This window comes from Aythya fuligula, chromosome 2 (genome assembly GCF_009819795.1).
Source record: "Aythya fuligula isolate bAytFul2 chromosome 2, bAytFul2.pri, whole genome shotgun sequence".
Lineage (NCBI taxonomy): Eukaryota > Metazoa > Chordata > Aves > Anseriformes > Anatidae > Aythya > Aythya fuligula.
Window position 1 is genome coordinate 97,194,255 of NC_045560.1, and position 59,029 is coordinate 97,253,283.

The window sequence follows — 59,029 nt, forward strand, 5'->3', positions numbered from 1 at the left end:
TGCTTGCTGTGACTTTGTAGAATGAGATTGAGAGCTCCCTGTGAGTTTCATATCCCCACTTACTAGATTTCCTCACTTGAGAAAAAATAAAAAAACGTGAGAGGATGCAGCTAATGTTACGGAGCTAACAGAGGTAGCACAGAGCAAATGAGATTTTTTTTCTGCCTCAAACATCACAGCTTCTTAGCGGTGACGATGTACAGAGTAGAGAGAGCGCAGCCCGCCTCCTCTAGGGAATCATTGACTTCTGTGGTGGCATCTGGAGAAGCTGCCTTGTTTACAAATTGGATGGTTTGGGGAGTTTTGGTTACGTCAGGACTGGTGGATCGGGCCATAACACACACTGCTCACACTGAGCTGGCACATTTCCTTCCCATCAGCATCTCGCAGGAAGATTTTAGAGATGTAGATAGATTTGAAGCTAGATAGCATCTCTGAGATCCCACAGCAAACATATGTGAGGAGTGCCACACTGGCAATGCGATCACACATTTAACGAGTGAGGCTCTTTTTTATTAACAGAGGGGTGGAAACATTGAAAAGAATCCATATAAAAATATTGCCAAAGAGAAATGAAGCCACAGGAGAAGCAGAGCCCTTCAGCACTGTTGAACACAGCTCTGGAGCTGGATGGCTATAGTGTTTTTTTTAATTATTATTATTTATTTTCCCACGGCGGGGGGGGAGGGGGGAGGGACAAAACAAAACAAAACAAAAAAACAGGCAAGGCAGTATAGAAGGTCCTGAGCTGCTCTGCCTCTCCTGCCACTCTGGGGAGTTTCCTGCCCTTTCTATTCCTGATGCCGGCCACGAGCCAAGGAAGAGTTAGCTTAATCAGCAACACCAGCTGTTGATTAGTGCCAAGCTGCTGTCGTTAATCGCTTCCAAAAATCACTGCGCTGAAAATAGTACCAGGGTCAGATGCTCAAAAACTGGCCTCGTTTCGCTGGTATCACGTAACCTCTGCTGCAGCACCAGGCCATGCCCCCAAGGCAGCACTATTTCTCTGCTTTACAGCTCATTTCATTTGTGATTGTTTTTTTAAATTCATTTCCCCTCACAGCCCCAGTGGCACGAGAAGCTGCCCTTCACCTTCCCTGGAGGAAACATGTCTTGCACGTGGTTAAACACTCTCATGTAAAGGGCAGGCTGGACCAACAGGCAACCTGCATCCCCCAAAAAAAGACTCACACCGTGCTGTCCCAAGGGCTCAGTCAGCACTGAGGACCCCCCTCTGCTCTGGAATCCCAGCCCAAATATTTGGCAGATGCTCTTCGGGCTCCTTGCATGACACAGGCAGTGTGTTCAGCGCGCTCCCCCGAATGGCATTTCACATGCTCTGCACTTGTTTTGTATCTGCTATATTTATGCCGCAGAAATATGTGCTGATGAGGAAAAGGGGGCCATGGGGGTGTCTCGGAGGCAGTCATGTTATGGAGATTTGCGCTGCAGTCACCATACTGCCGTCGGTCTGGAAGAGATTTCAGGGCAGCCGTGGTTTTACAGAGGATAGAAATTGCTCGGAGCCTTATCCCAGAGGACTCTTCTTGGGTTTCTGCTACAAAAACTGTCATGTGAGGAGCTGGCAGGAATCCAGATGGCCACCAATGCAGACTTCCCACAGGGCGCTTGATTCTGTAATTGTCTGGCTCCTTCTCCTCCACCCCAGCCTTTGCATCTTTCTCCTACCTGACCATCCAGGGTGGCTGCCCCATCCCTGGAGGTGTTCAAGGCCAGGCTGAATGGGGCCTTGGGCAACTTGGTGTGGTGGGAGGTGTCCCTGCACATGACTTCAAACCAGCTCAATGCCAGAAGCACAGCTGGCAGCTACACTCCCCAAAAGCCCCACGTAGTACCATACCTGCCACTTTAGGTCTCTGATCACCACCACAGCTTTGATCATGGCATCGTGTTGCTGACTTCCAGCTGTCCAGGAAAGCCAAACAATGTCCCGACAGTTCCTCTCACACCTTAGTTAGGAAACAAGGGACGTGTTTCGAACCCAAGGAGGGGACAGACAGGAGGGTAGGGCTGCAGTAACAGAGGTGCCACGTGCACACAGGGAGAGCGGCTCCACCAGGCCTGGTCACCGAGCAGGCTGAGAAGCAGGAGTGTGCTGATACCTCCAGCTTGTCCACGAGATCCTCACCACCAAAACTTGCCCTGAAGAGGGGCTGGAGCCCACCGGGGTTGGTTTTGAAGGGGGAGAGTTCTGGGGGAAAAATGGTGTGATTGGTGGCACCTGGTCCCCTAAGTTACGTATGTGAGGGCAGGTAGGCTGTGTGCTTGTGAAGGTGCCTCCTGAAGGGAACTTGCTGTCTTCAGGTGCAGGGACCTCAGACCACCACAGATGCAGCAGGGTGTGATGAAGGCTCCCCTTTCTGTCCCTAACCCTCTCCCTCTGCTCCCATATCTTGCTTTTCCTTGGTATGCCACATGTGCCCTGACCACCCTGTGGTAATACACCCTGTGTAATATCCCCACTGCGTTACACGTGCTGCAGTCATTCCCAAAGACCCAGCAGTGCCAACTACCTGGCCAGAGGCCCCCGGAGGTTGAATCTGTCCCAGAGCCACCCCAGAACATCAGCTCGAGTGACCTGACTTTCCCATAAATCGCCCTGAGACCTGCAGGTGGAAAGTTTTGCAAAAGCGACACAAAGAAGAAAGCAAAATGAGGAACTTGAGGGTGGAGCAGCAACACAGTGATGGGAAGTAGAAGGGGGGAAATGGTTGCACAGTGGTTACAGGGTGCAAGTGGTGAAAAACAAGTGGGTATCAAAAGCTTCTAGAAGGAGAGCAAGGAGAGTTAGCTACAGGGTGACTGATGGTGAGCTCAAGTCAGATGCACTGAGCAGGCTCGTCTGGCAGAGAAGGTAGAAATACAGGCACGGAGCCAACCCAAGGAGCAGGACGGGCAGGGTGAGGTGCAGAGAGCAGGAGAGCTGAGGCAACACAGGATATTGAGCTGGGTTAAGTGATTGTGGGTTGGTGTAGGGTCAGCCTTGCCTAGGTTGCTTATGACAGATTGCCCAGTTTTTTGCTCGTGAAAAAAAATGTACACAAATAATCTGCCTTAAGGGCTAGGGGGGCCTAATCTGCCTCAGAAAACCAAAGCTCCAAGCCACTGTCTGGTGGCTGCTTCCTCCAACACATTGGCTGATCTGAAGACACTTATGAGAGGCGCCCATGCAAATTGCCCCTGCATGGTCTGCTGCCACCAGCCCCCGCTTTCAGGTGTCTGAAATCAGACAGGACTGGGCTGAGCCTTTGTATCTGCACAACAGGCATATGTCCCTGTGGCACTCCAGGGAATGAGAAGCCCCCACACTTGCCAAAGTCCTCAAAAGGTCTTCTCTCTGAGTGTTTTAGGGGGGTAAGGGTCTGTAGGAGGTCTGTACCCCCCAGACCTCCTTCTTTCCAGGTTTCTCTAGAGGGCAGCTGCATTAGTCCTGAAGGCCATTGCTTTGGTCTTCCTGTTCTGTTGAATTGGGATGATGGCAAAACTGAAGTATTTGTCATTACATTCCCCACCCAGAGAGATGTGTAACATAATGGGGACAGTACCTAAAGGAGCCTACAGGACAGCTGGGGAGGGACTTTGTGTCAGGGGGTGTAGGGATAGGACAAGGGGTAAGGGCTTTAAACTGAAAGAGGGTAGGTTTAGGTTTGCTATAGGGAAGAAATTCTTCACTCAGAGGGTGGTTAGGCACTGGCACAGGCTGTCCAGAGGAGCTGTGGATGCCCCATCCCTGGAGGTGCTCACAGCCAGCCTGGATGGGGCTTTGGGCAGCCTGGTCTGGTGGAAGGTGTCCCTGCCCATGGCAGGGGGTTGGAACTGGGTGGGCTTTAAGGTTCCTGCTAACCAAAACCATTCTGTGATTCAGTGATGTGTATCAGCCAGAAAATCCTGCTCAGATCTTGCAAGAAGCCTTCCAGGTGTCTGGGAGGAGCACAGCATTTAGGTATGCCCTAATCTCTTCCTTGGAAATCCTGATTTGCTCTTTGGCCTGGGAGCAAAGGCTAATAGAAAGCAAAGTGCTCCTGTAAAGCCCGGCAGGTAATTTAAGAACTCAGGCTTAGATCTCTCAAGTATAACGTGGGCTGACATTGCTGGGAACTGGTGCTTGTAAAGGTGCACAGGAGCTGGCAGAGGATAAAGTGCATGACAACTGACAGTTGCTGTTTTGGAGAGGTCACCGTGTTTTCAGGAGACAAAGTCAGAATCAGCTTTGCTGTTGTCACTTAGAAATTGCGCTGGGGACATTCATGCTGACCTGTTTTTAACACAACAGCAGATTAAGCTGCAATACAGTGAATAATTTATAGGAGCAGTAGCATGATCAGAGCCACGACACAATGGCAGCTTCGATTCCTGCCTAGTGATGGAGGGAGGCAGAGCTCTCTGGCATTTTCCACTGAATTAGCAAAACAAGACACACGTGGGATGACTGACCCGATCCTTTCAAAAGCCTGTGTGTCAGGCTGAATGAGTGTTCAGAAGGGCTATGTGGGGCAAAGATTTTATCTAGAGCATCCTTAAACCTCCTCAGCCTCCTAGCAGCTTTGACAAGCAACAGCCCTGGGGAGCAGGGAAGTGGGAATGCATATGTAGGGGTGAGGGTGAAGAGAGGAGTGAATAAGATTTCCGTGTTTGCTATGCAAAACTCTATTGAGAAACCAAGAGAAACAGCTCATACATCCCCAGCACATGTATTTGCATAGGATTGAGAACATTTCCTTGAAAGAGGAGGCTGCAAATGAAGGAGGCGTTCGCGTCTGCAACCTTGGGTTCCAAAAATCTTCTTATCTTCCGATACAACTGACAGGGCCAGGGGGAATTTGCAACATGGGGCACACAGGGTAATTGCCAGGAACCACTGTAGGAGGCTCAATGTTGCAGTAAGATGCTGCAATTAGCAGACGACACTGGAAACCTTTAACAAATTAACCAGACTTCCACAGTGAGAGCTGCCACCCCCTAAAAGGCTGAAATGGACTCAAAAGCATATTAAGTATGCATGATGAGACATTTATAGCTTTCAGCATTGCCACAAATATTCCCTCTTCTCTTCCCCTGACATTCCACAGCCCGAAGCGTGCAGCTGCCTTTTTCCAGAAAGCAACTTCTCCGCCTTGCCCCCCCCAGCTCATGTCCCATGAGAAACACATGAAGCAGGGGCAGAGCTGGTTCAGGCAGAGGAACATCACAGATGACCCTAAAAATGTACCCTGGGACCTACAACAGCACCTCTGTGTCTCTGGAAGTGTCACCCCCAGGACCAGTGCCAAGCTCAGAAGCTTTGGGAACCTTCAGGTCCCAGAGGTCTGCACACTCCTGCGAAGATCACCCATTTATGATTTTTATGCTTTTGCTGAATCTGGAGTGGTTTTCTCTCATTTCTGCTTCTGAGGGCAACAGGGTGCTGTTTATATTCGGCATACAATATAAATACCACATGTTCATTATTACTGCTGAAAATTACTTAAGATTATAGGTCAGCTGGAACTGGCAGCTCAGATTTTTATTCAGCGAGCTGCCTTTTTTTTTTTCTTTTTTTTTTTTTTTTTTTTTACCACCAATTACAATGCTTTGTGAAACCCAAACTCTTTGTTGTCATTTCACAAACTCCTCTGTACAGTATCATCCTGTGTGTGGCAGGTCTCTGTGCTCCATCGACAATATTTGCATTTGAAAGGGCGAATCTGACCCAAATGGGGAAAGACAGGGGCGTACAGGGAGAGTACCAGTACTGCCACCTCCCAAACTGTGTCGATTTACCAATCCCACAGCCTTGCCAGGAGTTCCCAAAAGAAGCACTTCTAGTTGTTTCAGAGACACAAGGGAGAGCTTGTTAAAGGAATCTGCAGCAGCTTGAAGTGTTGGAAGAGGGACAGCAGATTGCATATAAATATATATATATATATAAACATATATAAAACCCCATATAAACATATATAAAAATAGTAAAAGAATAAGCCATGGGTGTTTGGTACTTCTGTTGGGTGATGTCTGGAGTAAAGATACAAAAAAAAAAAAAAAAAAAAAGGCTATGGAAGAGAAAGGGCAAAGTCCTAAGGCCAGCAATAAATACACTCAGGATCCTCACCTATACTGAGATGCATTTATAGTAACTAGGACTGTGTATTTTGGATGGAAGACTGAAACTGAAGAAAATTTCCTTTTCCCTACAATCTCTGGGAAAATGCAGCATTTCTGCCTTTTTTTTTTTTTTTTTTTTTTTTTTTTCTCAGCGTGATGCAGGAGGCTCAAAGGAAGAAATGTTAGTCCCATCTGCTGGCGTGCTCCTTCCTCTTGGACCTGGCGCTTAGGGACATAATTTAGTGGGTGACATTGGTAGTAGGGTGAAGGTTGGACCGGATGATCTTGGAGGTCGTTTCCAACCTTAGTGATTCTGTGATTATCTATATTCACCTTTAACTGCTGTTTGCAGCCCTCAATGTACCCTAGTATAGGATCTGTTTGAGTACAGGTTACTGAAGGCAGCGGAGGAGCCGGTGAGCATCCTGTGGATAGGGAGCAGAGACCTGGAGCAGCTACTCCCTGTCCCTCTCCTTTTGCTCAAACCGACTGAAAATAATAATAGTAATAGTAATAATAATAATAGTAGTAATGAGAATAATAATAGTAATGAGAATAATAATAATAAATCGATAATAGAAAAATAATAAATTGATAATAGTAAATTAATAATCATAATACATGAATAATAATGAACTAATGATAACAATAATAAAGCCAGGAAAAATCAAACACACTTGGCCCGGGGCCACAGGGAGCTGATTGTTCCCCCCAAAAAACTGCAAAGCCAAGGGCAGCGGCACCGGGACGAGCCGGGGGGCGCCCGTGGGACCCCGCACCGCCCGCGGGGGCGGGCCAGGGCCGCGCAGCGCCTCCGCCTCCCCTTCTTCCTCCTCCTCCTCCTCCTCCTCCTCCTCCTCCTGCAGCTCCGCAAGGAAAAGCCGGCAGCGGCTGCGCTGGCTTGCCAGAGCGGCGGGGCAGTGCGAGCGGGGAGAGGCTGCTCCCCATCCTCTTAAAAAAAAAAAATATATATATATATATATATATATATAAAAATATATAAAATAATTAAAAATACTGAATTTTATTGTATTATCGCCGGGGATGGGGCGGCGCTGTGGCCGCGGAGCCCGGGGCTGCGGCGGTGGGCGAGCGATGTCCCGGGGCGGGCTGTGAGCCGCGGCAGCCCCGCCGACAGCAGCAGGTACCGGGGGCACTGGGGGGCACCGGGGAGGGAGGGAGGGAGGGAGGGAGGGGTGCGGAGCTGCCGGCCCCAAGGTGCTTCAGCTGAGCCCTGTCGCCGGGAGAGAGGCGTCGGGATTTGGGGGAAGAAGGTCGGGCTTCTGCTGGCTCCGTCGTGTGCGCTTTGGGGCTGGGGATGGGAAAATCTCGGCTGGGGGGTGTCGGTGAAGGGGTTGGTGAAAAGGTGCCTGGGGGAGCTGGTTTAATGTTTTCGTGGAAGTGCTCAGCCGTCTTCCCACCCCTGTCTCCCCGAGTCTCAGCGTTTCCTCGGGTCCCGTCTTTCTGTTTCCAGTGAGCTTTTATGGTATTGCTGGTTTGAGGCAAGCTCAGACCCTCCTAAGTTCTCCGTTCGGTCCCTGGCTCGTTCCCAAGGACTGATGCAAACGTTTTGCACGCTGGCATTGCTCTTCGGTTTACCTCTGAGTGCCCTGGCTGCCAAAGGTCATCCAAATCCCACGCCAGGTCTTCCTATCGCTGGTTTGCTGTCCCTCATTCAAAGTTTCAAAAAAAACCCTTCTGGAAGCTGTGCGTGTGGCCACGCTGCCTCCGCGCCCTTTCGCACACCCCTCTGTTACCAGCTCAGTGTGTTTCCAGCCTGATTTCTGCGTTCATTAATTAATCTGGCCGCGCTCTGCCCCGCTCCTCCTAATTACCGTGTTTCAGCTGCTGTCACGCAGCTGGAGCCCCAGGCAGGGAAGGCTCCCGAGCAGGAACATTATCTTCATATCCCCCTGTGGCTAATTAGGTTTCGCAAGCGTTGCTCTCCTTTCCGAATAAACAAAATAAGTGGGAGCAGACCCAAACGGGGGGCTCAAGGAAGAAGGGGCAAGAGGAAGGTGTCTTTCCTGGAGAGGTTTCCGTGCTCGCTGCCCAGCCTCCTGTGGGATATTCCCTGCGCTGGTCCCCGCAACGTGAGCTGGGTTTTTGGAGAACGGCGTCCACTGGGACGAGCGAGCAGCCCGGCTTTGTGACCCTAGCGGGCATGCAGGACAAATTGCTCCACGCCAGCCCCAAGGCTTCAGTAAGTATGGGAGGGCAGGTATCGGACAGCAGGAGCCATCTGAAGGCACCAAGTGCATTTTTCTTCTATAAATTCAGCATTTTCTCGGCCGGTAACTAAATCCTAGGACAGTCTTTTAAGATGGTGTCTGTGCTGCCTCTTGGTGCAGGCAAGCACAGTGTTGAGGACTTTAAAAACCCCACATCCATAACCCGATGCTGGCTTAAATGTTGACATCCAGCTGCGCTTCCTCGGTAGAGTGCGGGTGTTTTGTTTGCTTGTGTGCTTTGGTTTTCTTCCTAAGGAGCAACAGGTTGTGTTTATTTCCAGGTTCCTGCTCAAGGAATGGAGCAATTAGCTTTTCTGTGTTTCTGTGCTCCTCTCTAAAATAACAGCACGGTTATATTTTGGGGTTTTCTGTAAGAGAATTAATATTTCTCAAATGTCTGGGAATGCATAACGGGAGAAATCTGATCTGTGCAGGGGACATCCCCAGCATCACTCAGTGACCAGGCTGCTCTACCTCCTTGCGGTCTCAAGGCCCATGACCACTTCATTCAACCCTATTTTATTATATCACAGAGCAAACGCTGGGGGTACCAGCTGTACAAAGCACAGCCCCAGAGCCACACGGGGCTGCCTTCTGCTCCTTGATGCCTTTAAACCCCAGCGAGGAGGAAGGTAACCCCCCGACAGCACCCACCGCGGGGAGAGGTGCCAGGGGGAGGCTGCCCTGCTTCCCCACTGGGAAGGAGTGGGAGCAAGGCGGAAAGCAGCGGTCCCTTTTGCCAAAAAAGGGATGGCTGCTCTGGCTTTTCTATTTTTTTCCCCCTTGCTGTATGTGTGGCAGGGACAAGCAGCTCGTGGACAACCCACTCGCTGGGGTGCTTTCCCGCAGCCGAGCTAAGGGGAGGTGGGCGGCTCGTGCCTGCAGCACTGAGCTTCTGCTGCGGGGAGACGAGGAAGGTGGTGAGGAGAGCAGTGCCTGCACACACACAGAGGTTGTCAGAGAGGACCAGGACCTGAATTAGTCCCCTCAGATGGGGGCCTGTCATGTCACTTTCAGGCTGTGTGGTTCCTGGATGGCTCCATTAACACAATGCTAAGAAATCTGTCTTCCCACCTCCCAGGACCTCAGAGGTCACTGCTTTTGCCCTTTCAACTTACAGTGCTTGCTGCTTTTCCAAGTGGGGGGGTGTTGGCTTGTTAAAGTGTTTTCTTGGTAAGAGATTTTGGAAATGATGATGAGCAAGAGGACTTACCAGCTCCTTTCTGCACAGGTCTCTGAGGGAAGGCTGACTGCACCCAGGGGAGCAGTGGAGTCCAAGCAGGGGCTCTGTGTGTTTGCTCCCTGCAGTGCCTGTTGCTGCTCCCATCTCACTGCCATGCTTTTATCACAGCCCAGAGCTGTGTCCAGGGGGTTGCATTCAGTTCCCTGAGTTTGGGCTCTCCAGCTGTTGCTTTTAAGTGTCTTTGCTCTGGGGCTGGTGCTGCTGGGCAGAACAACGCCCCCACTTCCCAACATAGCCCAGGTGCCCAGGACCAGGCTGTAGCCCAGCCACGATCAAAAAGCTGATCCCAGGATGTGCTGCCCCACTCACCCCAAGGTACAGAAAAGAGCAGGTCCCCTGGCACTCTGAAATTGCTTTTTGGCAGCCACAAGCACAGACCTTGCCTTGGGCTTTGTATGCAAGCTCTGCACCTGGTGGCCTTTGTAAGAAGCGAGTCCTCTAAGCATGACACATGAACTATTTTTTTTGTTTGTTTTGTTTGTTTATTTGTTTGTTTCTCTTTAAAGTTGCCTTTTTCTGCTGTATTTTTATGTTACAAGGGTACCCTCTAATTTTTACCCCCCAACCAGCACAAAAGGAATGATGGATTAGCGCAGAAGTATCTTAGCATCTTTCCTCTCTTCAATGGGAGCCACATATCGAAGTTGACAGTTCCCTGGAACCAGTGCAGCCCATGAAGTAGCCACAATAGTACATTTAATCTGCCAGCCCTTTTAAAGTATTGAGAGCACTACGGTCCCTGATGCCTCCCGTGAACTGACCTTGCCTGGCAGAGCCAGACACCTCCTTACTGCTTCGCCAGCCCTCAAGCAGCCCCGTTAACCACTGCTGCTGGAGCTCCCCAGGCCAGGCAGCCTGCTGGTAGACTTTCAGCCGCACCAGATTGATTTCAAATAATCAAATAATCACTTCTCCAAGGCACTCCTGTTTTGTAATTCAAAAAAAAATATGCATGTATACTTAGCTGCAGCACCCAGAGATCTGTCAGACTTGATCTTGTCCTAAAAATATCACTGATGGGAAAACCTCAAGCCATCCATCAACTCCAAAAAAAGCTTGAGGAGCTGCAGCAGAGAAGATCAATCCAGTCATCGCTGAGGTTCTGGTTTTAGCTTTTCTATGTGTTTTCATGTCTATGAGCATTCATGTCCACAAAAACTCAGGGTAGACCAACCCTACGTATTCTTAAACCTTTCTGCTCAAGCTGACCCAAGGAAGGAACCCATTTTCAGTGAAATCTGTTGGAGACAGACAGGCAAATAAGCACCTGCAAATGCTCATGGGAGGTTTATACCTCAACAGGTGAGCAGCCAAAACCACTTGGTTTGTCCCTCCATGAGGCATCTCTCCCCTTTGTCAAATTTATCGCACACCTGCTAGAAGACTGAAGCAAAACAGGGAGAAATGTGGTAGTCTGGTGGGCATTTTCTAACTTTATGCAAGTGGGAAAATACCTTTTCTGTAATTAAGTAACCTGACATCCTCCATTTAAGTATTTAAGTTAAGAACATTTGGTTTTAAAACAAGAAGGAGGGCATGTGTTACACCTTTGTGCAATAGCATCCCAGCAAGCAGCCTTTGGCCAGGTAGTCTTCCTGGGTGTGGGGACATCTTCTCTGCCCATCACTTTGAGCATCATTGGATTATGGCACAAACAGCCATCCTATGCACTTCCTCAAATGTACAGGCATGTTTGTGGGCAATGGTGCTGTTGAAAACACTGCTGCTGCTCAGTCAAGTGCATAACGTGTCAAGTCCTGCATGAATGAGTGCCCTTTCCTCGTCTCGTTCAGTACGTCTGCGAAGTACCATTTGTTAGCTCAAAGAAGGGCTTGGGTTTCTGCACAGAGCTGATCGTGGGCTAGGAAGCAGTTGGCTGTGAGGTGCTCTTTGATGCATGAGACGTGTTCCTGAATTCTGCATAACACTTGCAGACCATGTCTATTTAGATATACACCCCGTCTTTTTAATAAGAATAGCCATCTGCCAAAGTAAACAGAGGTGACTGCTTGGCTTATTAGATGTTTAGATTAATAAAACCAAGAGCTGGGAATGCTCACTAAGTCATCTGTTCTACACAAAACCAAACCAAGCCCATATTAAAAATGGTAAGGCTTCAGCTGTTGCCGAGGCTGCAGGATAAGTAGCTTAAAATTTTGCCTGCATATACCAGAGCTTCACTGTCTGTGCAATCTGGGGGTGATGCTGCCTTCCTCTCCCCAGATGGCAGTGGGCCACAAAGCCTTGTTTCAAATGCAGCCTGGTTTCCATGCAGGCAGGAGAAGGACTTGTAGTGCATGCCATATATTTCATTTCCAAGCCCTGTGCTTCAAGCAGAAGCTCTCTGGCATCTTTTTAAAGGTAGAGCCAGGGAAGCATGGGGAAAAAGCAGACCCTTGTTAGATAATAAGAGTGCACTGCTCCTGCCCATGCTGCAGCATCCACCTCATGAATGAGGAAGGTGAAGTGAAGGCAAAGGCTGCCATCTCTGCAGAGCAGAGCACCTCACAAGTGTGTATTTCATGATGGAAACACAGGCTTCCCTCTGGCATGACCAGCATCCTGCCACCAGGTAGGAAAGACGATTGCTTCCATTGGAAAAAGGACAATGGAGTTTTCCCTCAGAGGAAACAAGATATGGGAGAAAAATCGTTGTATCCTCATTTTCCTGTGCCTGGAATGACAGCCCATTATTACTGTTATGTGAGTTGGAAAATGCAGAAATGCCAACAGGGGATGAAATGAGGAAAGAGTAGGAGGACAGAGGAGGACAAAGTGCAGTGCTTTTCCTATAACATTTTCGTTAGCTCACAGTGGCTCCAGTGGGTTTCTTCTTTAAATGGCAAAATAGGGAAAAACAGGCCTGTCCTGAGATCCGTGCACCCTTAATTTATGTAATGAAAAGTTACATGAGGTAATTACCTTGTAGTTCAGCAATAATAAATCCTGTCAGATCTGTTTCATCTAGCCTTGGTTTATCTTTAATGTCTCTGTATCTAAAAAGTCTTAAACGGTAACTAATCTCATAGCATGGCTGGAGTGTGTGGCATTTGAAACTCACGATTTCTCTTTTTTAATGTTCACTACAGATTAAATTTACCAATTTAACATGACTAGCTCTATTTGGAGTACACTTAAGAGTCTCATCGGGTTTATATTGGCTACATCAGTAGCAGTAAACTACATCTGTTCAGGATTGTTCTCCAGCACTAAGGGCAACAGGCACAGACCAGCCTGTACCCACGGCATTGCGCTGCCCTGTCCTCCAAAACAGAAATTAAACACGCTTTCAGGACCCTGGCAGCAAGGAGATAACTTCTCCCTTAAATTCTCAATATCTTCTTCAAATAGTTTCTGTAAATTCATGCATGTCTATAAAACTGTCCTTCTTCTTGCTGTGGTGGGCTGTGACTGCTAAATGTGCCACAGCCACATGGTGACAGGGAGCTGGGCTTCCTCTGCCTTCTGGCAGTCCATTTCCATTTCTGCTGAACAGACCCATTGGTTGTCCAGTTGATTGGCAGATCCCTTCTCCAGTACCAGCGTCTTTAACATGAGCTTTCCCATCAACCTTTACCCTGCACAAGCTCCCCTTAGCACTTTTTCCTACATCAGATCTTTTTCACCAACTTTTCACAGCTCCTTTGATGTTTGCAGCTCAAGAATATGGTGGTGGTTTGGGGGAATTTGAGTCTATTGGGTGCTATTAGATAAGTGCTGTTGTCTCCTATAACTTTGAGAGCTTTTAAAGTTTGAAAGAAAGATTGCAGTCAGAAGAACAATAAAATAAATAAAATAAATAATTAAATAAATCCAAGTCATATATGTCATCTCTTGTCTAATATAAGGTTCAGGTTGTAAATGTAGATGAGCTGAAGCCAAGAAATGAGAGTTACATCAGAGCACACAGCTTCTCTTGATTGTGCATGGACAGTGTTCAACTGCGGGGTGCACTAAAAGAGAGCTTCAGCCAAGTATAAATGAAGTAGCACGGGACTTTTATGGCAATGCCTTTGAAATGACACACTTGTGGAGTGTTCAAAAAAATAAATATATTGCTGCAGTACTCATACCTGGGACAAGAATGTCCAGCTTTAAGGACGATGTTCTGCCCTAAAACATGGAGGGATGCATCTTCAACAACATATTAATGGGCAGTGTGCCATTAAAACACTCCTTGAATCAGAACTAGCATGTAAACTTCCAAGGCATTTTAAGTCTTCCTAATCCTGTGTATTTAAAGAGGAGCAGCAAAGTGTTTGTATCTCATTAGCACCTGAAAGGATTTGACAACAGTGATGTTTTACTTTCAGGGGCGAAAATCCTGTCTCTCTTGTTTAATTTATCTCACTTGTGCTTATATTAGAGCATACCTGGAGTGGATACTGAGCATGGCAATGGTTTGCCTACCCTGGCTGGAGCAAAATGAATAATGTCTAGAGTAGCCCACTGGTGACCTAGACTGTCCCACACAGTGCATTTACTTTCTTGCACATGCAAAGAGGTGGCCTCAGCTTGCTGTCCTTGTCTGTGCTGCTGCTGTCTGCACAAAATGAGGGGTGTAAACAGAATTACTGGTGCAAATAAAAGAAAGCCGCAGTCTTAAGGACCATACTAAACACACCTGGGTCATTGCTTTTGTCTCCTGACAGTGGGAAGGTTTTTATGTTCACTGCTTACAGGGTTTGAGAAAGTCAGTGCACTCCACTGCTTACACTTGACATACAACTTTGGGATGCTGCTTGGTGTCATCATGTATTTTGGCCAAAGACTCCCACTGGAGTTGCACGTAGTTACATCAGGGCAGACTTTGCCCAGTTGCTTTCAGACCTTACTCGTGGTTCTCACCCAAATGTTAGACCTGTAAAGGGCAACACCACTCGTGGTCACCTAGGGCTGCTAACTCCTACTGTTAATGATGACAAAAATGCAGGGCAGATTTATGACTTTTTGTGATCTCTGCTGAGAAACTGCAATTCCACCTGATACTTATGGTCAACTGTGCAGTGGCTCTCTGCTTAGGGTGGAAGAGGTGGTGAAGCAGCCAGGTTTTTGCTAGACAAAGTAATCCCTGCAGCCCATTTTGCATCCTCCTGGTTTTACTACTTCTCACAAGATCACCCCTTTTAGTTTATCTCCTGATACAGGGATAGATAGCATTGTAACCCAAAGCCTTGCAGATTTACCCCCACACTGCATTGCTGAAATGACAGCTGGTATGATACAGGCATGGGTCACTCGCACCAAACCACTGTTACAAATGCAGTGAAAGGTGGATTTCAAACACAAGATGCTCATTCTCAGCTGGTTTTCACAAGTGCTTTTATTTATGTTATTTTCTGGCAGTTGAATGGTAGGGGGCTTTGATTTTAATTAATTCTTTAATTGACAAAAACAATAATCAATGATGAGTAGAATCAGAGTTGACTCCTAATCAAAGATCATTGTGCACACCAGGGTTAGCTTAAAATGAATGAACATGAAATCTAATTAGACAGCCAGACTGATCTCTCAGTTACACTCTTATATGCTATTACAAAGCGAGTTTTGCTGATCTACACTAATACCAATTGAATATGATTGCTCTGTACTCAGACTGCCGTAAGAGAATGGCATTAAGGGCGGCCCTGGGTGTATTTCGTGCTCGCAGTTGCTCCAGCTGCCTGTGCAAAACAAATGTTGGAACTGAAAAAATGAGGTCAGCCACTGTGAACCCATCTGTCATGTGTGGGAGCCATTTAGTCTCAAACTTATTTTCCTTGGGTTTATTACAGTGAAATAGCTCGTTTGCATTTCCCTCTCCTTATGTTTTCAGTGTGTGCTAAGCCAAGGTTAAGGAACAGGTCTGTAGGTGTTTCTGGGAGGGGGGGGTTAAGCAGAGGAAAGGGCAGCTTGTGACTCCACGTGCCAGGAGCTCTGGAGGGGGAGCAGCTACAAGCAGGCTCCTAATGGAGCAAGACGGCACGCTGCTTTTGCCTCATCCGCCATCAGTCATTATTTGTGTGCTAGCGAGGCCATGAGAGTTAGAGCCAAAGGCAGGTTTTTCTGTAATAATAAAAAAGCAAGTTAAAAGTCCCCATGTTGAATTTGGCACTGTACTGGTGTAGAAGACTGATGTGTATTGGATTTATGGAGTTATATTGCAATAAGAACATCAAGTATGAACTCCCTGTGTATATACAAGCACAGATTCCTTTGCCATTCTGCCGGTGACCTGGATTGTTAGCTTTCTTCTTATTATGATTATTATTGCTTTTTGGTTTATGTACTTCATCCAGTTTGGGTGGGAGGAGCAAAACAAACAGCACGAGCTATTCCAGATGGTAGACAACTTGTGTTTCTACTCAGGGTGTCTAGTGATGAGCTAGCAAATACTGCAGCATTTCAGTTGAAAATATCCTTACATACAGCATTAAAAAATGTTCTTATGGAAATGAAAAAATAAGTATAAATCTTGCTATTAGTATCAAGTTTTGGAAAATATATTATTTGAAACAAAAACTAAACCCAAAGTACCCAAAGCTAACATTTGTGTTTATTAGAAATAGGTAATGGCGCCTTGTGCTTGCTCGTAGGATTTTCTGCATGATCAAGCAGATCTCTCAGCTATGACTTAAGCAGGGCTAGGAAGGATGCACAAGCACTTCTTTGTGTGTTATAAAAACTGAATCCACCCAAACTGAAGGTATTAAAATCTAATGAAAGAATATATCTAATGAAAGAATATATCAGTGCAAACAAAGCTGTCGGTGAGAAGCGAGCACACGCCTTTGGGGAGATCCCGCTGGTGGGTCAGCAGTGTGAGAGGCGAGGCTTGGATGTCCACAGGGGGCAGGAGACCCACCTCGGGCTGTGCTGGTTTAAACTAAGAGCTGCTGATGCATGAGGTGGGGCCGAACTTGCCTCCTTCTGCTGGGGCAAGAATAAGAGGCTATCAACTGCTTTGATGTACCCACCCAAGCATGACCCAGGTGCTCCCAGATCTCTGACTGGAAGGAGAGGGAGCCATCTTGGCTATAGCTCCTTCTCCATGCAGCACTGCTCTCCACAGCCATGCTGATAAGCCCACGTGGCTCTTTTTCTGTGTGCTATAATTAATGTTTGAAGCTCACAGATCTGCTGGCCTTTCACCGGCTGATGTAGGCTTGGGAAGTGTGCTTGTCAGTGTAGCCATATGCTGCTATTTAGGAATATCTCATAGTTTTGGACTTTGATGGAATGAATGCACGTGATTTTGTTCTGGCAACCCAGAATAGTTCTTCAGATGGAGCTCAGATGTCTGCACAACTCTGGCAAATGCTACCCTGCACAAGAAGTAGCAGCCCAGTTGCTGGGAGCATAAAAACTGCCATCAAAGTTGTAATTGCAGTAACCCAATGATCAACAGAAGACACCCTTCTACAGATGCTTCCAGGGGATCCCATCCCACAGAAATGATCCTGATACACCAGGAATTAGGAGCCAGTGCTCTAACGCATGAGTTTTCATCCTAAAAATATTGAAACACGTGCAAGAGAGTTAATTTTCTTGTGAAAGCTTTTATAATGCTTATGAGTGCTCTTACCCGTATATTACTGTCAACTTTTTATATTAAAAAATCATCCCCAAGAATTTCTAAATTGTCATCCAAAATGCATACCTCTATGCCTCCTAGGAGTCTAGGGAGCATGGAAACCATAAATTCCAGGTGGCTGTTTGGGCTACTGGCCATGCTGGCCTCATATTGCCAAGGTAATTCAACTAACTCTGAAGGAAGAAGTTAGAAAATTGATATTAAAAAAGAATAGATTTCAGACTACAAATGCAAGTGGCACCAGATGAGTGCATGCTGAATGAGCTTAGAATTGCACTGAGACTGAGTTTAGAACTGAATTATGCTCGTTGGGTTTATTCATGCAAAGCAGAAAGAATTGGCTCGCTGAGAGGACATGACTTCTAGGGTATAATCAGTTTCTTCCCTTGTTGGATTTATTCTTTTGGAGGTGCTTGCTTCTAAATGGGATTTTATTGCAATAAAGTGTTTTCACCTTTGTAAACTGGCCAGCTAGTCTAACTATCAGAACATAATCCTTGACACAGAGGAGAGGTGAACATATTCTTTCCTTTCATTATTCAACAAGTTTCCAGTTCATTTGTTAGACATACCCCATTGCCAGGTTTTCAGACAAGAGAGTTCCTAGTGTGAAAAACTGAGTCAATTGGCTTCTGCTGAGATAGGTTTAGTGGACCCCCTCACCTTACCTTACCCTAAACAATTATCACCAAATGTTTTCAATGTGCAGAACACAGATCAGCACAGGGAACAGCAGACAAAACATCTCACTATGGGGATTGCATCTTCTTAGATTCAGAGTGGGCCTTGAAATGTGTGCTGCACAAAAAAGATAAGTATGAACGAAGGGATTATCAAGGATCACTTCAGCCCATTGAATCCACTCTCACATTCCCATTTAATCAAGGATTATAGATAATCCAAAAGCATCCCCAAAGCCTCTGTGCAACGAACCCTCATGCAGCTTCCTAACACCCTACAGCAAACCCTAGGCCCAGAGCTGTAACTGTAGATGCTACAAGGAGAGAGCAGGAGCAATTGCGGGCACCACCACCACTCGTGTATTTATTGCTATGTTTGCTAGCACATGTGAAGTAAAAACAACTTCCCTCATCGTATGGTGGTCTCTAGGTTAGTCATGGGGAAAAAGTCAAGCAAAAAGGGTCCACAAAAAAGTCAGTCTAGATTTAGCAAATGTAATTCTCACTGAATTTCACCTCTCTTAGCTGGAAGTTCACACTGTTTGTCAGATATTTTGGCATTACGGGAGGTGCAAGTCCATTCAGAGGGTGACTAAAAGGGGCAGTCCTGTGGAAGTGATGGGCTCTACGGTCCCTTCTCCTCTCATTAGCTCAGGCTCAGCTGTTCCGACTGAAAGGAGAGATGGGGCTTTTATTTCCCCGGGGACAGAGACATCATCAATTATCTGCCATTCCCTGCTGCACACTGTCAGTGAGTCAGGCAGTGAAAAATACTGATACAATTTCACCTTATCCCTTGACACTGCTGATGGGCTAATCATTCAGCTGCCACACACTTAGCAGGAGCAATACTAATTACACTAATTGTGCTTATACACAGCGCATGTTTATATTCGCTAGTAAGCAGAGTGGTGTTTTTTAAGAAATGAAACATCAGTTGTTCATCAACTACATAGATTTTAAAATGTAAGTGTACCTGTTGGGTTCACTGATGAGGCAGAAGTCTCAGATCTCAAAAGCTTTTAATACCATTTGAAATGTACAGTATGCTTTAGTATTGAGAGAAAAATGCATGTTGTATCTAGAAGATGGTAGCATTATATCAGATAACTACTGAAAATGGACTGAGATAGTCACTTTGTTGGAGCATCCCCCAAATCCCCTTAGGGGTGTGCATCTGTAGGGACACTGGTCAGTTCAGCAGCAGATCTGAGTCAGTCCTTGTGTGATGAGCCTTACTGAAATTACCCTAGTGACTACATATATGCATATAATCAGCAAACAGACCTAGTACTAAATTCAGAGGTAGGTTTGTTTAGTTGATCTATTGCTGCTAGCACAGAGGCCTATGAATGGTTTAACAGGCAGGAAAATAAATCCCCCTCAACAAAGCGTTTTCCAACAATGTGACAAATACTCATCATCCAAAGCATATTTGCTAGATGTTAGTATCGTAAATAATCCACGGACACGGTGCCCATGCGAATCTGGGTTAAAAGGCTGCTGCTGCTGCTGCTGCTGCTAAAGAGGGTCAGTGCAGCAGCATGAGGTCAGCTGGAAATGTCTGAGATGTCGGCAATGTAAGTTTAAATCTTGAGAACAGATTGTGTTTGTACAGTGGAGGCAACCTCTAACCTGATGAACTGAAAAGTAATTGAACCCAACTGTGAGATTTCATCATTTCTGACTCCGTTACTTCCTTTTATCACAGCTTTCTTCTGTACAGAAATACAACATACATTAATCGCCAAGATTATACATAACATATATTTATAGAGAGAGAGCATAAGCCAATCTGGGCTCTGACTTCTGAACATTTTATGCAAAAACAAAGCACAAGTAGCTCCAGGCAGGTCTCCAGTTTGCATTTCAATTGCACTTCATCCACACTTCCTTTTGGTACTGTGCGGAAAGGCTTCATTACTAAAGCGTTGCAAAGCCTCCTGAGCACTTCGGCAAAATAAGTAAAATAAATAAATCAGTAAATTCCTTTTTTGAGATTATTATATTTTTAAGCTCCCCCAAAGCAAAAGAAAACCTAATGCTACCAGCGTGCATGCAAACGCTCAAAGGTTTTGTTCAGACCTTTGCCCTTCATTCATGTTAGCACAGAAGATATTCACTGTGAGGAGGATGCTAGCATTTTTATATGAGTTTTGAATCCGAAGTACCTGTGTTTTTATAGCCAGCGTGGTCAGGACTAGCACCTGGTTTCAGATTTGCTCTTGCTGCCCTTATTTCTTGAGGAACAGCTGATGACTGTGGGGCTGAATCTCCCATTAATGCCGGTGGGGTAAACCCGTCACGCCTGCCTCTGTGCTCCAGGAGCGGGGCCAGCCAGGTTGGAACGGCCTCCAGCTGTAAAGGTCTCCCAAAATGGGGTCTGGCCACTTCCAGGCTGCTTACTGGAATAGCCTCTTGCCCGCGCTAATCCCCCAAACATGCCTGGGGATCATTCAAGAAGGTTTTGGTTGGCGCAGCCAGCATGAGAGAGATCTCGGTGGCTGTTCTTCCTCAGGCTGACTGGGGACAAGGAGAGCTTTCCAGGACTACCTGGGCAGATCACAGCTACCTACTGGTCACAGCAAACCAGAATATTCAACTTAAATACACATATCACAAAGCCAAGCTTGTATCTGTGAGGGTTGCCCAGTCACACGGGAACTGATCCAGTTCTCACTCCCGAAGCTGGGAGGTTGATGCCGTTTGGGTTGTGTAACAGGGAGAACTTCGCATTGCTAATGGCGCTGACAATTCTGGAGCTGGAAGAAATATTTTTGGCAAAGCTCTTACAGAAATATTCCTGACAAAGCAGCTCTTCTTGGGCAATGCAGTCCTCTCCAGAGAGAAGTAGCTTGCCACGATGCCTAACACCACCTCAGAGAGTATTTGTCCAGCCTAGCATTACAAATTAAACACAACTGGACTGCACACAACATTTCCCCACATATTTGCTTTTTCCAGTGAGTGTTTGCCGTGGAGGCACCATGTAACTCTGCTCCTTATCTTCAATAAATAAATCTGGTTGTGAAGGCTCAGGCTGCAGATCCGTGGTCCTCACAAGTGGCTCCTTTCTGGGCACTCAGCTCTGGATTGTTCTTCATCTGTGGGGACTGCTTTAAACGTGAGGCTGCTTTAAATGCACCCGCTCAGCCCCGCAGGCTGCAGTTTTACAAAGCATCAGCTCTGCTGCCTGCAGGCAGCTCTTGCCCTGCTATTCAGTCCTGTCTCAGCCTCAACCTCATCCACAGCTGTTGGAGGTGAAATGAACAGGGGGTACAGGACATGCCAGGGCTACCTTTTAAAATAGATGGGAAAAAAAATATTTTTTTATTTTTATTTTTATTTTTTTGGTTATTTTCAAGCTGGCCTAATTTCTCCATGCGTATCGCAGCATGACAGCATTAGCACCCTGGGAAGGATGGAGGTGGTGGGTCCAGCAGGATGGAGAACCACTGTCTCCTTCTCCTTAGTTTGCTGATCCCTAAGCTGAGGCTGAGTGCAAATGCTGAGCTGGGCACTGGAAATGAGCACACACACATACCAAGACCTTCCTCTCGTGTTGCCAAGGCCCCCTTGAATGTGTGAAACACAGAACATGTAAAACCCTCACCTTCTCTGCTGTTTTCCAAGAAAATTCAACATCCTTGCAGGCACTCTTGTGGTTTATTCTGAAAAGAGAGTGATGGATCTCTGTAGGCTGGAGTAGGGAGTCATGTTTGTGCCCTGTCTGACAGCCCCTGATGGGGCTGAGTCACCCCCTGGGATGCCGGGCAGTCCTTGCCTTACCACGTGCTTCTTGCCCACCTTTTTACCCTGACGTTCCTTCTGTTGTTTTTCAGGAATATCCTCCCGGCTCCCAGAAATCATGTCAATAGGATCACATTCATTCTCTCCAGGAGGTCCTAATGGGATTATCAGGAGCCAGTCCTTTGCTGGCTTCAGCGGGCTTCAAGAGAGACGCTCCAGGCAAGTACTGTGCTCTTTATGGGAAGCTTCTGCATCAGGTGCTAAAGAGGCGCTGGGGTTTGGAAGGTGGAAAAGGTGGAAAAAAGTTTTCTAGGCTAAAATATCTCTCTACATTGTGTGTATAATCAAGCTGTTACCCTGAGTCTTAACTACCAAATACTTCCCCTCCACCCTTAACGCAGGGCTTCCGCACATGCCTCAGAGTTGTGAGAACATTTCAGAGAACAACTTTAATTCCCTAATTTATACAGCGATCTTTTCACACGTAAAGTGCACAGAAGCACGCTACGCTTCCCACCGCCCCCAGCTTCAGACTGCCGCTACCTAAAAGTCATTTTTCCCTGTGAATTCAAAGTGAGTCCCCTTCTTTCGGGGGGCTGCCTCAGCATCCTGCTGGGAGGGAGGGCAGAGCTTGGGGGGCAGAACCCTTCCGGGGACAGAACCCTTCCGTGCATCGCCTTTTGGCTAGACAGGACTTCAGGCTTTGAGCCAGGCATTTCCCAAGCCAGAAAGTAAACCTCAGAGGCTACTGTATAATTAGCTTCCACTTGTGCACCTCCACACTGCCAGCTCAGGTCAGTGATGGTTGTTGGATGCTGATCGAGAGAAAAGAGTCCAAGGAGGCACCTACATGCAGCACAACTCTCTTCTATTTGCAGTCCGTGCTCAACACCAGCAGCATGATGCTGCCCTCCAGGCACACGCTTAACCACCCCCCAGTCTTCCTAAGGAGCCCTCAGGCTTTATGCCTGATATTATCTGGGCTCCCCTTTGTATTTAGCCTCTTTATGGTGACGTGAGGCAGGACAGGCATGGGATGAGACAGAGAAAGGGCTGCTGAGCCTGGGACTTAAGCCGGCATCCATATCTCAGAAAGGCAACTGGCACATCAAAAGCTGACAGCAAGTCCCAGGCTGCTCAGACCTCTCAACCTATAAACAAACACAGCACTTTAACTGGCAGGCACGTAAGCAGAATCGCTTCTGCTAGCAGAGATAATATCAGGAAGATTTCTTTAAGCTATGCTTCTTTGAGATCGTTATGATTTATAGGGATTTCCCCCTCTTTAATGTTCGCTTTGCAGGTGTAACTCTTTTATTGAAAATTCCTCTGCTCTCAAGAAGCCCCAAGCGAAGGTGAAGAAAATGCATAATTTGGGCCACAAGAACAGCACCACCCCCAAGGAGCCCCAGCCCAAAAGGATGGAGGAAGTCTACAGAGCCCTGAAGAATGGCCTGGAGTAAGAGCCTTTATTGTGCTTGCCGACTGAAGCTCTGTGACATTTTAGAGCCTAAAATGACATCTCACAGGAGCAGAGATCCTTAATCATAGACTAGAAGAATGCACCTGTTGCAGTCTTCATTGTAATATTTTTGATTGGAATTATTTGTAGGGGAAATTGGAAAGAATCCCAATTCCACTAAGTTTGATAGGAAAGATCCCAAGGGCTGGGATTTCAACTGGATTTTTTTTTTCTCCAATTTTCCTTGTGTCATATCAGAGGCTTGTATTACCCTTAAGATAACGTCTCAGATGATAATGGGGCTTTTACCAGCCAGATAGGAGAGCAGAGATTGGAAGGCACCAGCCTGTAAACTAAGCAGCAGACAGCTTACTTGGAAGTGGTCATTCAGTGACAGGAAAACACCGAGCTCTTATACACAGTTAAATAACAGGCTCCTACTTATTCTCTGAAAGGCAGCAGGGAAGCTGGTTTTAGGACAGATCAATGCAAATGCATTTTTGTCTGAAAGCGCACCCAGGGAGGAAAGCCATTTGTTGCAGAGATTTCCTTTTACGACTCTCAGCAATCGTCTCTGTTACGTGCCGCAGATCTCACGCCTCCCTTCTCTGGTTTGTGTTTACAGCGAGTATCTGGAAGTTCACCAGACAGAGCTGGACAAGTTGACTGCTCAGTTAAAAGACATGAGAAGAAACTCACGCCTGGTACGTGTCACACTTTTTATTGGGTAGATGCACTACAATCTTCCAGAGGTACTGGAGCAGTCACAGGCTGGGAGCAGGAAGTTGGGAATTTGCATGTGTGCCATTTGTCCCTTCCAGATCTTGATTTTCTGTTTCTATTTACTTATAAATATTGCTTTCTCATGTTTCTCTGTTGCTCTTATGCTGCAAAATAAATCACAATTTCTTCTTCTCTGTTGCAGGGAGTCCTGTATGATTTAGATAAGGTATGTTACTCTCTTGGACACTTCTTGCAAGAAGGGTTAATAGTTGTATGATGTATGGAGATACTGGCATGGGAGAACTCTCTCAACCAAATCTCTCAGTCAGGCCAACACCATCGAAGCTTCACAATCTGGGCATTCACAAAGAGCAGGAGAAATGCCCCACAGGAGTACTCAGTTGGAGGTGGGCTTACTGGTAGCTGCCCCTTAGGACAGATCTGGCCCGCACGGTTCTCTCCCATCCCTGCTCCTGCCAATGCTAGGGAATAACAAGTTGAAAAATTGAAAATATTCTCCCCCCTGGGAAATTCTGAGTAAAACAAAAGAAAAGATTTCAAAAAAAAAGTTTCCTGAGCAATCTGTCTTTTTTCAGTCAAAATACCAAGCTTGTTTTTGTTTTCAAAAACAGTTTATTCAGGAAAAGAATGCATTTTGAAATGCAAAACCTCATCAATTTTAATACAGGTTTTCAAAGTACTGAAAAAATACAGTTTTCCAAGCCAAAAAGTCTCACATTCCTTAACAACAACAACAAACCAGGAAATTTTCATCAAGGAAAACCTATGCAGACCCAACAGAAAGCTTTTGTTTGTTTGTTTAATAAAGTTTTTTTTATATAGATGCCAATGAGATCAATTTTTTCCATCAGCAGATTAATCATGGTAAGGTGTTGTAGTCGATTCTGGATTTGTGGGCAATGAAATCCTGCACGTTTTAAGGAGCTTCTCAGGCTCCTGGGGACCCAAAGACATGAGCAGAGCTAGTAGAGATGTCCTGCTGCTGCATTCAGTTGTGCCTCACCCTCTGCTTCTCTATTTCCTCCAGCAAATCAAAGCAGTGGAGCGATACATGAGGAGGCTGGAGTTCCACATCAGCAAGGTAACAAGCATCCTTAGCATCTGTCTTCTGCACCAGCTCTTACATTATGAGGAAAACAAACCCTTGGCCAAAAAGGTGCCCCTCCACTCCAATGCTGAGAAAGCCTCTCCCACATTCAGTATTTTTGCTGTAGTCACTTGGGGGTCAGAGACAAAGAAAGGGTTTGCAGCTTCTGATGTCCAGCTGTTCTCCATGCCCCATGATGCTCCCATGTGTTTTCAGCCATACAGAGAACATGGGATAAGACAGCTGCTGGGGAAAGTCTCTCTCACAGCATGCTTATTTTCAAACTATAGGTAGAAATGGCGTTACAGCTGAAAACAATCTAGTTCAGCAGTTGTTCCCACCGTGCACCATGGCTAGACTGGAGTTATTCCCAGTTTTCACTGCTAATGCTTCTTCTGCGTGGCTTGGTGGGCCCACATCTGCTTGATTACATCGGTGAGAATGAGTCTATCATACCCAGTAGAGGTACTCATGATTTATACCAATACATTTTCAAGCTGGACAAAATCCACAGCATGTATTCTCTCGGTTATAAACCTATCTGCTAGCTATTAGTTACTTTCCTGAGCCTGACAAAAGAATGAATTATTTCTGATGGATGAAATGTCTTTTGAGAGTTGTTTGAAAAGCGTTCATGCAGCTTGAAGTGCTCCAATTATGACAGCCCATCCAAACCTTTTAATTTCATGTTCTCTTACTCTCAGAGCTGAAAAAGTCACCAGGCAATAGGCTGAAAATTTGTTCCCCAAACCACCTTCTCTCTTGCTGGCAACATGAATGGCAAAATTATTGCTTGAAGAACATTTCCATTCACGTCCTTCCCACTCCAGCTGCTCAGAGCTAATGGTTTCTGTGCTTATAATAGGAACGAAAAGCACCAAACGCGAGAGGTAATGCTGGTCAGCTGAGCACATTAGTTCACTTTCTGTAACCCACAGCAACAGAGGCAGGAAGAGCAGAGGTGCATGGCCTTAAAACTCACAGTCTTGCTCAGGTGGTGGCACACTGGTGTTTTTGAGCAAGCCCCAGAGGAGGGCTCTTTTGGCAGGAAGCTGTACTGTGCTGAACGAGGGCACCCGCTGTCCCTAAAATGGGATGTGAGGAGCAGAGAGCTCATCTGTCAGAGTGGATAAGTCCGTCCCCACCACACAGGACACCAGCACTGGGTCAATGCTCCACACTAACAGCAGGAGTAAATACCAAGGGACGACTATTTACAGGAGCTGTCTTTAGCATGGGAAGTGGTGTGGACTTGCAAGGGAAATAGTGGTGGATATTGCTCCAAGAAGCTTTTCCCTGTAACTTTGAAATGGCAAAATGCTGCCAAAGCTTCTATTATTCTTTGATGCACTGCTTCACCTGCAAAGCAGCTCCCATGTCAGCTGGAGATCCCTCATTAGGTGCTTCAGCCATCAGGAGTCCAAGTTCACCTTGTAAAAATCAATGTCATGCTTTAAAGCTGTCAGGGAGAGCAGTCCTGCTCCAAATAGGAGGTGACACTTTCTGCTGGAGGTTAAGCAGGCTTGGAAAAGTGGGAATCACAGCACACCTGGATGGTCACATTGGGATTATTCCTAATGCAGAAAAACAGTTATAGACAGGAAGCCAAGGCACTGGAAGGTTTTCACTGAGAGAAATTCTGCTGTGAAAATCCACTAGTGAGAACCAGGGTGCATGGGGCAGTCACTTGGTGTCAGAGAGAATGAAGGGAAACAGTTATTCTAAGTAAAAAACTAATACCATCCTATCTTAGAAGGGTCACTAGAAGATGTATCTTTCTCTATTCCTTTCTCCCTCCTCACCCTGATAAAGTCAGATTAGAAAGCCTATGTCTCCTGTATCTAGCAGCTTAACTTCATATAGATGAAGTTATCCCATTGTAGACTCTCACTGAACAGTTTGGATGGAGTAAACATGTACCTTCAGTGCAGGGATTAGAGGAAAAAGGAAAACCAAAGCATGAGACACATAAATCCATCACACTCTGAAGCTAGATCCAGGTGAGACTATAAAATGCATGCAACCAAGTTTTGCAGAACCTCCAGAGCTGCTTACTAAGTGTCTGGAGTCTACATCATGCCAAGGACCGAAGGAGATCACTAAAAAGTTATATGAGTGGCTGTGGGGCTGAAGCTCAAAATATTTTCTTAATTTGACATCAGCTGTTCCTAAGCTTTTCCTGATTCTGGCTACATCTCCTCGTTCTGGAGGATTAGTCTCAACCCACGGCTGGTGTTAGCAATCCTGAAGGCATTGCTGGCCCTGATAAACGTGCCTTTTAATGTGTCTGCTCCCATTTAGCAGTCTGGATGTTGCACGTGCCTCTGAAAGAGCTCTTCCACACCAATACATTTCAGAAGCTTGCTGCATTCCTGCCATAAGGCAGCAATTGCACGTGTCCCAGACTGGGGGGAGGAAGGCAGCAGCAATAGCTAAAAGGCATGCACAGGGCAAGCAGGTGAATTGCTGACAGCATCTACTGTTGCTGTAATGAGATTTTTGCAGCAGAAGTTATTTTTATCTCATGGTGTCAACTGTAAGAGTATCACAGCTTCATTTGCTTGCCCTGGATCTAATGGTTTACCACTTGTTTGGCGTCGTTTCCTTGCATCACACACTACTTCAGTTTGCTGCCTTTATTTTGTTGAGTTCTCAGATGCTGATTTTTTTTTGTTTTGCTTTGTTTTTGTTTTTTTTTTTTCAATACATCTTTGTTTTTCCCTCCAGGTGGATGAGCTTTATGAAGCCTATTGTATCCAAAGACGTCTCTGCGATGGTGCAAGCAAAATGAAGCAAGCCTTTGCAATGTCTCCTGCCAGCAAAGCAGCTCGAGAGAGTTTAACTGAAATCAACAGGAGTTACAAGGAGTACACAGAGGTACATCTTCATTAGTTCAACTGTTGTGCTCTTGCACTGTTGGAGGCCATGGAAACTTTGCCACTAGATTCAATGAGATAAAGGGGCTAAAAGCAAAATTGGTGAAGCAGGATTATTTTTTCTTAATTTATCCTCAGGTGAATGCCTGATATAAAGATGGATGACATGAGCCCAAAGAGCTCCTTGAAATAATAATTACGATCCACAAGGCCAGGGTTGTACCCAAGAACCACTGCATGTTGAGCAGTAAATCTGCCCCTAAGCTACGTATGTTGCAGCTATATATGCTCCCTCCTACCCTGCAGATGCCAGGGTGGCAGGTTGGCTGGAACAAGCAGATACCTGCTGCATCCCATCCAGTACTACTTGCTGTGATCACCACCTATTTTATTAAACAGGCAGTAAAATAAGAAGGGTCTAATGGTGTTGCAAACATCGCAGCACACAAACTGTGGCATCCTTCCGCGATCTGAAGGAAGAGCTGGAAGGGGTCCAATACCCACCTCCCACAGTCTTTTTTTCTTAACGTAGTTCATGTTTCTTGAGAGATTAATGACATGCTAGGAGCCACTTTGGCGCGGAGCTGCTGCTGGCACACATCCTGGCTGGAAAGGACTGGGACAGTGACCAGGTTACACTGCAAGGGCCACAACTGGGTGTTGCCAACACAGGGATTAGAGAGCAACAGAAGAGCGCGGGGTTACATTCAGCTTCGGTGCAAGCAGGCATAGCTCAGCTGCTGTTTTTAGGGCTAGATTCAGCTAAACAGCTCTGGCATATTGGTTTAATTGCAAAACACCCTTCATCTGCGTAACAAAAACTTTTATTTCCAAATAGACCTTAAAAAAGGAAAAAACAAACAAACAAACAAACAAACAAAAAAAAAAAAAGAGGGTTTATTTGACCTCACTATTCTGTCTTTCAACACAGAACATGTGTACCATAGAAGCAGAGCTGGAAAACCTACTGGGGGAGTTTTGCATCAAGATGAAAGGTAATTGCCTTTTCACATTTCCTTTCTTTGAACAGCAGAAGTCTGTGTACATTACAGAGGGCACTGAGATGCACTAGTTTTATATGGACTTATAATAGGTGTGCTTTTCCCTCACCGCACCAATTGCTGAGCCTTCAAACCCTGACTTGCACCTCTGCCCACTGGAAAGGTTCCCAGAGCTGGGAACATCAAAGCTTACGGAGAATTTCGAGATGATGATTTTTGTTTTCAAGGGAGATGTGCTAATTAGGCTCCCTAAACACCCTTCCCAACAGCCAAAGTGATTCAGTTTTGAAGGCTGCTGCACCTTGTGCCTCTATCTCCACAACCGTTTAAGAAGATGGGTAGGAAATTACGTGAATACCACAGAGCTGAAGTTCAAAACACTTTCTTAATTTGACAGTGTCTGTTTCCACTTCCTTTACTTTTGCCAACTTTCACTACTACCTTTTTTAAGCAAATGGAAAAAAGCAGACCCAAGGGTAGTTTACCACTGAAAGACCTAGGTAACTCTGTGGTAGCATGTTTTCCTCCTTGTCTTTATGAGTTTTAATAATGCGGAATCAGTTTTACCTGAAGCCCATTGCTTTGAATCACTAAGCATCACTAATGCTGTTATTCCTGTAATATTAAATGTCTTAAATTAAAAAAATATCAGGATCTAAATATTCATGCACTTGTAAATTCTCCAGCTGAAATACTAATGATGGACTTTTCAGAGCTCACAAATCTCACCCAGGGTTTTGCTTCTGCCTGCCCTGTCACACATGGGAGTTTGTTGCGTCCAACTGTTGCAGTGCATGAGATGTGATCTAGCTTAGATCAAGTTAAAATTAGTCACTCCATGCTCCCATCATAGAGAAAACAAATGCAGCAGCTTTTGTAGGTCCCCTAGCTGCATCCCAGAGCACCAAACCTGGCATTTTAAAGCCCCCAGTCAGTTACTGGAAAGGCAAAGATGTGGAAAGGCAAAGATGCACAAATGCAAAGTTACCAGACAAACACACAGAGATGGAGCCAAATATTTGTATACAAAATCCCACAGCAGTGCAGTGTGGACACAGTGAAGTAGACCCAAGGCCATGCAGTGCAGGAAGGGAACTGCACCAGGTCATGTCCCTCAGGGTGTTTCCTTATGTGCTGTGAATGCAGCGCAACACAGAGTTCATGGCAGCAGGACTTGTTGCAGAAGACATTGGGACACCACAAGTGACTGGGCTGAAAAGGTCTGGACCCTTTTCTCTCTTGCATGCCCAAGTCCTCCAGCAAAGCCCACGGGCTGCAGAGAAGCCAGGGTGTTGTGCTCAGGTGCAGAAGCAGTGAACAAACCACAGGCAACAGCTACTTCTAAACACAGTTCTCATAATGTGAAGGGGCCCAAATTAGAAAATAGCAGAGAGAAATGCCATATCATTAAGTATTCTCTAATTAGGACACCTAGGATTTCTGCCTAGATAATTTTGCCTAGGAACAGGAATCCAGTAGGACAATCCAGCCTTTGCTGTTGGCACAGCTCAGAGCAGCTCTAGCACAGAAGCCTAGAGATCACGTAGCAAGCTTCCCCTTTTCATTGCACTGTGGCACATCCATCTAGTGTTAGGATCTAATGTTAAAATCAGTGTTCCTCTCCCCCAAGCTTATCTGTTCCCAGCCACTCCAGTGACAGTTATTTTTATTTTGTGTCCCCCATTGCACACGCTGAAAGCAAGCCAACCCACACAGCACTGTCAGGAAGTAAGGGGCCCACGCTGCTTTTGTGTTATATATAATTTTTAAAAGTCTAATCATTTTGCAAAATGAAGATAATAATCTTGCCAGCAGGCTTAGATTGCTGCTCAGGATTAGTCAGGTGTTGAAATTAAATAGGAAAACCCAGTATGGGGCCATAGAAGTCACTGTATGCCTTGTTCTGATGTGCAGGGAAGGGTCCCTACGCCTCTTTGAAGCTCCAGGGTAGCAGAAGGTGAAAAATTCAGCTATTTCAGAGTAATGCACTGGTCCAACATCCCAGGGGCTCTGCAACACCTGTCCCAGAGCAAGCACCAGAGCCCATCTGCCCCACCTCCTGCACCCAAGCAGAGCTGTGCATGCTGCAAGAGCCTTCAGGCAGCCCTGCACACAAAGGATGCGCCCTGACACTTTACCACAGCCACCTAATGGCTCAGCCCCCTAATTAATTATACTGACCTCTTGGGAGCAACCTCCCATCCCACCTGCACTGCAAGCCCAGGACGCTGGCTTTACAAAGCCATGCTGCTTGAAGTGCTACAACAGAACCATTGGGTCCTGACACACATTTAGTCCCCGAGATTCACCAAAAGCATATTTCCTGTGACAGTACATATCCACTGTGCCCACATCAGGCTGGAGAGCCTTGAGCAGCACCAACAGCCTCGAGAGCTCATTTCTAGACCTAGCTCCCACCCCACTATCTGTGCCCCCCTGCCCAAAACGGTGCCTGGCAGGGCTGGTCACCACACGCAGGCCTTGGCTCCACACACCCCGTACACGGAGCCCCAAGCTGCGTCCCCCCCCTCCCCATCCACCAAGCAGAGAAAGGGCCTTTTGTTTTCCTCAGATGCTCCCAGTGATGTGTCCCAGCAGAGATCAAATTCCCTTATAAAAGCATGCCTAGGGAGAGAGGAGCAGCAGCAGAGCGCTAGTAAGTTTAAATTATTTATAAACAGTAAATAAATTAGAAAGGAATGGGTAATATGAGCCCTGAGCAAAGGCCTCTCCGTTCTGCTAAGCAATGAGATGAGTGAAGAAAACTGTTTTCTGGTCAAAGAAATGAAAGAGAAGGATCAGCAGATCACACGGACTGGCCATGACTGTGTACGGCCCAGCTGTAGCCCAGTAAATAAAGCCAACACTAGGGTTCACCTTGTGTTTATTTTAACACACACACATATGTATATTCAGCCATGGTATTTTAGGATAAATGCAGTCCAAAGGCCCCAGAAAATGTAATTCTCATCTCTGCCATGACTTTGTGAATGTTTGCAGATTGGTTTCTCTGGGTGTTGCAGCACTGCAGGCAGTCTGATACAAGATTACAAAAATATCTGCGGCTGCAGTAAGACTGAGCAGCTACAGAAAATGAAGTAATTATTTATTTTTTAATAGCAAAACAAGTGCAATAGCTACCAAATGAGGAGATCTGTGAGGAAGGAGGGATTCCCTCTGTGGAGGGAGAGGATGAGGTGACTGGAAAACAGACTATTACATCCTGCAGAAGAGCAGATTGCAAGGCCAGGATGGGGGCTGTAACTTCCCTAGGATTTACAGAGAGTCACAAGCCCTAGGAAACTTTCCATTTTGTACTCACAGTGCCAGTATAGAAATAGCATCGTGACATCCTTTTACAAAAAATTCCCAAACGTATGCCACAAGTGCTTTGCTGCACTACCTCACCCTTCTGGGGAAAGGCAGGAGAGATCTCGTGTTACAGATGTCAGCCATGGCTCTTGATGTAGTTACTGCTGAAAGACACTCAGGTAGTGTGGGAATGAGCCTGTTATGGATGCACCAAGAAGGAGCCCCTCTCACTGTATTTCTGTTAAGAAGTTCCACCAAGGAGCCTGTGTTATAATGCATAGCTCGGTCTGATTTGGGTTAAGCAGCAAGCACCACATGATAATCAGCAGCTCGCCTACGCCTCACGATAGTCAGGGCGTTAAGCTCGGTTTCTGAAGCCAGATGACGTTAGGAAGCTTGTTTCTTCTTTTATATATATATATAATTATTATAGAAAAAGAGAATTATGCCTGGAGGAAAAAAAATGCTGGGAAGTGCGAACCTTTGATATGCACGAAACCACAATGCAATTATTTTTATTTTTTTGGTATAAAATAGAGGAAAGAAAACCCACACGTCCCTGCAGGGTGCGGGCTGCTGCCCTCTCCTGTCGCAGCACGGCAGCTGCCTGGCACCGGGAGGGATTGGGGTGTCCTGGGGGGGCTGCCCACCCACTCTGACCACTGCTCCCTGTCTTTCCTCCCCAGGACTGGCTGGCTTTGCTCGGCTCTGCCCCGGGGATCAGTATGAGGTATGTCACCCTTTGTTTCTGGTTCAATAGCAAAAATAATTAAACAAGAGGCAAATTTCTGTCACTTTGTGCTCCATGGTGAATAAAACTTAGGGACATCTACACGCCAAGGAACAGCTGTTAGCTCTCCTGTGAGCTGTCTGAAAAACATTACAGATCTCTGTCTGTCTGCCTATATTAGGACATCTGTCACAAGACCTGAAAATTATATTTGGAGCACTGGGTGTTAGCTACTCCATGAACTACAAGCCTTTTTTTTTTTTTTTTTTTTTTTTTTAATAAACACAAGAAAAAAGCCTTATTTCTGCCAGAACTAGGGCATGCTTCTCACCATCTTGTTCTTGGTGAACATTTCTAATACTTCTAGGAAAAAAAAAAAAAGTATATACCTCATCCCATGCATGCAGATCAAATTGAAGAAGTCCCTGAAAGCATCCTTTACTGGATGCTGAGGCTTTACTCAATCATCAAGCAGAGCAGCAGAAAGACACAGAAACACCATTTCTCGAGACCCCAGTGCTACACGCTGTGAAGCTGTGTCAATATCTCAGGTCACTGCAGTGCTCCAGTTGAGAACATCAAGAGCTGCACCTGCAAGGAACTTGCAGCAGCTTGCTTACAGGTTCCCTCAACCTGCATTTCACAGATGTCTTGATCATCAATTCATTTGTCCCCTGTCATATGCATGCACGGACCTTTTCCTTCTGGCTTGTTGGGAAGCAGAATGGCAGCACCTACAGCACTAACTCTTCCAACCTATCTCAGACCCTTTCCCCAATTCTGTTTCTGATACCTGTGCATCAAGAGAGTAGATTTCTCAAGATAATGAGAGGACTTTTCTTTCTCAGATTTTTATGCGTTACGGTCGCCAGCGATGGAAACTGAAAGGCAAAATAGAGGTGAATGGCAAGCAGAGCTGGGATGGAGAAGAAATGGTTTTCCTCCCTCTCATTGTTGGGCTGATCTCCATTAAGGTATGCATGCTCACTCCTTTACCTGCAAGCAAGGCAGAAGCCAAAAGGCTGCCTTTACATGCACCATCAGCAAAAATACAGAAGCAGATCATTAAATTTTTTTGCAAATGCATCATCATTAGTATTTCCAACACATCTACTGGAATGAAATGGTATAGGACTTCCTGATCTTTGGTGCTACAAGACTAATCAGTCTGGGAGCCTTGTGGGAGAGGTTGCCTCCCTAGACTGGTGGCTTTACTAACACAACCCTTGCCTCACATCACTTTCCAGCAACTCTTAGTTATTTGCACCAAAGCAAGGGAAAATTAGAAATCAGATTGTTAACAGTATTCAGCAAAAACAACAACAAAAACAAAACAAGAAAGTCCACTGATGATAAATTTGTTAATGCCACTCGGATAAGAGAGCAGCATCTGTTAATCTGAAGAAATAGATGTCTCTACTTCAAACACACGTAGAAGACAGTTGGGCATGAGGTAGGATATTCCTGAGGTCCAACCCCAGCACCCTGCACGACCAGGAGCACTACACAAACTGTGCACCTGATATTTTTTGCAGCTTTTTCCACAGCAGTTCCCAAAATTTCCTAGTGTTTCAGCCTCCATGCCTTGTCCCATAGGGAAAGAACAACCCAGTAGTGATCTTTCCTCCCAGACATGAGTTTTTCCACCACTGCTCCATTCCCTTACTGCCCCAGACCTCCCCAAAGTTCTCTTCTGGTTGAAAAATTCACGTGCTCATCTGCTTTCCTACCAATATACCTCCAATCCAAAGATGCTCATTCCCTAATTCCTGTATAAAAACTGTTATCAAAATTAGTCCAGGAGTTTCTGCTTAGGCAGCTGAAGCTTAAGTAGTGTCTTGAAAATCAAGGGAGATGTCCAACTTAGGTACTGCAAAAGCATCGTGAAAAAAACACAAGCAGTTTCAAAACACCGACAAAATAATCCTGGATGTGCCAGACAGCAGATTTGCATAGAAAGTCAAGCTGTAGCACATGGTGAGTCACTCTCCTAAATTTAACAATACAGATTTAAGGTGGAAGGCTTAGCGAGAACACTTCCCTGTAGCACAAGAGCTATAAATGAGAGTCCCGGTACTGTTAAGGTTAACGTGTAAATTCTCACTTCTTTATGGGCTCTCTACAAATGCTTTCACAATGAAGGTTCAGGAACTGACTTTCAAGTAAGTAGCCAAAGATTTGTTTGTAGATGAGCTGCACATATAATCGTCCCTCTGAATTTTCAGGCAGAGATAGATATGTACACATACAAGTTTGAATAGTACTGTGCTCTACTCTTACCATAAAAGCATAAATGGAACTAGTTCCCCACTAACAAATTTGTGTAAATCATCAACAAAGACCATTGTAGATGCAAACAATTGCACAGATTCAGAGTTACAGGCCACAAATAGACAAGATCTCCCTTTGGAGTAGGTAGGTAGGCAAGTTAGCTCATGGGATACCCTGACAAGAAAATTGTCCATACTGGAAGAGTATTAGATGGAAAAACACCAAGTACACTATGCCTGTTATTGATCTTTCCTTAAGTTCTGCTTATGCTCACTGTAAAATACCAAAGACAAAGCTGGATAACCCTTGGTCTGACCCAGTGTGGTTGTTCTCTTCTGACACTCATAATAAATAAATAAAATATACCTGCATTTTGTAAGCATAATTATATGCAGCTATACGCTTATTAAAAAACAAACAACAAAAAAAAAAAATCTGTTTTCCCCAAAGAGGCAACAAACATCCATATCTCAGAAGCCTTTTAGCAAGGGATTCTAACTAGGAAAAACAAAAACATTACCTTGTAATTAAGGGTTACAATACCTTGTATAGTCCTAAATATCCTGTTCTTCTCTCTTACAGGTCACAGAAGTAAAGGGACTTGCTACTCACATCCTTGTGGGAAGTGTTACCTGTGAAACAAAAGACCTGTTTGCAGCTCGACCTCAGGTGGTTGCAGTAGATATTAACGACCTTGGCACAATAAAGCTGAACCTTGAAATCACCTGGTAGTAAGTAAAAACAGGTTGGGCGGTCTCTGGGTGGAGTAGCTGTTTAAAAAATAAATAAATAATAATAATAATTTAAAAAATCAACTGAACTGAAAAGGTCTATGTGGTCTCCTTAATCCTTGTAGAAATTGTGGCTTAAAAGCTGGCTTTTGTGGGCTTTATACATGGCCTGAGGGTGGTGGGAAATCTCTTGGTATTGTCCACCTGCATTGGGAGGCATGGGTAAGCTGACAGTGTTAGGATTCAAACCCCATTTTCAGTGTCTTTTAATAAAATAGGTGACAGTTGCTCCTAAAGAAAAGTTTAACTTTTGTAGTCATGTATGCTGTTTCTTGTAATGCAATAAACACGAAGCCAGCAATAACAGCAACTGGTTTCCTTTATAATGCAGCAGCTCTGTTAACAGTAGAGTACCTCTCTCATTAACGTGTATGATGCTTGACAACTCAGATCCAAGAATACTTTGCATGTGAGAAGAATTATATCAGACAACGCTACATAAGTGATTTCTGAGAGTAAAATGCTTTTATCAGAAATGAAAACCACACTTCTGAGCCTGCTGTCTAATTAACAACATTTTCTTTTAAACACTTCGGTTGAAAAAAAAAAAAAAAAAAAAAAAAGCAAGCTACCTCTGGGTTTTGATGTGCTAATAAACCACCTTTTCAAAAAAAAATTCTTTCCATGGACCAGAAATTCCTTCTCATTTAGCCTAACAATTTTATTTTTCCTGCCTGTGTGTCTGCAGCCCCTTCGATGTAGAAGACCTGACCCCCTCCACAGGAAATGTGAGCAAGGCATCTGCTCTCCAGAGAAGAATGTCCATGTACAGCCAAGGCACTCCAGAAACGCCAACCTTCAAGGACCACTCATTCTTTGTAAGCCCTGCTTAGCTTCATGTTTATGTAATGAGAAACCCTAGAGCAGTTCAAACACTGCAAACGCTTCATTGCTTTACACGTCTACGCTTTTTCCCCTGGCTTCAGCAGGCTACCCTTTCAAATACTTATAAAGCAAGTGCAATGCAATTCTAGCTGCTAATCCTAAAAGAAGGTGACCATGATCCTGGCATCCTTGAGGCACCGTATGGCCAACTACAGCTTTGCCCAACTACATCTTGCCCGACTGCTGTATTACTTGAGTAATCTTTATAAAATGCGTGTTCATTTTGTAACGGTAGTGAAACAACCATTACAGCACTATTATTTTTAATGTGTGCCATGGTAAAATTTGCCTTTGTACCAAAGAGATTCATACGGTGCTCTTGCATTTTGCATGAATCAAACTCTGAATGCTTAATCAGGTCTGTGTATTAACCTGAATAGGCCATCTGTAGAGATATGAATTTTACAAGTGTTACGTCCCATGCCTGTAATTTCAGTACTCTGCTACAAAGCATTCAATTAACTTGCCCTTCCTCACACCCTGTTTGCTTTTAACTGCTGAAGAAATGGCTGCATCCCCTGCAAGACAGGCCAAAGTTGGCAATCTTAGATGCTCTGCAAGACACTTTCTTTGACAAGCTTCGGCGCAGTCGCTCTTTTAGTGACCTGCCATCGCTCAGGCTAAGCCCAAAGGCAGGGCTAGAGCTATATGTGAGTCCTGGTTTCTGTTTGGTGAAGGAGTCTTTCAGTCCCCGTGTGGCATCTCCGTTCCCATGCATGCTTCATGTGTTTCTCTCTATTTCAACTCGCCTATTTTGCTGACTGATGGAAGGGAAGAACGTGACTGTGAGCCCATGCTGCTCGCATTAAATCAAAGTTCCTCTTGGTGTCTACAGGAATAATGGTCAGAAGCCAACCATCTGGGGGAGGAGAGCAGGGCAGAAGTACAAGCCAACGTGGTATTTTTAAAAATGTCCTGTCATACAAATTGATTTTAGACATTTGACGAGTAACGTGACTTTCAGCAGTAAAGGAGAAGCTGAAAGCATACCCATGTGGGGCGAAAGAAGAAATGAACCTTTGAGTATCAGTATGTTTAGGGAAAAAAAAAAAGCTGCTGGGAAAATGATGCAAATTTTGGACGTTTTAACCTTGTGTCCTTTGCCAACATGTGAATGCCTAGATTTCCTTCCAGCAAATTGTCAGCAAAATAGAAGTTGTGTTCATATGTGCTGTGCTTTTGTGTGAGTTTGCCACGTAGTGAAGGCTAAAAGTTGTTTCAGGACCCATCAGTGTGAAATTGCAGGCTTTGATTTATTACATTCTAGCTCCAGATAGGGTCTTGTATCTTTGCTCCTTACTGCTTTTTGCCTTTTCTCTGTTCTAAAAATTGCATAAAATAATAGCAGGATTTGTATTACAGCTCTGAGATGGTTCAAGCCTGATGACAGGGAAGAAGACAGCAGAAATGTTATAACTCTCTCCAGTGTGCAGTAAGAGAGTTTAACATGAGGCAATACTTCATTAAAGCAAAATGTGTAGGTCAGATAGGCAGGTTGTGACACCTGCAGTGAGTTTTCCCCATAGATCAGCCAGTTTGTGTCTCCTAAGTGATCAGTGTCCTGGTGAATACACCACCACACAATTTCTTCTGTTTCCTTTCAGAAGAAACTGATGTTGAACATGACTTTTCTGTAGCTCATGTTCAACAGCTAGTAGTGATATCCATGTCACATGCAGAACATACTTTCAACATAAAGAAATAGCACAGCAATATCAACGTTAAAATGCCATGACACTGGAAAAACTTTTGGAGCAGCCTGTTTTACAGTTTAGGGATTACTATCAGAAAATCAATACAGCAGAAATTTATAAGAGGTATGAAAATGCAGCCAAGGTAGCTTAAGTGCAACCCCAGCAGGAGAGCTGTCCTGTAGGTAATAGGGCAATGCCCCAGAACTGACGCCAGAGTCAATCTGCTAAGAGCAGTGGTGCCTGGGGCTGTGTTCTGGGACACACTTACCAAGCTCTTGGCTTACCCTGCCCACAAAGAGATGCTGAACCCAAGCTGCCCAGCAGAACTCCTGCTGAGGTCAGGGGTTGTGACAGATGCAAGCACACGCTGGATTTGAAATGTGTTGTTTTTTTGTTTTTTGTTTTTTTCCATCTCTCAAGTCTTGAATGCTTCTCAAATCTTTTTGTCCCACCTGGAAACATAGTATTATTTTTTCTCTTTCCAGTTAGACACAAAAAAACCATTTTCTTTTTCTCAATTATCCTTTCAGTCAAACTTGCCAGATGACGTCTTTGAAAATGGCACGGCAGCCACTGAGAAGCGGCCTCTTTCCTTCACTTTTGGCGACCTGCCTTATGAAGACCACGTGCCCCCTGCCAACTCACCGGGGTCTTCTTCTGCTCATGTCAGCTCCAGCCCCGATATCGCTGCCACCCCCACCCAGCGCCGAGCTCTCAAGCCTTCCTCCAAGAGCCCAAGCCCGGACTGCAGCAACAGTGACTCCCGCAGAGACTCTGTCCCCGAGCCTAAGGACCGACCATCGCAGGGAGAGGCAGCAGTGGCAGAGAACAAGGCCATCCCCAAGTTGGCTTCTGAAGTTTGCCGAAAACCCTCTGACGCTGGGAGTGATCGTGTCTTTATAGAGACAAACGTCCCGGTGTCCCTCCTGCAGGAGACGGATGAAGGCTCAGAGCTGAAGCCGGTGGAGCTGGATACCTATGAGGGCAACATCACGAAGCAGCTGGTAAAAAGGCTCACATCCGTAGAGGTGCCCATGACCCTGGAGAGGTTGCCGTGTGAGGGATCCATCAGTGGGGAGTCAGAAGGCTACAAGTCTTATCTGGATGGAAGCATTGAAGAAGCCTTGCAAGGGCTTCTCTTAGCTCTTGAGCCACACAAAGAGCAGTATAAAGAGTTTCAGGACCTGGATCAGGAAGTGATGCATCTGGATGACATCCTAAAAGTGAGTATGTTTTCAGAAAATACTACCCTAAAGAAAATCTGAGCAGGGTAGAATCTCCTCCCATTCCTCGCAAACATCAAAGTAGACATTTTGGAGACCAGTAAAATACCTCAGTAGCGATAGATTTGCTCCTCTTGGAGCATCCCTTCACAGTGTTGTGTTTTTAAACTCATGTCTGCAATGTGCTGGCCATAGCCTTGTATCCTCAAGCAATGGATTTTTTACTTTACTGGAAACCCGGGGGAAAGAGAAAAAGGCACCATGGCAGAGGGTTAGTTAAATTATTCCCTTCTCTGAAGAGATCACTTGAGAACCTGTTGTCCGTGCCATACTGGCAATCAGATTGTAGCCAATCTTCTGCCTTTAAAATCTACGGGTCACATCCTTGGTGGGTGTAGTTTGACATACTACCCCTGAACTTATGTAGAGCTGTGCAAAACTATACCAGCTGAGGATCAGGCCTTGTAACCGTAGAAGCTGAATTTTCTAAATTGCCAAACTGATTTAGACATACAAGTCCCACTGAACATTGCCATTCCTACCTTGCCTACATTTTTTTGCAAGCCTTTTCCTTTTTTCCCCATCCATTTTTAAAGTGAGAGACATCCTGTCTTTATACTCGAATATGTTGAAGAAAGAAGTAGAGGGTTTTGCATGTGTGTTGATAATGTTTACTGCCAATCACTGTGACTCATATCTCCCCCATGAATAATAACTCACGATGCAGTACTGTGCAGAGAGTATTATATGGGAAATAATCATTTCAAATGCTTCATATTCATATGCAAGTTGGTCTGCTAGTCATTTAAACCTCATCACTTAGAAACATGGCTGAAGAGAAAGGAGGGGAGCATTTATCTTTTTACCAAAAAAAAAGAAAAAAAAGAAAAAAAAAAACTTTGTTAACATTTTTGTTTCCATCAGTGTTTGCAGCTGTATGGTACTTCCCCGGGTTGTTTTTTTTTTCTGACAACCTGCAGCCCCTGATCTTTGCACTATATCCCCAGTAAGCTCAAGCAGGCAAAGCTACCATTGCTATTATTTTTTTAACATCGTGACTGCTCTGGAGCTTGTACAAAAGAGGTCAGCTGTCCAAACATCAGAGGGACAACAGAGACTGTTCATTCACATTCCTTTTATCAGAAGCTACAAAGGGATGGACACGGGATGGGGGGAGAGGGAGGACAGACGTGCAGACAGAAATCCTGCACACCAGAGATGGCCACTTCTTCCAGATCTACTCTCTGCATGTGGCCTATTGACCAGCTTGCAAAACAACACTCGGCATCCCCAGCAGCTGCGCTGGGCTCCCCGTGCCAAAAGGTGGAGCTGGAATCCAGCTGCAGCTGAAGAAAGCCCTCTTGGCCGTGTCAGATGGGCACAGAAAATGAGAAGCCCACATATCGCTGTTTGCCCTTGCCTGAAGAAGCTGCACTGCCAGCCCCAAAATGAACAGTAGCTGAAGCCATCCATGCTGCAGGGCAGGTGGGATACAACACCTACAGAGGTGCCATGGAGTATGTTTGATCAGTTAAAGACTGTGTGGTCAGTTTAGGGCATCGAGTATTGTAAATGCTAGCATACAATTTGTGCATACAAATTAAAAACAAAACTCCAAGCCTGGGGTAGCTGAGCCTGAACTCGGAGGCCAACTTGATTTTTTTTAACAAGATGAAGCAAAGTCCTGGCTGTTACTCGGGACTGGAAGATGCAACTCTGGAATTGCACCGCTGGCTCCTGGCTGTCTCTGGTCAGTCACATGGGGTTCAAGATGTAAGAAGTCACTGCACAAACCAACGACAGGCTGAGCCCGCAAGTTACTGACTCATCATTTGCTCCTGCAAGGTGACCTGGAAGCAAGTGTATGGGCATGTCTGGATGAATCTCCACATGGGACCAGGGCCTTTGATACTTCCCACAGCACCAGCAAGGCTGCAGTCACGTTTTTTCCCAGCAGTGAGATAGGATGGCTTCCCCCCTCTCTAGGTGCTGTTGATTCACAGGTTATAATACTGCCTTTTTCTGTCACCCAGGCATCTGATGTGTGATTGCCTTTCCCTTGATAAGCCACGTGGCTTCAACAGCCACAAAGGTCTTCTCATCCATCTGCAGATATGAGACCAAATTCATTCCTGGCTAAGCTCCACTAGAGCTGCATCTGGAACAAATTCAATAGTGCCATTGGATATATACATATAACTCAGCTCCTGTACCTGTAACAGAAATTACGGAATGTGCCTTTCCTTTTCACCTTTCAACGCATTAACTACCGTCTCTCCTTCTGGAAGATGCTGAAAGCTGCATCACTTGGACTCGAGATGTACTCCTTGTTTCTATAAAACACACCAAATCTCGCCTTTGAGGGTTTTCCTTTGGGGAAGAGAGGGGGTAGGATGGGGAGGGGAGGAGGAAGGGAAGGGTTTTCCAGTTCTCAGGCATTGATTGTGTATGCTATGAATATGAAGATTTGAAGTGAAATACCCAATAAAATGAAGTTTAAAAAATAAAATGAAGAATTTTAAAGTTTTAAGCTTTATCATTTATTTATTTATTTTTCTTTCAGTAGTAGCTAATATCTGGGGTTTTCATTGGTTCGTTCTGCCTTTGCAGTGCAAGCCAGCAGTAACCCGAAGCAGGTCCTCCAGTTTAAGTCTAACAGTTGAAAGTGCTTTAGAAAGCTTTGATTTCCTGAACACCTCTGACTTTGATGATGAGGATGGTGGTGGTGAGGAGGTTTGTAATGGTGGAGGAGGTGCAGACTCAGTATTTTCAGACACTGAGATTGAGAAGAATAGGTAAGTTTGTAGTAAGTGCCAGCTATGCTTACGCCAAACTGATACCCTAGCTCTTTGTCACTAACAGAGGATCCCGGTGCACACATTATTCAAGGAAGACCGACTAATCCTTGAGGAGTTTATAGGGTCAGAGGGTTTCCTGTGGCTGCTGTGTACCAAACCTTTAGTTTCCAGGATCATTTTCTTCCTGTTCAAATATGCACAATCTGCCCCCACTCCCCCCAAACATATGGGTGAATTAAATTAAGCTGACATCAATACTGGCAGAGCCTCTTCCTTGACATAGGTTTGGACCTGGTTTTCCTTGGATGTAATTACTAATTCCTCTGTGGTTTTTCCCCCCCCTCCCTTTGTCTTTTCTCTCTAGCCGAATGAGTCTTTGCAGTGGATTAAGCTTGTCAATAACAATAACACAGGGCCAGATTTAAGCAGCATGGTGTAGGTTTCCTTTGGAATGTAAGAGTGATGACTGGTACTCTGTCCATGGCCCTGCGTGTTACCTGCCCTTCTTTCATCACTTCTGGTCTTTCTGAGGGAAAAAGAAAAAAAAAAAAAAAAAAAAAAAAAAAAAAAAAAAAAAAAAAAGCTGTATTGTTTTGTGTCGTGGTTTGCCATTGTTGTGTGACTGTAAGATGCTGTGTTTCAATCATTAAATCCTAAAAGCATGTTTGCATCCTCGGCACTGACACGAAGCCCAACAGGCACATGTGTGGCACTAGACATGGAAAAAAAGGAAAATTCTAACTTGGTTGCCTAAAATCCCATGCTTTCTAACAAGGGAGTGATACTTCTCACATCTTATCATGGCCTATTCAAAACAGTTTTGAGCACAAACAAGCAATGACCGTTCGGTTCCCATCCATCTCACTGTGCTGTCTCCCTCCAGACTAAGACTTGGTGGGAAGAAAAACTTGGAAAATCATGCTGCTTGCTACACTGGCACTCTGAGCTCAGTTCAGTCTGCATGGATTTAAGATCTGGCTTTAACCAGGCGCTTCAGCCTAAGTTCAACTTAAGCAGAGGAAATTTAAGTTACTGATAAGCTGACTTGGAAGCTAACTAAAATCTTTATCTTAAAGTAGAAGTTAAAATCCCATTTTTTTCCCCTCGGGCTGATCCCCAGAAAGCGTGGATTCCTGCTTCCATTTTTAGATGCGTGTGTGACTCAGTGCAAAGATCACAAGTGCTGACACTTCTGAACTTGCAGCCAAGCACGCTTGCAGTCTGGGGACTGACCTTGGGCTTTGCATTTAAACACAGGGAGGATCATTTGTACACGACAAAGTTGGAAATAATGATTTAAAACACAGTGAGAATAGCTTGACCTTCTTACAGAAACTACTGGCAAACTAAGCTGTACACAGTGTGCCTAAAACGGCCTATGAAAACATCATGTCTCTTACTCCAGCAGTGGTTTTCCTTTCTTTTTGCAATGAGTCCTAAATTTGGCACCGGGAGGTGCCAATAGCCTCGATCCGCTCTCAGCAGCTCAGTGCTTGAGGTGGCACGAGCTGTAATGCTGCTTCATCCTGGCCAGCGGGGGAGATGATTTATCAGCAGAAGGGTGTTTTCTCCTGGGCTCTGCACCAACGTGCGACAGCAGCCGCAGGTTAAAGAGCCTCACTTGGCATTGCTCAAGGCAAACGAGCCAGGAGCACCGCCGAAGCGACCTGTCCCCACCTGGCTCTGCACCCGGGCACCACTGCTCACGTGTGACATGATGTCTTCAGCACCAGGTTTCTGGCTTTCCGAGGGCTGTGTGGTCCCAGCGCGCTGCTTTCGGCTCTTCTCCTGTGCTCGTTGCCCGTTTTGCTGCGTGAGCCTGTGTCTGTCTGCCGCGGCAGCCGCCGGCCCCCACTGACCTCCTCCTCCCTCCGCAGTTACAGGCCGGAGCACCCCGAAGCCAGGGGCCACCTCAGCGAAGCCCTCACCGAGGACACAGGTGTCGGCACCAGCGTTGCCGGCAGCCCTCTGCCACTCACCACGGGGAACGACAGCCTCGACATCACCATAGTTAAGCACCTGCAGTATTGCACGCAGCTCATCCAGGTACCACAACAGCTCCTGTTGTTTCAGTCCCGGGCTCAGAGCTTGGAGCAGAGCTGATAAGCAAACCACGGGGCACACAGCAGGTGCTGCTGGTGCAGATCAGCAGAAGGCAGGGGCAGGCACTGCTCTGGGCAAGGAACCTCTGCTGGCTTCACCAGGGGATGCTCCTGGCCAGGAGGTTGCTCCCCAGTTCAGGTATCTCAGGTTTTCAGTAGTAAAGGAGGAGCCTGTGCCCCCCCTGGCTGACCCAGCCCAGGGCAGTGCTGCAGCACTCAAAAGCAAAACCATTTCTGCAGCATGAGGGGGAGAAGAATCTGCTCTAAATCATCTGCACGCAAAGTCCACACCACAGCAAAGGCAGCACATAGCAGTGCCTCTGGGAGATCAAAATCATCCATTCATACTCGAGACTAACTAGCACAGCCTTTTAGCAGGGTTTTTCAGAACCTAAGCACAATGTGATCTTAAACCTCCAGCAAGACACTCTAGCAAGTGTGGGCATCAGGGTTTTGTTGCTGAATCAAAATGTATCACAACTTCTCTTTACAATTATTTGACTCTTCAACCTTAGATATAATTAGTTTTTTTGTTTTTGTTTTTGTTTTTGTTTTCCCCCAAAAAGCCCACTGAAGCAACACAGAGCAATCCTGATTCCAGTACCCTTACTGCTGAGCTGGACACTCTGCTGACCCACAAGAATGAGAAAAAGGGCGGTTTTGGCTTAAATACAAGAGCATGCTGTAAATATGCAGCTGGGGGAGGCAGGCTTGAGCTTTGTCCAGATTCTGTATGAATGATACTGAAATGGACTGCTGAAGAAAATGCAGGTGTCAGCAGCAGGGAGAAAATACCAAGCCCAGGGGAAAACACCAAGCAAATGCAGGCAGCAGGGTAGGTGATCGGAGCTGAAACAGAACAGAGAAAGAGCAACCTGTGGCTTGCCTCCAGGCAGGTATGTCCTGGAAGTCCATGGCCTATGCTGTGTGAAAATCAGACTAATAATTCTTTCCGGCTTTAAGCTTTATGATGACAGATTCCCTTAGCTTACCAGAGTGTATAAATCAGAAATTATGCAAATGGGTACTCAGATGTCTGGATCTGGACACAGATGTTTAAAGTAGAAGTGACAGTGCACATCAACCAGGACCATAAAATACCACAGAAATCAGAAATGTTTGAGATTAAGGAGATCCTATTAATCCAGGCAATGAGTTTGCCTTTGCACTTCTTCAGGTAGCAGGTGTTTTGGAGGTTTTGTTCTGAGGTTTCAATGACTCCTGTTCTTCCTTTCCCACTTGTCTCCATCAGCAAATTGTGTTCTCCAGCAAAACACCATTTGTGGCAAGAGACCTCCTGGATAAGCTGTCTAGGCAGATCCTTGTGATGGAGAACATTGCAGAGATCAGCACTGAGAACTTGGGAAACATCACCTCCCTTACCGACGGTAAGAGACAAGTCGGGATTTCCTCTGGAAAGGCTTTGTTTGGGCATGTGTGCCTGCGGAAATAATCGCTGCACAGAGCTTGCTGTGACTGTAGGAAATGCCACCACAGCAAGGGACATCTCACAGCTACAAACAGAAGCAGCAGTCACCAAAGTTGATCTTACTCTGTCTTAAGCACTGCTATCCAGAAATAAACATCCTGCTTGATATGCAGGGGTAATTGCTGCAGTGGGGTGGGGATGCTGCCACCTCTGTAGAGCCAAATTTGACCTTCACCTCTCTTTCCTGAGGAAAGATTGGATCTGCCTTGTTCCATCAAAGTCATAATACAATTCCTCAAACGGTTTATCCCAAAGACTATTTTTAGCCATCTCTGTGGAGAACTATTTAGATATTTTTGTTGTTCTTGCATTTATTTTAATACCTTGGAAGAGTCTGGCAAACACTTAGTTATTCACCCTCATAAGCACTCTGGCAGGGTGGGTAAATATACCACGGTGTATTTACTTCATCAGAAAATTAAGGTAAAATTGAGTGACTTACCCAAGGCCATAGAGCAACGCTGGGACAAGGGCCAGCCTCATGCAGACCATTTTTATTCCCTAGTATTTCCCCTCATATTTCACGGTATTTAAAAGGATGAGACATCAGTGCCCAGAACTAGATCAGGAGCACATTTTCTCACATATTCTTGTGGGAAAAGGAGACAATGCATTACAAACTTGGGGTCAGCATGTGACCACTCTCTGTGAAGGTAAAGACACAAGGTGATCTACCAGTGGGATGGGGTGGATTTCCTCCACTCCTATCACCTTTTCTATTTAGGATGACAGTGCTCCCAGCACAGCTGTGTTTCATGGTTCATTTTGTTTTCTCCTGCAGCAATCCCAGAGTTCCACAAGAAGCTGTCGCTGCTGGCTTTCTGGATGAAATGTACTGGTCCTTCAGGAGTGTATCACACATCTGCAGACAAGATGATGAAGCAGCTGGATATTAATTTTGCCACCACTGTGAATGAGGAATGTCCAGGGCTTGCAGAAACAGGTACCACCTGCTGGGAAAAAAAAAAAAAAAAAAAAAAAAGTTATCTGTCACCAAAATGGAGAACAGTTCTGTACTGGGCTTTACTCAGCTGTCAGTGCTTTCTTTTCCAACCCCTTGAGGTCTGTTTGGGCATGGCTCCAAGATCTCATTTGAAAATCAATGCAAAGACTCTTGAAACAGTTTAGGCCTGAAATAATCAGATCAGAATAGGAGAAAAGGGTGAAAACATCATTTTAAGGTTTATCAGGTAATAGGAAAGCATATTCCCAAATACAGATTTGTAAGTGATACCATGACATAGGTATCCTCTCACTTAATCCTATTTTTGTCCATGCCCCATTACATTTCACTAGGATGAAATTTATACGCATTCAAGTATGTCTACCTGATGATAGGTTGCTGTTTGGGGTGGTATGTATCACATCTCAAGCTCCAGCTATGTTGACCAGCTCTCCCTAGGCTGGAACAGGGGTAACTTGCTCAGAGGTGGGCATGTGCTCATCCAGGGCAGTGATTCCTGCCCTGCTGCTCTCCAGGACAGTGTCTGAGGCTAGCTTTCTGTATGCCACACACTCAGGCAAGAATGCCAGCAGCTTTGTTCTCACTAACCCGTCCTTTTGTCCCTGGCTGCCTGCAGTTTTCCGCATCCTGGTATCTCAGATCCTGGACCGGACGGAGCCCGTCCTCTACTCCACCATGTCCTCGGAGATCATCACCGTCTTTCAGTATTACAACTACTTTGCAAGCCACAGTGTTAATGATCTCGGAAGCTACTTGCTGCAGCTTGCGAAAGAAGGTAGGGTATACAAAATACAGCGTCTAGCAGGGAATAAATACGTTGACATCCTTCTGTGCTCAGCACAAAACAGTTCAGGCCTGAGGGTGATTTTAGAAAAGAGAGACGAAAGGGGGCAAGGAAGTGTAGACTGTAATTCCTGGCAAGCCAGGTGTTCCTCTTTTCAAGTTGAGAGGCAGTTTGAGGAACCTTGCCTAGTTTTCCCTTTTATTTGGGCACACTGGAGAGCTTTTTCTCAAAAGCCTGGAAGGAAAAAGGCACTTCAGCTCACTCCTGAAACACATTAGCCTTGGCTTTTGATGGGAGACATCAGTCTCCTAGGAAAAACTCTCACAAAGATGCCCTGGAAGTCAATACATTAGCTAGGATATTGGGTTTCCCATGTTCTGGTGAGGATTTAAGTGCCATAGCATTGCATCTAGCCCACCTATTCATACCCTCCTTTAAGAATGTCAGAGAAACCATCCTAAACTAAAGCCCAGACAGTTCCCTGTGCAGACACACCACAATGCTGCAATGCTCACATGAGGATTTTTCATCTGTATTTTGTGTGTGTAGTAAAAACTGAGGATTTATGGTGGGGAAAGGAACAGTCTGAAATACTGAAAGGATAAAAATAGTAACAAAGACCTTCCTCTTGCACTTCTAGCCTCTGTGGTTCAGATGCTGCAGTCTGTGAAAGATGGAAAACTGCATCAAAACGTGGCCAAAATAAATTCCAATAACCTCCCACCACAGCAAGAAGTTCTGAGAGCTTTGGCTTTACTTCTCAATGAAAATAAAAATGAAGTCAGTGAGACTGTGGCGTCACTTCTGACAGCTACTGCAGAAAACAAGCACTTCAGGGAGAAGGTAAGTGGCAGAAAATCACCGATCACACAAGGGACCAGTATAATCATGATTTTTTTTTCTCCTCGTGTGTCTCAAATGCCTACATATATAAAATAATTGCTCCAAGCGTGATTTAAACTGATCCAGAGGGATTTCCCACCTAATTCTTCTGCAAATAGGCAGGTTTATTTCTGTCATTATGTCAGTCTGCTTCTACCTGTCATTATACTAAACAGGTACCAAACCAAAATTGTGCACATACTTAGCAAATGCTGCAGTCTCCATCTGTCTTCCACACTCCAACATTTCTGCTGTCCTGTCTCAGACTTGGCTTCATGGCAAGACTCCAGCATCATCAATGCACAAGGACATAGGTTTCAGGGTTGTTTTTGTTTTTGTTTTTGTTTTTTTTTTTCCCAAAGGAGTCTGGCATCTATGGGATCTTCCACCTAAGACTAGAGTCTAGCACAGATGCTGAAGGCAACAAGCAGGGCCAGGTTAAACACGGAAATTAAAGAGATGGGAGAAGAGGCATAAGAAGGAATTAGGGGTTGATTTCTACCTGTTCGTGGCAGACCTTTCTCTACTATCTTCTTGTAAGGAGAAAGTGACAGAGAGGGCAGTTGGAGGAGGAAAGGTGGCAGAAGGAAGACACAGGGAAGAGAAAAAGGGAGCTCACCCTTTGCTGCTCTTCTCTGTCACTCCAGTCCAATTTTTCTTGCCTTCCTACTTCATTTTCCATTTTTGCAGCCTATTGATATCTCATGCCATCCTTCCAACTTCCATGTTCATGGAGGCAGCATCTCGGGGAAAAACAACCTTTTCCTGGAACAGATGTATGTAGCTGATAGCTGGTTCACAGCCTATGGGAAAGACCACAAAGTGCCTTGTATGAAGGCATTATGCACCCAGCTGCCAACAAGTTCAGCTGCTCATGCTTTTTTTTTTGCTCAGCAAGTTAGTAATTTTTAGGGTCAAGGAGTATAGTGGTCTAGCAGCTCTTTCCAACCTTGTAATAGATTCTTTCAGTCCCTTGGGCTGAGTCCCATCTCAGCCTTTTCTTCACTACCCCTACATTAGAAAGACCAACTCAAGGGTCAGCTCCTGGGCTGTTCAGACCTCAGGTCCCACTTGCTCTTTACCGACTCATGGTAGAAAGGCCCTCAGGGGTGCCAGACTGTGCTTCTCATGGATGTGAATGTTTACTCATCAAAAACTGGCCCAAGACAACACACTCCCAAGGAGCCATAATGAGTGGCCTGGCCTGGAGCCCCTGTAGGGAGTTACCCATCACCTTGCCTGCAACCAGGGCTGTGTCTTGGTCCCACGTGCACACTGTCAGAAGAAGGGCAGCCAGCCCTCTCTGTCCATCAGGGTAGCAATGCCTCCAGACTGCTGCCCCACACAGCCACATTTTCATGGTTACTCTTCTTTATCTGTTTCCAGGCCTTGATTTATTACTGTGAAGCCCTAACCCAGCCCAACCTCCAGCTGCAGAAGGCAGCTTGCCTGGCTCTAAGATACCTCAAGGTAAGAGACAAGGGATTCGGTTGTGGCACTTGGTGTTGCTTTAACAAAAGGACAACTGAGAGGTGCAAACAACAAAATAGAAATTGCAATAGCAACTGCCAGAACTGATACTGTCCAATATATAATCTGATATTGAGCATATGTGAAAAACTATTTTTCTTGAGCAAGATGCTATCAGGAGTCTCTCAGAGGCGAGGATAAGGAGCATTGCATCTCTGATGCATACAGGGTGCAGTGGTGCTTTTTGATCTCTCAGGAGAAGGCAGACTAAGAGTAGAGGTGGAAATGGGAACCAGAAATAAAACTTGAGCAGTGTGTCTCAGTGCATCTTGAACAGTGAGAATTTATTTATTTATTTTTATTTGCAATTACTGGGAAAAATACTGCTCAGGGAACAGACCTCCATCTTCTGGGATCTTCATAAAAAAAAAAAAAAAAAAAAAGGTGAAGCCTTCCTAGAAGATATTACTACCTGTGAAGGCTACAGCTGATGGGTGCCTACCACCCATGTAGATGAGCTAACCCAATTGCAGTCTCATCCTCAGCACGGAAATCAGAGTGAGCATGCAAGGTGCCAGCCTGCATCTCCAAGGGGTTTTGCAGACCACAGCACGCTCTGTGTTGCTTGGCTCCATCATTAACTTCAGTATAAAGGTGCAGTCACCACTATGCAGTCAGTGCAGACTTGCCTTTAGTCAAGCACAGGTATCTAGGTTCAATACAGGTTGATGAGATCTAAGGGCTGTGGTAGATAAGTCTTGATTGGGAGCATTGCAGAACCCATCCATGGCCCTTGGATCAACACAGACACTGACCGTAGCTCAGAGCTTCTTCCACATGGCATGCCACCTGGCCTTCCCTTTCACTCAGCACTATTCCTGTCATATTAAATATCATGTCTAGAGACACCGTGACAGATGCACTCTCTGAAGGCCTAACATTTTTGTCACAGAGCAGAACAGAGAAGTGGCAAAATGGCTTCCTTGCTTTCTTCCCCAAAGAACAGAGAAATGGCAAAAATGTGGAAACATTGGTCAGCACTAGTGCCAGTGAGGAGCCTACAGAAATACTCAAATGACTTGGCTGGCCGGCCAAAATGTTGCTATAGACACAGTTACGCTGGTGAGAACAGGCTTTTCAGACCTCCAGGCTTGCCATGCTCAGTGTGAAACATCCCCTTGTTGCCTCTCTCCCATTCTTTCCACTGCCATGCTCGTACCTTGGCACATTTATGGCCTTGTTCCATAGCCTCTCACCCAGCCAGAAGTGTCAGATGTGGCTGCTCAGTGATACTTACGGTTATAGAGCATAGGGTAGAAAATTTAGTTTGCACTGACAGTAGAAAATATGCCTTCTCCTAGATGCCCATCCTCAGGGGAACCCCTAAAAACTGCATTCCCCGTGTTCCCAACAAGGACATCCTCTAGGCATGAGGCTTGAAACATGGAGGTTCCCCTGTTGGTGCTGGAAAAAAGGTGAACACGCAGAGCTTGGTGCTCCAGCAGCTTACCCTACACAATTTCCTGGCTAAAGTTGGTGGAGCAAGAGACCTCATCCTACATGAAGAGGGAGAAAGCAGGGGGGTGGGGATGCTATCATGAAGTTTGGTCTGTACCAGTGTCTGGCGAACCTTTTTAAGATGAGCCCAAGGATGCAAGATGGCATTTGCATATGCATAGAGAGTGGGAAAGGAAACGCAGAGGTATAAACAATCCTACACAACATTCTTAAATTAAAACACAGTGTAATATGCAGTGTTAATATGGTTCTCTTTCCAATTTCCAGGCTACTGAGAGTATTAAAATGCTGGTCACGCTCTGCCAGTCTGACAATGAAGACATCAGGAAAGTTGCATCTGAAACCCTGCTCTCACTTGGTGAGTTGCCTGCTTTAGAGCAGTACTTCATTTTCTTTTTTGACTGAGCAGCATGTAAGATGCCTGCAAGACACAAGTGCGAGATTCTAAAATGAAAAAATGTGTTACCTAGAAACTTAAACAAGTTTAAAATATATGTTCTTATAAATTGTTCATTCTGGAAATCATGAAAATGAAGCAAAATGAAAGAAATTGAGCTGACTCTGGAGGAAGAAGTAGAAAAGGAAAAATAGCAAAGGAGAAGTTGACAAAAGAAATACTTCATAGTTAATTTGAAAAACAAGATTAAATATTCCATTCAACACATTTATTATGGAAAACTGTACAAGGAAAGAGAGTGACTGGCCTGTTTTTATACCTCCTTATATCCTAACTGATGTCTCCCTGAGGTATACCACAGCCTCCTTTCACATTCATCCTGGAGATCACATAGGTACTGTGATTGTGTTGGATGCCCTGTTAGTTCCACAAGCAGCAGTGATGCAGCGATTGCTAACCCAGAAATGCTGTGCTGATGTAGAAGAGCAGCATCTGTGTCCCACGTCTCATATGGAGATGTGGTTAGAGCCGCTTCTTTAAAGTGCCAGGAAGCGAGAAGTGGATAAACTTTATATTGTCTAAATTAGAAGCAGATAAACAACATCCGCCTCAAGCACATTGCAGCTGCAGCTGAGCACTGTAGGTCATTTAGTAAGACAAGTTTACAGATACTGCCATCTAATCATACAAGCGACAGCTGCTTCTGTTTTGCTCTGAATAAAATCAGCAAATGAGAAGAGCAAATTAAGGAGTAATTTGAACATTATTTTTTCCAAGTAACCCTTAAGTAACACCTTGAGAATCACACTTAATTTTTCCAATTAATTTCTGAAGTTGCCTTCGACAATATAACAAATTTTAAGAAGGGAAAGCAGTCAGTATATTCTAACAGGAGAGAATCCAGTAGTTTAAATGTTGTATGGCAATGATACAGCATGCTATTATGCTTTAACGTTTTGTGTTCAGGTGAAGATGGGAGACTGGCATACGAACAGCTGGACAAATTCCCCCGGGAATTTGTCAAAGTTGGAAGTCGACGTGGAACTGAAGCTGCCACAGGTTTTTAGGCGGAAAAAGAATCTGCCTGAGCTTAACAGTTGTGAAGTAATTTAGCATGTGAAGTAGAAGGAATACTTTGAAGAACTCTGTGAGAATGTCCCAAAATGTAGCAATTCACATCTTTGAGGAAAAGCAAAATCTAAAATCCAGCTGAAGAGTTCCTAGTGGCTCCTCTTCGCAGCTTATGATGGAACAGTTGGATGCTGAGGAACCATACTTTCTTGACTGATTTGTAGTAATGTAATTGCAGTTATTCAGCAAACTTCTGTGGGTTTTTAGAATCTGGCATCTTCATATATTTTACCAGGTATTATATTTACTTTCTTGAAGTTGTTGTGAAAGCTTGAGACGTGATGTATATCTGAAATGGACTAGTAGGAGGCTACCTGAGCAGAACTACAAAGCAGCTTTCTCTGCAACTCCGAGCCAAGCACATCCTGCCTCACAGTGTCCCCAGCAACACTCCAGTGGCCTACAACGCCACTTTGCTGTCTCAGTCCTGAAATATAGAGCAAGTTTTTTTTTAAGTTTTGCCTTCAGAAACAGTGTGATGTAAACCCCTGAAGGTGTCACTTTAGTGACTCATTCTAAATGCCCCTACTGGTCTTTTATTTCCTTTCTCTCGCCCTCCAGCAACGAACCATTATTAATCCAGAGATTTGTGAGGGGGATCAAACAACCACGTAGGTTTTGAAAAACTAAATGAAAAGGTAAAGTGCATTTATTTATTTCCAAGAAGTAGTGAGTACAGCTAATTGCACAAGTCCCCACAGCCATTCTGTCCTGCAAGTTGCAAGCAGGATTGGATTTCATACACTCTAATTAGCAGAGGATAGCTTCTATAGAGCGATTTCAATATAAAGAACTGGAACAAACTAAAGTGGACCTTGGAAGCAGTAATAAACAGTGTGAACTGAATGCATTTGCTCCCTTCACTGCAAGAAAGAAAGACAGTGCTTCAAGCTGTTGATTATAAGCCTTAAGATAACAGAGGAGGTAAATAGGATTTAACAGAAGAGTGTTCCTGTACTGTGTTCATTATGCATGAAATGCTATTTAGATGTCAATTAAAGTATCCAAATTTGCATAGACTACATAGAAAAGATTGCAAACAATTCACATCAAAAGGAAGCCTTGTGCGCCAAACACATTGGCAGGCAGAGTTTGTTTTGGGTTTTGTTGTTGGTTTTTGTTTTTTTTTTTTTTTTTTTTTTTTAACTGTGAATGTTACAACAATGTACATATCTGTATATTTATAAATATATATATTCTTCCTTTAATTAAAAAAGTACATTTTGTACAGTTCAAAATGCTTACTTGTTTACTGAGGGATAGAGACTCTTTATACAGAAGGTGAAACAACCATGTTCTGGGTTTTGTATCACACTTGTCCCATCAGCTGAATTCTTCCAAGGTGTTCTTTTGTACTGACTTTTTTTTTTTTTTTTGCCTTTAGTTTTGTGGCATTTGTACTCACCTTATTTCCTATCACATTTAAGTTATAATAAAGATTATTTTTTAAGTACTAAGCACATTATTCCATATGTATAGTCCCTCATTCTACCAGCAGCCTCTCCATTGTAAAGCTCATGTAACCATCAAACTATCGTGGAGATCACTTTCAATCCTCAGTACTAACTAACTACTTGGAACTGGATTTGGGGTAAACCCAAAGTTTTTGTCTTATATTAAAGGAAAAGGCCTGTAAGGAATACTTGTCTTTTCTTTTCAAGCCTGATAACCCCAGAATTTTATAATACAAAAAAGGGTAGCTACATCATACAAAGTCAACCGCTAGACTTCCTACAATGTAGGAACTTTGTTTTATAACATATCAATGTTAAGACTCGGAAGAACATTAAGATCTGACAAAACAATAAAAATTAGAGCAAGTGAACGATACACATAGCAAAGATCCCTGTATGAGGGCAGACAGAACTGCACCTTCTTGAGCAGTGGGAGAAATGGTGCAATACTGGCTTATGCTTTAGTATGCACAAGTGGTGCACTTTCATTTTTCTGCTGGCCATGGGAAGGTAAGCGGCAAACTGTTTTAGAAAATGAAAGAGAGACAAACCAGAAAGGTAGGGAAAATAGAGAGATGAAACAATAGTGAAAGTGACTGCTTAGTTGTACCTCTGAGGTGAAGCAAAGCACATTAAAAAAAGCAAGTTTTAAACTGAAATGGTACTTTGGAAGCAAGGTGAAGACTGTGTCCTCTCAATGTTCCTTCTCCACACAGGACTGCCTGTAGAACAAAGAGCCAAAGCTGTAGAGAGCATAGGGTTACTCATATATACAGGTACTAAGTCAAACAGAGCTTATAATGTTTGACCTACTTTTTCTTCATTTCGAAGTGAGTTTATTAATGTAAAGCTGATCCACTACACCCTTCTAACCATTAAAAAAAACACATATATATAAACACACACAGCTCACACAAAACTGGCAGGAGCAAATTGTGCTCTCAAAACCAATGTGGAAATTCACAAAAATTTAAGTGGAAGTGTTTAGTTCCTGTTGTGGTACCTGACAGTTGTCACTGTTTAATCTGGCACACAGATGTATAAATGCTAAATTTCACGTTGAGTACTAGCACTGTTTTAGGAAAAAGGTAAATAAATCAGAATCATATCCTGACATGATTCATGACAACATATGGAAAAAAAAAAAAAAACACACTGCAAACAAAACCAAACAAATCCCAGAAGTTTCTCACCTCAGTGCTACAAACTCCTGAAAAAGTGAGCCTTAAACCTTCCAAAACATGAAGGCAAATAAAAAAGAACAAACCCTTACATTTGCCTCATAACTTCTGTGTTCTTAAGCTCCCAGAGCTCACAATGTTGCCTTTTCCTAAGGCATTAATGCAAGAGCTCTCCTCTTTCCAGTGAAAAAAGCCCAAATGCAGAGAGGTGAATGTTAACAAGACAGACACTTCCCAACTAGCAAAGAAAGAGCTGGCAAGCAGTAATTACAAAAACTCTTTCTTAGGGCTGCAGCTGGTTGACTAACAAATTTAAAGGTCCTGGCCACCCCAGAAAAGTAGGTTAGGAAAGAGTTGCTGTACCAAAATAACTCAGCAATGGTGGAGTCTGAAAAGCTTGCCAGGAAAAGTGTACTCAGGAAAATGGGTTTGCCTGACATTTTTGTTGGTGGCTTATTTGTGCTATTTCGTCCTTCACACTATGAACTACTGTGGTTTTCACAACCCCACCATGCTGCTATATATGGACCCCTGATGTGCAATCGTACCTGATGATAGGATCCACTGCCTTCAAGTAGCTCAGATGCCCCTGAGGGTACCACAGAGGTATCATTGTACCCAAGGTATCAACCCTGAACATGATTGACCACAAGAAATGGTAAATAAGGTTGTCAGAACATCCTTATTTGCTGAACTACTGTTATTATGTGAATGGAAAAAATACATGAACAGTACACAAACATGTTCTGAATTAGAAGCTGATAACAATGCAATTCAGTCACAAGAACAGAGCACTAGTAGCACATGGGTTTGGCAGATTTTCAAACCTTCTGCTCAAAATCTCAAACCCAGTTCTGAAACGAAAACAATCTTTGATGGCCCCTAAGGAAAAGTAAATGAATATGCAGTGTACTTTCTTGCAAAATAAATAAATAAACAAAAATCAATGGTCAGCTCAGTTATTTGTGGAAAGGCTGCAACACATGTCAACGCTGCAGGCACTCAGGTAAGCAATACAATGCCAAACATCAAGAATTTCAGTTGCCCAGCCAAGCAGTTATTACGGTCTAATTCACTTCTCTGTGCATTGTCTTAAATACAATGGGCATTTACACTCTAATTGTTGTTTTTGCTAAACCTGTCCTCAATTAAAGTGTTCTTCCTCACACAAACCTCCCCCAGCCCCATGTTTGCTTGCCTCTGCTAGTCCCTGCACAGCTGTTTCTTCTTGAAACATCTGAAATCTGAAAACGTCCTGACTCCCAGCGCTTCAGTCTTACATACCTGAAATTCCATCCTCAGGACAAGCACATCTTTTTATGGAGAAGTGCCAGGACCCAGCAGATGCATCCCACATACGGGAAGCCTCAGATCCTCCAGTGAAAGACAAAATCGTGGCCATAGCCTCTACCATGAAGAGGGGTCAGCACGCCGGTCAGGTTGCTGTACAAAAGCATCTACGACTTCTTGGAAAAATCACATTCTCCAGTTAGGCTCCAGAACTCAGACAATGTTATTTGTAATTTAGCCGAATATGAAATTTGTTTTTAGTGAAGTTGATTTTCAGCGGTTACACAGCTGTGTTTCAATGTTACATGAGTTTCCCTTCATATTTCACCAGAAATAAAAAGGTCAGAAGTTTGTAATGGAACTAGTTATAAACCCTTATATAATTTCTACACCCTTGACAGATCTTTCACTCATGCATACAAAGTTTTTATACTTACTACATAAGACAATTCTCCTCCATGTTTAAAAAATCCTGAGGAATTTTCAAGTCAATAATTAAAACCCAACCATTTTAGAACATTTTAGACAGCGATGCGTTGCAGCAGCACTAAGCTCCCGACAGTGTTTTTATATACCAGTATTTCTGATATAACAGGGAGATATGACTTGATCGAGGCCCAGTGCATCTGTGATGGATAAAGAACATGTGTGGGTTCAGTTCCCGTAGCACCACTCATCTGAAAGCTGGTCTTCTCCTGCAGCATGCTTTTACACGAGTTTCTGCATCAAACTTCTCTGATCATGACGTGAAGCTAGTAACACCAGAACAGCTTTGCTTTAGAGGCTTGCAGTGCAAGCGTACTCTATTACTAACTGACCCATGTGCTTTTGAAATAAGATCTTGTGTTACATTTCAGGCCAAATGCTGCAATATAGGCAGAATACATGAAGGACATGCAAGATTTACTTTGCACACAGTCTATTTCAACAGAAGGAAAGGTACCCAGGGGACTGTCTTGCCTTTCTTATTTAAATACAAAGAATCAAGAAAGCTCACAATTTAAAACCAATAAACATTCTTCGTGACCATCTTAATGGAAATAAGAAACCAGAGCCAGATCGAGATGATGCATGCAAATTCTGGATTTATGTTCTGACAGTCCTTTGTTCTAACAGTAACACCTGTACTGCAGCAGTTAGCAAAGCAAAAAAGCTGCAGAAGCTGTAAACATTGCCTTGGTTGGATTGGTCTGACTGGCCAAAAAATTACACAGGAGAGCTTTATAGCTTTCTACAGCTTTGAGAAAATGTGAAATAACTCCAGCTGTTGAAAAACAAAGCCACCTCTGAAGAACAGCTATAAGATACAAATAAACTAAACTGCACTGCCTAAAAGGACTATTCCAACAAATGAAGTTTTGTGTTTCTTCACTTACTACTACTGAATCTAAGCAATAAAGTCACTTGAATGTATTAACCGTTTCTCTTGAGCAGAAAATCAGGGTTATTCTACAAAATAGTATTTTTATCATTTTTTGTTAAACAGAGTGTTAGTGGAAGTTAAAGGAAATACCACTGTTTCTGCGCTGTGATGGAAAGGATTATGTTTAGTCCTCCAGAGCACAACTGGAAGGTGTAATTTTCTTTTTACATTTCCAGGAAAACATGATGCTTTACCAGATGCCAGATTAAATGGAAGCCAGGCAGCTTCCTATAATGGTTCTGACATTCCCACTGAAATCTATTGTGAAACATCTACCAGGTGACACCCACACGGACTGAACAACATGCTAAAGGAATCTACAGAAACCCATCTGATAGCTCCACAGGTGTTTACACACACCCTGAAGCACCCACTTTGGCAGGGCCTAATAGAAATCCATAAACCCCAATCCCTGATTATTTCAGCCCCCTGTAACTCATCTGACATTAAGCTCTTCACAAGGTATTGCAGTAGCCACCATCTTCTAAAGC

General features: G+C 44.7%; 1 protein-coding gene across 2 annotated transcripts; it reads left to right on the forward strand.

The window, feature by feature from the left end:
* Positions 1 to 7,105: 7,105 nt before the first annotated feature.
* RIPOR2 (RHO family interacting cell polarization regulator 2) lies at positions 7,106 to 53,822 on the forward strand. Of its 2 annotated transcripts, XM_032181836.1 has the most exons (22): positions 7,106 to 7,246; positions 21,672 to 21,798; positions 22,883 to 23,038; positions 23,667 to 23,745; positions 23,967 to 23,990; positions 24,813 to 24,866; positions 27,600 to 27,749; positions 28,680 to 28,743; positions 32,748 to 32,791; positions 33,640 to 33,765; positions 35,645 to 35,793; positions 36,542 to 36,671; positions 38,963 to 39,655; positions 42,266 to 42,450; positions 44,331 to 44,499; positions 45,808 to 45,943; positions 46,826 to 46,987; positions 47,625 to 47,783; positions 48,433 to 48,635; positions 50,061 to 50,144; positions 51,930 to 52,020; positions 53,026 to 53,822. In XM_032181836.1, exons 2-22 carry the CDS (start codon positions 21,698 to 21,700, stop codon positions 53,124 to 53,126), a joined length of 3,060 nt encoding a protein of 1,019 aa, XP_032037727.1. In that variant the 5' UTR covers positions 7,106 to 7,246; positions 21,672 to 21,697; the 3' UTR covers positions 53,127 to 53,822. The 2 variants fall into 2 exon arrangements, with proteins under 2 accessions (XP_032037727.1, XP_032037728.1); XM_032181837.1 differs by lacking the exons at positions 42,266 to 42,450; positions 44,331 to 44,499; positions 45,808 to 45,943; ... (4 more) ...; positions 51,930 to 52,020; positions 53,026 to 53,822 and adding an exon at positions 42,818 to 42,979.
* Positions 53,823 to 59,029: the final 5,207 nt, after the last annotated feature.

Coding starts and splice junctions, on each gene's coding strand:
- RIPOR2 (XM_032181836.1), top strand. CDS start 21,698: ATGTCAATAGGATCACATTCATTCTCTCCAGGAGGTCCTAATGGGATT. Junction 27,750..28,679: donor GTTACAAGGAGTACACAGAG/GTACATCTTCAT, acceptor CTTTCAACACAG/AACATGTGTACCATAGAAGC. Junction 52,021..53,025: donor TGAAACCCTGCTCTCACTTG/GTGAGTTGCCTG, acceptor TTTTGTGTTCAG/GTGAAGATGGGAGACTGGCA.